This window comes from Lepisosteus oculatus, chromosome 13, assembly GCF_040954835.1.
Source record: "Lepisosteus oculatus isolate fLepOcu1 chromosome 13, fLepOcu1.hap2, whole genome shotgun sequence".
NCBI lineage: Eukaryota > Metazoa > Chordata > Actinopteri > Semionotiformes > Lepisosteidae > Lepisosteus > Lepisosteus oculatus.
This window is the reverse complement of record NC_090708.1, coordinates 15,302,682-15,374,770: the sequence shown is the minus strand read 5'-3', so window position 1 is coordinate 15,374,770 and position 72,089 is coordinate 15,302,682. Positions and strand designations below refer to the sequence as shown.

The window sequence follows — 72,089 nt, the reverse complement described above, 5'->3', positions numbered from 1 at the left end:
AGGCTGTGACTGTGATAGAATGTGACATTCTGCTTCTCCAAAAGAATAATATTTTAAGTGGCTGTGTAATTGTGGATCATACTACCCTAAAAAGATGAATCACCATGCAAATGTACCAACTTCCATTTATAGCCAGGTCTTGTTTTCTCAGTTTTATTTTCAACAACAAGAAAATTAAACACTTGCAGTATTTGATTCCTTAAAATAAAGCCCCATGGGCAACAAATTGTTTACTTCTCTAGACTGAGCAGCAATCAATAAAAGACTCAGGACCTGTTAACCCTCTTGGACTGCTTAACTAGAGTTGGCCCTATTACCTGAACAGTCAATAATATTTGTCAGTTTAATAAGATTAGCAATATTTGCCCACTAAGACCATCATGTTCATTGCTGTGCAAACATCTTAGCATTGTTCTACTCTTTTGACTCAGTGCTTTGTCGTCTTAATGCAGAAATACAGTTCTATGGAAATCATCTGTCAAAATTTGAAACGTTGTCTTTTAAGGTAAGTTTATCCTAACAGGTCTGTATTTTTTAGTGTAAAGGACATTTTTTAAGCTTTATAGATATGTCAACAAACAAAGCAAATGACAAGGAACACCTGACAATAAGTTAATGAGACTTGATTGGTAAATGTTTCAACACTTTATATTGGTTGTTACTGTAGAGATTAACTTGAGTTGTTGTGACAACTTTATTGAAGGTTCTGATATTAAAGCCAGCTAAATGACAAAGTTGATTTATTTTCACCCATACTAAGCTACAAAAAATGAAGTTGTTGTAATAGTAGAAAATAAGTTGTAAGTTACAACTTAAAAGTAAGTTGTAAATAATCATTGCATACAGTACATACATTATATATCCTGATTGTATCTAAGACCTTTGCACAGCATAGTATATTTTCCTTTTCAGTTTCTGTGGTTTAGTGAGAAAAACCACCTTATCAGTTCCCTTCTCTTCTGGTATCATTGGGAATTGGGGTCTGATTCAACAAGTTCACATCAGCACAATTCGAAATATCATTGTTGAAATACAGTATCTTCTTATATAACAAGTGATAGTTTGTGTTCTTGCACATTTTTCACATTGTAAATATTGTTTTCATGATGTATGGATGTATCCTTTTCGGAAGTGGTGCTCTGACAGTTTAAGCTATATTACCATATCAACTCTGGTTTTTAAAGAATATTCCTTCATTTGTATTATACATAAGTAGTGATTATATTTTTCAACATTTTATGATACAACACATGACTCCAACCTCTAATCCACACATCTAACCCATGGTTAGATAACCTCTCATTTTAGGAAACCCACTAATGCATTTGATTCTGTCAGCAATTGTTGTAATTGCTTCTATTGTCTGCAGTTTTTTATAATCTAAATTTATTTATTCATATTTTTTTATGCATTAGAGGACATCAGCTTCCTCAACTGACCTCGATTGCATACCCATTCATAAAGACAATTTAACCTAGGTCTACAATTGAGGAAGGCCTTGATCTATTTTCCTCTAAAACATCCTTGGTTTGCATATGCAAATATGCTGACTTTTAAGTAATCAAAAACTCAGACTTCCCTTAGAGAGAGATGGAGGTAGGGATGTTTATTATTCCTAGTTCTAGTCCATTTGTGCTGAGATTAACGTCTTCGTAGAATAATAGGAAAATACATAATTTTACTTTCAAAACAAACTATTGTATTTCAGTACAAATAATGTGAAATAGGGGCTAAGTAGGAAGAGGTGTTATTGAAGGATTTACATGTGTAGTTACATACAGTAGCTTAGTTAAAACTGTAATGTATAGTTCTACAACAGTTCAAACATTGGTACTAACTCTGACTTTATGACAAAACAGACAACCTCTTCTGACACTAACCAGCTGAAACGCATGGTAAAACTACATAAGTAGTAAATCAAAATTTTTGTGTTTTGAACCATTTAAATTGTAATTACAGAAAAAAATATCAGATCCTTAAAAGTATTTTTTCGAAATCAGGATCATGTTGTGGGTTAAAGATTCTGTCCAGTGCCATTGTGGAATTTGAAGTGAAATACAGTACACTTCCAAAGCTCCTTTCTGGATGTTTAATCAGCAAATGAAAGACAACACATTAACAAGGTCCCATCAAGGAGCTTGAGCTTTGCAATAATTCTTTTTTTATGGAATGTAGGCTTGCTAAGCATCCTCAACTATCCACTAGAATGAGAAATCACAATAATTGAATATGTAATAAGAATTATTACACACTCATTAATAATAGGTAATATGGGACTGTAAGAAATAAGATCTAGTATTATGAAAAATTCTCAATTTTACACCCATGGATGGGGAGTGTTTTTCTTGACAGACTACAGATTGAAAATAATCTGAAGGGAAAAAGAGAGTATGCATCAGAGCACAGCAGGACTATTGGTATCTTTTTTAAAGAGCCTGAAGAAAATTAAATGCTCTGCAGGCATTTGAACCTGAGGGTGTCTGTGGAGTGAGACAGAGAAGACAGCAATGACTTCAGCAAACCTAAGTGACAAAGTGCACATCAGAAATTTTCTGGGAATCAAATGGGATTAGTCCACATTTATATCAGAGTTGTAGAAGGTTCTAAGACTCTAGTACTTTTTAGGCAGGTAATATAGAGCACATGCTCTGTATTGGGATTGTAAACTAGGGAGCTGGAGTTGATCAGTGAGAAGCTGAAATGAAGTGGACAACCCAATCGGCTGGAAACCTAGGAATAGACACTAATCTTTTTTTTATTATTGCAGTGTAGTGCTGGGCCTCTGGGAACACAGATTGGAAGGAAAGCAGGCTGACATCAAGTATGTTGAGACCAGGAGGCGTTTGCTGCAGTGTGAGATCAAGAAAAAGAAACCATTTCAAAGCCTCAGTATGCATCTTACAAGTCGGTCATTTAGCTTTAGAAGTTATAAGTACTGCCCAGCGTACCTTTCATAGATTTAAAAAAGGTAATGTTACTGAAATGTTTGCTCTTAAAAAGACAATAGTGAAGTTCCAAAAATTACTAGCTCATACTTTATATTCAGGGCTGTGATTGCAATTTCTAAACTATATCTGAAGTATTTTAACAAACTGGCAGAGATGTGTTATAACCAACAAATACTGCACTAACTGGATATTAGTAACCAAAACTTTTCTAAACCTGACCATAGTGAGGAACATACCCCTAACAACATTATTCAGAACAAATGAATAGATTGTCTGTAGGCAGTTACTGTATAATGGTGACCTAAACTGAATTGTTTAATTTGTACTTATTTATTGTCCTGAAACAACCTTTTTCCTGGTTAAATTCTCCACACATCCCAAAAGCCCATTAATAAGTACTGCAGAAAAAAATAAAACCATTCCTTACAGAGGTCTGTCTAGCTAGAGATGTGATTTTGTAGGTTTGGAATCCTGGAGAGGGGGATCTTCAAAAATGACGTTCTGACAAGTGTATACTAAATGATTCATGTAGAGCAATAAAAAGCTTGATGTTCAAATAGTCTAAACCAATTTTGATTCTGTGGTAAAAACAGACAGGCCAAATCGCCAACCCTGTTTTTCAAAAATCTAGAAGCCTTCCATGCTGTCACTTTCCTTCTTATTTCTCTTAGAATCACTATAGCTTAAGTCCTGTTTGCTTGGTAATACACCACTGGGTTGCAGTTCACTTTCTTGTTACCACATAATGGATGTAATAATTTACTTTTCACCTCCAACTCCTTTCTGCCAAATCACTGTTAAATACTTTCTCGCACCATTTTTTGTTTTACGCAGTTAAGCCCTTAGGACAAACTCTGTATGTGTTGCAACGTAACCTAGTGACATTAGTATTAGTATTAAAGCTGAGAAATGTTACATATGTTAATTAACATGAAGCATACTGTAGCACTCATGAAGCGTTTACACTCATGTATGTATAACAAGCACTATTTTAACTAATTCATGGTATATACCTTGGATGAAAGAAGATTGTGCTGAATGCTTTAGGACATACCTGAAAGAAAAAAAAGGCTTTGTATGCACAACATTTTGTGCAGATGTGCAGAAAGATTAGATGAAGGTGCCTTGTTTTCAAGAGACTCAGCATATCATGCTGAAATTACCCACTTTTACACTTGCATAGAAAGGCACTCCTTTGGTCCCTACAGACCTCAGGATTCATCATCAGTTTCTTACATTTTCAAACAAATGTAATTTAATAGATTTGGGCAAACTGTTTAGTGAAAGTCACAAGAAATATATCACGGCTACGTACAATAAAAATGAAAGATCCCATTCCAGCAACCTCTCAATTCTCATTCTAATTGGCTATGAATTGCAGGGCTTTTGGATTTTTTTATTGACTTGGAAAAACTGCTGTGTACCACGTACTTGTCAGTGGAACTGCTGTGTAGTGCAGCAGATTGAAAGATCTTATTAAAAGTTAGCATGTAGAGCTGGCAGTGTAGGGAAAAAGGGTGAAATATCGCTTTTTGGAGGCATTTCCTTCTTTAAAACATACTTGAAACAAGATTGCATAAGAAACACGATCATTCTAAATTGTATACAAGCTCACATACTCATTATGAGATTGTATTTTCTGTAACTGGGATACTGACCAAACGAAGCATTCAAAACTGAATTTTTAATGGATGCCAGTAGTTGCTATTTTGTTGCTCTGAGCACAAAGAATTCAATATGTAGGAGTTGGAAGACAAAAACAAACAGATTCTTCAGGCAGAGCTGTTAAATACCAGCATTAAGAAAGACATTAAAAATAGATGTTAAAGCCAGCAGGGGCTTTGTCCTTCTGAAGACTGTAAAGTTGCATTTCTGGTTGTCAATCATTGAAAAAGTGCTACTCTTACATAAGCATCATGACAGACTTTTTTTTTTCCTTTTCAAGCACCACACGCTTCAGGGATGTTCGATATGTTGAGCACATTTAAAATATCATATCTAAACCTTCTTTTGTTCTGTGTTTCCAACAGAAGGATTAATTTGCAACAGTCTCAGACAGGTAGAGTATATACAGTAAGTGCAGTATTTTCAAAGCAGTAGTTTCACTTTAATAGCTGTTCTACAGATAGTCAGTGTCAGGTCCTGCCATTCAAAAACAGACCAGATGTTATTGAAGAAGGTAATTGGTGGTTGGATTCGCATCTTGGGGGGTGGGAAGTTCTGTGGGTTATAACAGCTGCCGTAGGATGAGTACACAAAATTAATCTGCGCCAAGATAAAAGCAGGAGCTTATGTCTCCGTCAGCATGTTTTTTTACCTTTTCTTCAACTGACAGAAAAATCCATACCTAATCAAATTGCCTACAGTGTTTTTTTTTCCTCCTTCTTCCGATATGACAGCTAACCAGAACATCAAGCTAATTGGCTTAATTCAAAAACCATATTCAAGTAGGGAGGTATCCATGTGGCTTAAATACCAATTGTGGGGTATTTCAAAACTGTCTTCACCCATTAATATTTTTTTTTCTGGGAACATATAGCAAATGTTGAATTCTCTTGCTTGTTAGCTTGAATCCTGATTTTGAAGAGTAGCTTTGTTTGACTGGGATTCCTCTGGGAATACATTTCACTCTGAACCTTGACATACACTGCCTCAACAGGAAAAAAACTGGGTTAAGTTGCTTTATTCCTTAGCCTCACAGTGAAGTTCTGTTAACCATGTCTTTATCATTATATTATCTGAATCCTCAGTTTAGGATTCTTCTTATTGACAAAGGAGCATTGTAGCACTGAGACAGGTCAGAAACATTCAAGTAAGTTCAATTCCAGGGCCGAGAATACAGTGCCTTGCGAAAGTATTCGGCCCCCTTGAACTTTTCAACCTTTTGCCACATTTCAGGCTTCAAACATAAAGATATAAATTTTTTATTTTATGTGAAGAATCACCAACAAGTGGGACACAATTGTGAAGTGGAACGAAATCTATTGGATTTTTGAAACTTTTTTAACTAATAAAAAAATGAAAAGTGGGGCGTGCAAAATTATTCGGCCCCCTTGCGTTAATACTTTGTAGAGCCACCTTTTGCTGCGATTACAGCTGCAAGTCGCTTGGGGTATGTCTCTATCAGTTTTGCACATCGAGAGACTGAAATTCTTGCCCATTCTTCCTTGCAAAACAGCTCGAGCTCAGTGAGGTTGGATAGAGAGCGTTTGTGAACAGCAGTTTTCAGCTCTTTCCACAGATTCTCGATTGGATTCAGGTCTGGACTTTGACTTGGCCATTCAAACACCTGGATACGTTTATTTGTGAACCATTCCTTTGTAGATTTTGCTGTATGTTTGGGATCATTGTCTTGTTGGAAGATAAATCTCCATCCCAGTTTCAGGTCTTTTGCAGACTCCAACAGGTTTTCATCCAGAATGGTCCTGTATTTGGCTGCATCCATCTTCCCCTCAATTTTAACCATCTTCCCTGTCCCTGCTGAAGAAAAGCAGGCCCAAACCATGATGCTGCCACCACCATGTTTGACAGTGGGGATGGTGTGTTGAGGGTGATGAGCTGTGTTGCTTTTACGCCAAACATATCCTTTTGCATTGTGGCCAAAAAGTTCGATTTTGGTTTCATCTGACCAGAGCACCTTCTTCCACATGTTTGGGGTGTCTCCCAGGTGGCTTGTGGCAAACTTTAGACGAGACTTTTTATGGATATCTTTGAGAAATGGCTTTCTTCTTGCCACTCTTCCATAAAGGCCAGATTTGTGCAGTGTAAGACTGATTGTTGTCCTATGGACAGACTCTCCCACCTCAGCTGTAGTTCTCTGCAGTTCATCCAGAGTGATCATGGGCCTCTTGGCTGCATCTCTGATCAGTCTTCTCCTTGTCTGAGCTGAAAGTTTAGAGGGACGGCCAGGTCTTGGTAGATTTGCAGTGGTCTGATACTCCTTCCATTTCAAGATGATCGCTTGCACAGTGCTCCTTGGGATGTTTGAAGCTTGGGAAATCTTTTTGTATCCAAATCCGGCTTTAAACTTCTCCACAACAGTATTACGGACCTGCCTGGTGTGTTCCTTGGTCTTCATGATGCTCTCTGCGCTTTCAACAGAACCTTGAGACTATCACAGAGCAGGTGCATTTATACAGAGACTTGATTACACACAGGTGGATTCTATTTATCACCATCAGTCATTTAGGACAACATTGGATCATTCAGAGATCCTCGCTGAACTTCTGGAGTGAGTTTGCTGCACTGAAAGTAAAGGGGCCGAATAATTTTGCACGCCCCACTTTTCATTTTTTTATTAGTTAAAAAAGTTTCAAAAATCCAATAGATTTCGTTCCACTTCACAATTGTGTCCCACTTGATGGTGATTCTTCACATAAAATAAAAAATTTATATCTTTATGTTTGAAGCCTGAAATGTGGCAAAAGGTTGAAAAGTTCAAGGGGGCCGAATACTTTCGCAAGGCACTGTATGTGACCTAAAACGACTTAACGTATTTAAGCTTCTTTAACGCTTGTACTACTGGGCTCATAAGCACAAAAATGAAAATTGAACTGTAAATGAAATTGTTATTATGCATGGTTCTCCAGGATCAACACAAAATACAAAAATATGTTAAATTAGTGAAAGTTTAAAAAAAATTGTAAATAAAAGCAAATAGACTGGAGGATTTCAGTTTTCACTTCAAGCTATTTGTATGATTTACAGATTTGAGAAGAGATTTCACCCAACAGGAAAAAGTCCCTGACAACCACATCATTTATAAGGCCTACAAGCGAAATAGAAAAAAAAAAACTACTAACGGGCTTCAGAGTGTGCTACTTGATTAAAAATGTAATCAAACTGAAACCCATAGAATATCTAGGAAAAATGATTATAGCTCGGTTTCCTTTCAATTCAGTGTTTCATACTGCAACAGTTCCTAATGCTACGTGGGTTTATATACTACTTTGCAAGTCAATAAGGCGATAATTGTAGATCCCATTCACAGGTCAGGACAGGGAAATCATTTCGTGGCTATTTCACAGTACAGATTGCTTTGGGATAGCATACAGAATACCAAAATTGTCGCTTTTGTTAACATGCAATAAGAGTGAAATTCCAGAAGCTGTTATTACCTCCCGTGAGTATCAGATCTAATTTGCCTCACCGTCTCATCTTCTCTTGGGAGAGGTTAGGCAGAAAAAAGTGATTTAATAAAAACATTACAAAAGTCTAATTCATGGGAGTGAATTATAGGGACACTTGCAGAATATAAATGCAATGGACTTCCATCATCATTACTAATTACTTGCTACGGTGTTCCAATTATAAGTTAAATGGAGCAGGAATGCATTTCCATGTGGGTTTGTGCATGTGTGGGTGGAAGAAATATTGTTTAAGTGAGATTCCTTTCATTTTGCTTCCACTAAGACCTACATATCTTTTTGAGTAAGTTTTATTTTTCCTTTTAATGAGGGCCCAAATGCCTCAGTGTGTGACATTATCGATGGCTACCTCTGACATTCGCTAGAGAACGCACATCCACACGATATTATATTTATTACTTTCACTAATATGAAATTGCCTTCCAGCAAGGTGTGGACTATAATTCAAGTCATTAAAAACTTATTCCTGGCTATCAGTTCTACCAAGAAAAGGCGGAAGACCATATAAATGTGAGAAAAATTGGGCACTGTTCAATATTAACTGTATCATTTTGAAAAAACACTGCTTTCACAAAGTTGATTATTCATTTTGTCTTGTTTGCATGCACACATTGCCATGTCCTTTTAAGTATCGATCTACCTTCAAGTGAATGAGTAATGGCATGGGGGTAATACATACAAATTTCCACATATAATTGAATGCTGATAAGCTAAAGCTGACACCATTGATGGATACACTTGCTATCTCCCTTGAGCACTGCAGATGTCTAGGAAAACAGACTTGACAGTGACTTCATTATTGATAGACTTCAGCTTTTTGGCTTTCACTTTTGTTTACCTAACCTCTTTCAAATTTGTAAGGGATATCTACTAAGGTGACACACATTCTGCTTAAGAGGAGATTAATTTGTTAAAATGCTGCACAGAGTTTTAAAGGCCGGACAGGGATGCAGTATACAGCTCCACCACGATGTCTGGTACAGTATGGCCACATACTTTTCACACTAAGAGCCTCATATTTAAAACATTTAGGCATTTGAATCCAGAAAAAAGGCAATGATTATAGTTTGTTGCTACACATCTAAATTTCTGATTTCCACTTCACAGACTAGATTGGTATCTACTAATTTACTTTGTGACCATGGCAACGCGATGCTACTAAGATAATGAAGAAGATGCAGTATTTAGTTTTTGCTTCGAATGGTAGTCTACTAAAGGAAAGAAGGCTTATTTAACTATCAGCCTTACTTACAATAAGGATGTTATCAAAAATCTGGTGAAGCCTGCAAGTTGACAGGACTCATGTGTACATAGTGCTGTCCTATAACCAGTTCATGTAACAAGAGATTGAGCCAACAGAGGACTTAGTCTTAGAGGTGGGTAATGAGATACCCTAGAATCCAGCTGCCTTCCTTACTGGGACCAGCACTCTAAGTCTTAATGGTATCAGCACCACCTAAAAAAAACATTTGTCCCAAAGTCCCCAAACTGCTTTGTCACTGTCCCTTGTTTGGTTTTAGGATTAGGCAATCTGGGACACACTCTACAAGTAACAAAATATCTCCAACTTTCCAAACAGATATTGCAAGCAAGGGAAATAGGGGTCACAGAAGACATCATGGCACTTAAAAGCACCAAAGCTCTATAAAAATAGAAATTGCAAAACAACACCTTCAAAGGTATTTACTGTGTCTAATAAATCTCACTGGTTTAGGGTCACTTTACTGACTTATGTGTTTCAAGCAAACAAATTAAAGATCACATTTATATTTCATTGTCTTGTTGTAGCCGACATAGACACCTGTTGACTGTTTTGCAAGGGGTTTACTCCAGGCAGTGACAGTTTCCAGACTGACCTTATTTAATGCTATTGAAAAAATCTACATGTATGTACTTTTTGATACATTAATTACCAATTATTACATTAAATGCTTAGGTTTCATGCTTTAGAATTAAGTTTTGCTATGAATTATTTTAACAGGCGACAACAAGTTTGTGATTTGAGTGCCGAGTGTAGTTAATGACTTCAAATAAGCAATTAAAAAGAAACCCCTCAAATTTAATAGGTAATTTTTTAAGTATGATATGTGACAAAGAAGTCATGGCACTTCAGAGCACCCAAGCACAATTAAAATTAGAAATTGCAAGAGTTCTTGATTTCAAAAGAGGAAAATGCTAAATGTGATATACTAGCAATTATGGTAAAGCTTTATCATGTGGCTACATTTTACACTATAATATACAGTATAATCAGTTGCCCCAAAAACATAACAGATGCATAAGTATTCATTATGGCCTTAACCCAAACCCAAGTCTAACTCTTACCCTTAGATGTGCTATGGTCTGATACAGTTTTCTGCATTATCTACTGTTATTTTAAAAACATATGTTCCTGTCTTTTGGATCACTAGATATACTGTATAACTGTAATGTTATAACAGTAATTTTGATTTTACTTTACATGAAAATGCTATACTGACCACATACAAATACAGCACGAACAAAATGATTATGCATCTATGCCTGTGCATCTCTAAATACTATATTTTCAAATTTAATTTCACATTCTTTTCTTATTGAGCTGGTTGTAATTGTATTTAGAGGATGTGCACTTGATATCTTACTTAGCTAAACATTAGTATTGACCTCTTGTGAAAAGACTGGGCAAGACAGCTAATAATATCTCTCTTCTAAGTACTTTGAAAACCAATGACCAGAACTAGCTCTGTAAAACACTGAATCCATCAAAAGACAGAATCGCAGGTGTCTATTAAAGCAGAATAATCTGAAGTCCACTTGATAATAATTTAATAAAATCCAAAGTTAATAAGCCTATTGACTGAAAGACAAATCTCCCCCCCCCAAACCCACATACTAGGGTTATAAAGTATTCATTTCATAAACACTGCATTTACTTTCCAAAATGTGTTACTTTATTGCATGAATAGTCATCATAGTGCCAATGTCATACTATAAGCATTACATATAAATGAATTTAAATAATAATTGTGGCCTTTTTTCTTACCACAGGTAAAGTAGATCATTCTTAACATATTCCTTTCAAAATACAGTGTTTTGTGAAAGTATTCAACTGCTTGCAATGATGTTCTATTTTGATTAATTACAAAAGATGTATACACATTAAAGTGTTTTTTATTGCTCTGTCTTTCACTCATGAAATTGTTCAATATAAGTTTGATTACAATATTCACATATACATGTACAGTATATACATTGGAACAAGTAATAGGTTTATTCCATGCTGAAAAAAAGAGAAAGAGAACACAACGTTTCGGCCGTGGAGCCTTCTTCAGGTGTGATTACATATACATTATGTAATCACACCTGATTCATCATTCACGCATTATGTAATCAGTATATACATTATTTATAATTCAATAAAAATAGGACATCATTGGAAGGGGTAATACTTTTGCAAGGCACAAAGTATTACATCCATCCAGTATTTCATGATTTATGGCACAAGCCATTTCTTGAAGACATATTTAACAGAGACTAATTATTGCAAACAATGCTCATTACTGTTTTCTTATATCAGTGTCAGTTAATCTGTTGCGTGAGCTATGTCAAATCCACTAAAGCCATTTCCCATACAAATTCAGACCCAGGATTCTGAACAATAATTCACAGCACATTAACCATACCTAATGTACCATGAGTTGAAAACAAAAATAGCTCATTGCACAGCTCCTCAATCTGGATTGAAGCTGCACTGAAATGGAAATGTGAAGATGTTTAATGAATGCTTCCATTCTATGCTTTGCAGATTTAGCTGTATTTGAAATTTAATGCTGGGTGTAGCTGGTGACGAACAAGACAGCCCTGGTATCAAGGTTAAATTTCATTTAAAAACAGTACAAAAATATAATTTAACAGATTAAAAGTTGTTTAACACTAATCATGTTCATTTTTATTTACAAACAATTCATTGCTTACTAGAGCGCTCTAACGGATGCCTTTATTACTAGGAGGCCTAACTTGTCTGCAACATGATTGCCTTCCTTTAAAGGTCCTGAGCCATAAATCCTATTGATATCCATTGTATCTTAATCCCCCAGGTCACAGAAGTTTCCCCTTTTGTCTTTTATTGAGCGTTTATTTATGATGACAGGATTTCTGTGTGTTTTGAAACACCATATGTGAAAAGCTGTTACTTAACTCCAATTTGGGAAAAGGAGTAAAAAGACTGTATTTACACAAGATGACGAGTGATGCAGAATGTTTTGCCCAAAATAAATAAAATGATATGTTAAACAAAACCTTCAAAGGTATTTATCTAATAAATCTTACAGGCTTAAGGAACTTTACGGACTTATTTTTTAAGCAAACAAATTAAAGATATAAAATTTCCATATTTCATTTTCTTGTTGTAGACACCTGTTGACTGTTCTGCAAGGTGTTTACTCCATACAGTGATAGTTTCCAGACTCACCTCATTTAATGCTATTGAGAAAGTCTACATAGAGTTTATGTAGTTTTTGATACATTATTTTGGTACTAATTATTAAATTAAATGCTCAGGTTTTTATGCTCAAATTCAGTTTTGCTGTGAAACAGATGACCACTAAATTGTTATTTAGGTACCCAATGTAATTAATGTAGTTAAGGTGGGTAGCTGCATCAGCATGCAAAGGTACTATACAAGTAAAGGTTAATTCCATGGTGAAAAGAGAAGAAAGAAAACACTGGCTGTGGAGGCCAGAGAAGGCTGCATAGCCAAAACTCGAAGAAGGCCCCACAGCCGAAACGTTGTGTTTTCTTTCATCCCTTTCAGCAGGGAATAAACCTATTACTTGTTCCAGCGTAGACTTCACATGAGTTATTAAAACGAAACCACTCAAATTTCATAGGTGATTTTATTAGTATGATATGTGGTGAATATCTGAAAAATAAGTGTAAAGAGGTTCAAGTCAAAGTACTTAAAATTCATTGTTGTAAATTGAATCCAAACGTGTTCTCAAGAACATGTGAACTAATTTTGCATTATTTACATTCCTAAAACATTTGCTTAAACATTAACTATTTCAATAAAGAAACTTTTGGCTATTGAAAATGTCTATGATTCCTTTAACTTTTTTGCCTGTATAATCTAATTTTGGTTTCATAGAAAGTTTACTAATATATCTTCTAAAAGGAACTGGGGTCAAATAATGTCATTATAAGACTTTCTTTTTGTGTGCGCACCCCAATTCTTCCCATCCTTCCCATACAACCCATTATAATTATAACTTCACTAGGCATAACAACACCCAAGAATTAAATGGACTGAAAGGATTATGGAGTGTTTGGTCAAAATTTGGCTTAACCTGCTTGGCTGAGTGCTGACCTCCTGGCCATAGGACAAGGACGCCCATGCAGGGTGACCAAGGAGTAGCTGCAGAGGTGGAGATGGGATACAAAAAGATGTACTGTATTTGAGGGAGAAAAGGGATCAAAAAAGTTTTTATAGTGTTTCTGGAGAGAAAATGACGTAAGGTGTGAGTGCAAATTACTGCCAGCCGACTGTGATTGAACTTGATTGTTGTCATCCCTCCCGAACTTTCATTATAAACTCCAAATTGTGATGTGTCAAGGAAGACTTTTCTATTTCTTGACAAAAAGCGCAGAAAGATCATTTTTTTACCTCTTTTTTCACATCAGGTGGGTAAGAATGTCCTAGTAGGAGCTATAATGATACAGAAGATTGGATAAGAAATGCAGAAATCATGACTGATGGACAGAATTCCCTATTTATCATCATTTGCACTGCTGGCAGAGCACCTGTGAGCATAATGCAAGTCCGAGTAATCACGACAGCACAGCCCACCAGCAGCATTCCTGTATTATGAAGGTGATCTCCAGTAGAGAGCCTAGAAGACAGTATCATTTATAATACATTGATACACCTTCAGCTGGGCTGGGTATAATTTCAAATTTTACATTACTGTAAGAACTGTGCTATTGTGTGAGATGTGTGAAAAATTTGTCTTAAAAGCTGAAAACCTGCAATGCATTGTTAATGAACCTCATCAATAAAGTATTTTATTTGACAAAGGCAGCCAAATGTTAGAGAGAACATTCACGTATTTGAATATAAATTTGGTGTCTAAACTCTACATTTTATTCTAAGTATTTTTCAATAAAATAAATTCAAAGCACTATAGAGTAAATGTTTTGTTCTTAAACTGTTATTAATAATTGAAGAATGGAAAGCTTCTTAGAATGACTTTGTTTTTCTCAGCATCATAAAAATGTGGGCTGGATTTGGGAGATTCCAGAACTGTATGTTTTTTTTTATTTTATTAGAAAATAAACATCAGTACAAATTTTAATAATTGATTTTCTAAACATACAGTACTTCTATCAAAGCCCCATAAATTGCTTTTTCCTCTTTGGTAACAACTTTAATTTTCAGAAAAAAATTAAATACAAATTTACTGCCAACATCCTGCCCCAAATACAATTTGTATTGTACATTTAAAAATACAATATGTGTTCTAAGAATAAAAAGCAGGCATTTTAACTTTCAGATGTATCAGATTTTTAAAAGAAAACACTAAATTCAATGCAGGCTACCTTAAATAGAGGTTCCTTTGTTGTTTTCTGATGACATTTTAATGAATTGGCATCCTTTTTTAAAAATATTTGCTTTTAGCTGATGAAAAATATACAGTCTTAGGTGTTTCTAACAAGACTGAATAATGTATTTTTTTCTAATTATTTTAGTTATATACTCAATACATTTGAATTCACTTTGGAAAAATTTTGAAAACAATTGTGTGTTTTCAAGTCTTGGCTCACAGATACAGGGAAAATCTTTGTTTTAACAATTTACTGGCTTCACAGCCCTGTATGGTAGGATCAGTGCTGATTAAAAGACTGCTAACAGTGCTGCAGGACTGTGGGTACTCAGGAGGGCACAGGGGCTGCTGTTTCTCAAGGAGCTGAGACAGCGCTGGTCAGCTAATCCCAGCTCTGCCAATACTTGGCAGCATTCTGACAATTGTGCGTGGCCACATGAGGAATCTGGGTCACAGTCATTTAGTACCATGAACCCTCACTGAACCCATGATGTTTGGATCATAGAGCTCAATCTGTACTTGAGTGAGCACCTTTAAAGGTTGAAGCCCTTGCCTGCTCCACTAATGCAGGCAATTTATGAATATGTTTGTTTTCATTCTGTTTTGTGTTAACGGACAATTAAATGCTTTCACTTTTTCTAAAGGCTAGCGCTCATTGTAGGTTGAACTATATATTTTTATGTCAGAAGAGACTGAGAGAATACTAACAGATGAGACAATCCTCCCTGAAGAACCTCAGCTCCATGCATTGAATCCTGACGATTTTAATCATGTTTTGTATTATTTTGTATCATGTCTGTTTTCTTCCAGTTTTAACTAAACATATTTAAAGCCCCTGTGTATATAATAAAGTGATTAACAAGTAATTACCAATTTATTAAAATACTAATAGATCCATGAGTTGCTTAAGATAAATTGGTTAATTTATTCTTATCCAATTTCTCATCCAAATTAAATGTCTATTGATTATAGGCTAAATAATTTTAGAATGTGATGGATTTTAATTACACCCCTGAAGGATATTTCACAAGAACATTTGCACAGAAGTGACTGAGTTGCACAGATTTTACTTTGTTTTCTGCTCCGTACCCCGGCATCCTGGCCATATTTCCCATTGGCCCTTACCAATCATGGCCTCCTAATAATCCCCATCTATGAATTGGCTTCATTACTCTGCTCTCCTCCCCACTGATAGCTGATGTGTGGTGAGCGTTCTGGCGCACTATGGCTGCTGTCACATCATCCAGGTGGATGCTGCACATTGGTGTTGGTGGAGGGGAGTCCCCATTACCTGTGAAGCACTTTGAGTGGAGTGTCCAGAAAAGTGTTATATAAGTGTAAGCAGTAATTATTATTAGCCATTTTTTCACCTCCTAAAAGGAGAAACAATTCCTAAAGCTACCGATGTAAAGATAAAGTCTGCTTTGTTGAGACTTCTCCGTATGTTTATTTGTCTTGCCAGTTACAATCCTATATTCTTTTTGGAAAAGTGAAGACTAGCCTTTGCCTAAAGTCTCATGTCAGTTTAAGGAAGCGTTTCTGAGCTGCAAGCAATATTGAGGGCTAAGGCATCTAATTCGTTCCTCAGCCCTCAAATTTAAAGCTGTTGCTTACCTTTTAGATAATGCATTCAAGCACTGATCTCATATGGTTGAGATCAGTAATAGTGTGTTTCAGTAATAGATTTCTCTTTTGGTGCACATTAAAACTGTGCCCTTACGAGGCACAGCCCTGAACTCACTCTGTGCAATTCTTTTCAGCCAAACTCTGCAATATACCATTTGTCTCATAAAGTTCTTGGATATGAATCTATTGTAGCTGTATTGCACTTTACACCTCTGTTATAAATCAAGAGCCAAGGCAATTATTTGTATTCATCCAACTGTACTTGCAACAGAGCTATCACTAAGAAAGCAGGATGTGCACATTTCTAAAATGGCATATTTTGTATTCAGCCTCATTTCGCAAAGACCAGTTTGTTATTAAACTAAATGTTCCTTTATGGTAGACAAATGTTTGGCATATTTAAACTATTGAAAGAAAAAAAATACACTGTTTAAATCAAAGTGAATGAGGCCACTGATTCATGTTTAGAAGTAAGTAGAGAGTTAACATGAACTGTAAAGGAGCATCTTGTGAAAAGGAAAGAAAAAAGTTTAAATCACTGGGTGAAAAAGTACACTGAGACAGAAAATTACAAGAAGTGTCACGGTTTGCTGATGCTATTGTCACTGTAGCGAAAATGTTGAGAGACAATAAAGCTGGGAAATAGAATTTTTGCGCAAGTTTCATTTCAGTTTAATTTAGCAAAAGGTTTAGATTTTCTATGGGAAAGCTAATAATTTCCTGGATGATTAATTTTGTTTCTTTCTTTTTTGTGTGTGCTTTTATATCTTAGGACATCAGAGGGGAGTGATCAATATTTTGCATTATTTCAAAAGCAAATGAAATGTAGCTCTGTAGAAGTACATCTTCTTGTAATAGGTTTCCGTGCTATCTTTTAAGCCTTTCTTTGAAAAAAATATAAGCTTGGAAAAAATATATTTTTAGTTCTTTTGAAAATAAATATTGCCTTCTGTGATAGCTGGTTGTGAAGAAAAATATTATAATTACTTTGTTTTGTTCTTCTGAGGTAGCTTAATTGAAAAACTAGGTAAGGGTCATCAATATTTCAGTAACTGCTGTTTTTGAGAAGCCAGATCTTTCTATTTCTCCTTTGATTGCAGTTTTCTAATATTGGGACTGCATCATATCTCTGACAATCTTTGGAATACTTCTTCTGAAACTGCCTTTTCTACACTAACCTGTAGAAGCTGCCATCTCTATCTCTGCCTTGTAGCTTTGTAAGTAATTACCAGTACTGCAATCGGGACATCAGATCACAGGTTCCTTTAGTTGACCTCTTTAAACAATAAATCAACACCTGCTCTTCAAACTGTTTGTTCTTAAAGCTTGAATCTTGGTTGCCGAGATGACTTATTCTCATTTTATATACTCTACTTTTTGCTTCAATGTGTAACATAAAGCTTCTGCTCCATCCTGCATGTGGTTAGACCATTTTTCTTATTAATTAACTACTTTCTTTCAATTACTATTTCTTGTGAATATAATATTAGGAACACAGTAATTGTTACAAATGATGGGAGGCCATTTGGCCCATCTGGAATGTTTGCTTTCTAGTAGTTAATTGATCCACATATCTCATCTAGTCACTTCCTGACATAAGTCAGGATATTTATTTTGATAGTTCAGGTGGGTAGCTGGGTCAGCATGCGTAGACTGCAAAGGAACAAGTAATAGGTTTATTCCATGCTGAAAAAAAAGAAAGAAAACACAACGTTTCGGCTGTGGAGTCTTCTTCAGGTGTGAGAAAGACGAGGCTCCACGGCCGAAAACGTTGTGTTTTCTTTCTTTTTTTTCCAGCATGGAATAAACCTATTACTTGTATCTATTTTGATGATTTACTGTACAATACAGTAGCTGGATAGCTTGTTCTTGACTTCCACAGCCCCCCAGTGCAGCTGCCAGCAGTTTCCAGTTATATTCTGTAGTTCATGTTTTACTGTTTATTCTGGAGAATTTGAATTAGTTGACTGTCAGGGCCACTGAGGGTTTCAAATACATTGTTCAATTTTTTTACATGAATTATGAACAATTTTTTAATGCTTAAAATGTATAAATAAACTGATTTCCACCCCGTGTAACACACATAAAATAAAATAACTGTATATGCCCCTGGGTTAAATAACAATAACATAATACCAGCAGCATATCACCCGGCAACTCACAACTGGCAACCCACTGAAGCTAAGCAGGTGTGAGCCTGGTCAGTACCTGGATGAGAGACCCCCTGGAAAAAACTAAGGTTGCTTCTGGAAGTGGTGTTAGAGGGGCTAGAAGAAGGGAGCACTCACCCTGCGGTCCCTGTGGGTCCTAATGCCCAAGTATAGTAACGGGAAACTGTACTGTAAACAGGCGCCGTCCTTCAGATAAGATGTTAAACTTAGGTCCTGATTCTCTGTGGTCATTAAAAATCCCAAGGTGTTTCTCGAAAAGAGTAGGGGTGTAACCTTGTCATCCTGGACAAATTTCCCATTGGCCCTTACCAATCATGGCCTCCTAATAAACCCCATCTATGAATTGGCTTTATCAGTCTGTTCTCCTCCACACTGATGGCTGATGTGTGGTGAGTATACTGGCGCACTATGGCTGCCGTCGCATCCTCCGGGTGGATGCTGCACATTGGTGGTGGTGGAGGGGAGTTCCCATTACCTGTAAAGCACTTTGAGTGGAGTGTCCAGAAAAAAAGCTATATAAGTGTAACCAAATATTATTTTAATATGTAAAAGTAAAATTCTTTAAAAATCCTTCCTGTTGGGGGCTCTTACAGTAAGTCTTTCTGCCAGAAATAATTGCTTTCTCAATGCACAGGATGTAACTCACTGTCCCAGGTGTAGTGTGTTTGAACCTGGGTCATGTGACTATCCGTATGTGACCAGGATTTTCCAAGTGACAATTCCCAGAATAAGGGCAGGATACAGTCTGATGAGGCTCTCAGCTCTTGGTGACACAGCGACACCTGTGGCTTGCGGTGACCTCAGTGAAGGATGTGTCAATTTGCTGGAGAGCTTCCAAGTCTGTCAAAAGATGAATAGCTCAAAGGATGGACAGGTGAAAGACTTACCTGCTCCTCCTGTTCAGTACAGGAGTCATTGCTGTGAGCTGAGGTATAAAAGAAACGGTTTCCTCCCAGCGTCCAAAAACATACTGGTAGGTGATTCCAAATGGGAGGGTATGGTAAATGGAAAATAGGGTAATGGAAAAACAAACCGTTCGTTTGGAAACTCTGGATGAAAGAGCATGTTTTTAGTTGTGCTGTAAGGGAGCTTAAATCTAGTAGAAAACAACCAAGAAACAAGCAGGAGAAAAAATTCTCTAGGTAACTGAACCCTATAAATATTATATGACTTGACATCTTAAGTCAAGTGACTGCTTGGACGTGACCTCAGAGCTCATGGCTCAAGTGTAATGCACACCCTGACATGCAGTACATTTTTCAGTGGCACCACTAGATATAAATTTATTGTGCAATTATACTAGAAAAGAGAAAGACAGATGTATTAAAGATAAGAGGCTTACAGCTAGAGCTCCTTCTTAGTCTTCGTTTGAGACTTCAAAGCTTTTCAATCCTCCTTCTGAATTTCTATACCAGTGTGTTAATCTGACATGCTATGGTGAAGAAAGATTTTGTCAGCAAGTTAAACATTTCATATAAAATGCTCAGGGTAAAGTATTAAGGCTTTTAATATCCATGTATTCAATAGGGTACAGATGGTACAGGCTTTGCAGGGGGTCAGGAGACTTCTGAGGCATATAATAGAGGTGTGTCACCAAACAGATGAGGCACTGAAAGAGAGATGAAATGTGCTTTATTTCATAAGGACGCTCGATGACCTGCTTCATTGCTACAATGAGGGGGAGGAATGCTCTTCCAACAAACACATACTGTACATTGTTTTTCTAAGTTCTAAGAACAAGATGCCCTTTGTTTCTCACAAAAAAAACAGGATTATGTTTAAATGCTAAGAGAAGACATTGCCTTTTTGATGAAAAGCTGTACAGTTGCTGTAATGTAATTGAAGTAAAATACATGTATTAATTAAGGAGGTTAAACATTATGTTATATTATTCCTATCTGTCAGTGATACCTCCTCCACATTCACTGAATGCTCATTCATTCCAGCATGTGACACATAGATTGTGCTAGTGACTTAAATAGGGTATCAGTCTATACATCTGTGATTCCATAAACATCTATGGTAATTAATAAAATAATAAATATAACCTTTTTTCAGCTTGGTAACAGTACCAATAATTATTTCCGCAGATTTAGCTTTCCAGAATTCTCACTGTATGATTCTGATTTCGACAGGATCTGTCTGTTGTTTTCCACAGTTGTTGAGGTGATGTCAATGAATTAACAATTTAATTAACATTTTTGGACTTGCCATCTGGAAATAAATGTGCAAAATGATTTCCAAAAAGTCACAAAAAGAGGCTGGTTTCCTCTTACATATACAGAGAAAAACTGGTTTGCTGTGAAGAGATTAGTAGTAAAGCCCACTGAAAAATGACACTATGAGAAGACACTGTAATTACTCTGACTGAAAACTTAATAACCTAAAAGTGCTTTAAGCTTCTCTTGTCAAACATTGCTCGCATGAAGTATGCACCGATTTCTGAGGGAAATGTGATAACTGCTCTAATCAATTTTGTGAAACCCATAGAAACCATGTAAACAACTTTTGGCTTTAATTTCTCTACCTATAAATCCATATATACCCAAGACACTGAAAAAACTAGACATTATAGGGAAAGCACGGTAAGTTAATAAGGCTAAAAATGCATGCAGCCAGTAATCCTGTTTACATTTGTAGTAAATAACAGGGCTAAATTGCTTCAGTTTTGTTTAGAATTTGTTACATTTTGTATTATACAACAACACACCAATATCCCTGTGATTTGTGTGAATTACCTCCTTCCCCTTTTCAGTCCTAAATCCTTCCATCCATTTTCTAAACACTTTTTCCTACTCAGGGTCATGAGGAAACTGGAGCTTATCCTGGCAAGCAACGGGAACAAGGCAGGGTACACCCTGGGCAGAATGCCAGTCCATCACAGAGCAGACAGATTTAAAACACAGACATGCATACACACCAAGGCCTTTTTTCCAAGAAGCCAATTAACCTACCAGTGTGTTTTGGGGCTGGGGAGGGAAACCGGATCACCCTGAGGAAACCCACCAGAACACGAGGAGAATAGACATGAATTGACTACATTTGTACTGTTACTGATTTTATATATTGTACTTGTTTCAAATCACCTGTGTGAAAGGCATCTATGTGCAAAACTGAAGAGATTCATATCATTTACTTAATTTCCATGTGTAATATTACCGAGTCCATTAATGAACCTTAATTTGATCTGATTTCTAGACTGACAACCTTGTTTTTGTAAATCTTAAAACAGTGTTCAAACTGAGGTCTTACCATTGTATAATCTTAACATATTTTACCTTGTTTTGGATATTTTATTATGCATTCTAACATCTCATCCTTTTATTGCTTCTCCTGCCATGTAGAATTTTAGAAAAGTAGTGTAATACTTGAAAAGATAAGAAATGTCAATTTATTTTCAAAAGGCTATGAAACAATATAATTACTAAATTTATTGAAAACATTTAAGGACATTTATTGTGTTAAAAGATTAGCATAAATATGACCATAACTCAATAGATTTCTTTTAATAGCTAAACAATTTAGCTAATAATGTGGAAGATTCTGTCATTTTCACTGGGTATCTGAAAGTCTATTGAGCCAGTCTGCTGTGTAACATTAATCTAATACTGGAGTCTTTGTTGACAGGTCACTGTGTACACCAAATTATTTGGTCTTTATTGTATTTAAAAGATTTTCAGTTCAATGAGACTACTAAGCAAAAGGACCTTACCATAAAATATCACCTAAAATAGTCCCCCTCATGGGAAGTCCCCTAGGAAGCATCATATCACATCACAATCAACAGATTTTTAAAACAGTGTTTGCTGAAAGGCAGGAATATATTTTACTCACAGTATTAGCTTGATACCAGGATCAATAAAACATTTCTTCAGGCTTACCTTTAGATGTGTTTGAAATAATCATTACTCATAATTTTCATTATAATGTCTCCTTAGGCCACGGAACTCAATCACTTTATTAAAACCGCATTACAAGATTAACATTGATGGAACCATGTTAGTCATTGCTATAACCGAGAACACGTTTCATTAAATATCTTACAACGTATCTAATCCTTTCAATTCTCTGAATCAGGTTTATTTTCGTCTCCCATTATGGTTAGTGAATACTTGTTAAGGACACAGCCACTGTAAGATTTCTCTTAATCAATACCCACTTTTATCAGTAAAACTTTAGAAAGTTCTGTGAAGTACATTTTTAATGGTAACATTGCAATCCAAAGACATGAATCAAGGTTTAAAAAAAAATACATTTTTGACTGATAAATGCTGAACTGAAAGAAATAATCTGTCCTTTTACTAAGGGCACAATGTGGCCCTTTTTTAACACAGCAGAAAAAAATGATAGGCTTTTAGTTGTTGTTCCCAATTGTGTGTTTCTCCCATACATATGGTATTACCTGTCTGTCCTTGCAGAATTGAGAAGACCCCCCAGTCACAGCCAGTTGGGGGAAGATTTAAATGGGTTCATTTTTGAAGGAAAGCACTACCCTATAGCAGAAAAAACAACATCTGTTAGTGTGCAAAAAGTATTATTGCATGTCTCGTTTGATTTTGCTAATGAGTGTTCAGATGAAAAGGCTTTTTTTCTGATTTGGTGTGAAAGTAAATCTTGTAGCTGTCTTCCACTGGTTGTCCTCTGATGTTTGAGTATAATAGTCTCCTCCACTGGCTTAAAAGCTTTTACTTGTTCCCTGTTTTTCTTTTGAAAATAAAATAGTAGCATTTTATTGAAACAAAAATCAATTCTGTAAGTGGAAAAAAATATGTGGATTACAGAAACAAATATAAAATACTGCTAACTTACATTACTGACTCCAATGGATGATCCAAAGTCTGTACATTGCAGATGCAGATCATTGAATTTTTTTTGTTTTGAGCTTTCTAAAAAAAAGGCTTATTCAGAATCAATTCCTTAATCACAATCTGAAATTGGTGGGTGCCATGAATATAACATTTTGTATTCCTGTCTCAGTGAACTAAATTCCTCGGTAAGTGAGAGAAAACCAAATAATGTTGAAAATGTATATATACAGACAGAATTTAAACAACAGTTCTTGTCAGTTAGTTTGTATTTGGACGTATTTGTCAGCTCCCCTGTGGAATGTCTGTACTGCTTTAAATATGTGGTTAGTCATGTGTCAGCCTGTCACTTTGTCCTGCTTCTATAAATTTGAACAATATCAATTACACACATCAAGTGTAGAAAAGTTCGTAGCAGCAAACAAAGTGGTAATTTGAAAAGGGTTTGCTTGCAGAACAACATAATTATTTCACAGTATTTCATGCTATTTCTTACAAAACCAACAAGACAGAGCTGCAATGAACAAACTAAAGGGGATACTTTTAAGTGTTTCAGATGGCGTCAGCAGCCACACACCTCAACCTGACTCTCACACAGTCTAAGCACAGTCCCACAGGACTCATTACTGAGAGAAATGAATTAGACTCTTTTCCTGAATTTTCTCTAACAAGGAGCCATTGCGCACATTTAGTCATTTGCACAGCTGAAATGCCAACAGCTATACATTTTTTGTTGAAGAATATGTATTTTAATTGATGTGCTCTAATTTTAGACTCGCATGGTACATGCTCTTTTATTAATTTGAAAGTGAAGAGGTTGGTTTCTAAATAGTGTATGTATAGTAGAAAAATGAGATCCTAGATATCTGTAAAGGAGCTTTGAGACTTTGAAAATACAACAAATAATTATTTTTAGGTTGATAGTTTTTGTCATTTTCAGTTTTTTGAGCAAATGCACACATATAAAGTCCTATGAAAGATTATCCCATGTGTTATGTAAGAAATATAATTAAAACATGCCATTGAATAATTGCTACAGTTAGACATACATACAATCCAATGTTAAATGTTACCAGATGGAAATCATTTCAGTTTACATTAAGGTGCACATTTAAGAATAACAATACATCAGTGATATGTCTGGTTTCTTTTTTCTGTGACCTTCATACAGTATGTCACTTTCACTTTAACCTCCCTGCTGAGAGAGTTGACCCTACTCTGAGATCATCAAAAAACATACTGTATGCAGGTTCAGTTTGGCACTGGATTATTTTTGGGATATTGTAATATTAGTAAAGGAAACATTATCCAAAGATAACATTCCACTAGGAATAACATTTTTTTTATTCCAAACCCTTAAAATATAGAAATAAAAAAACATATTGAATATTCTAGACCCAAATATCTGTCACTTTTTCTTGAGTTTTCCAATCCATTCTAATAAGATACCTTGAATTAATTGTGTTGTCAGTGAAATTGATACACAGAGAAAATGTGTCCAGACATGCGGTAGGAATGGTTTCAATGGGGTTCCTCAAATAATGGGATGAGAATGAGTTACCATGATATCAATGCAGACACACAAGATGAGCTGATAGGCCTGCTACTGTCACAAATAATTATTGATTATATTAATGTTGCAGTAAATGGGCGAAACAGCCAAAATAACAAATAGAAATTATCCACCTAATTCCAGCTTCTAATGATAACCAGAAGCTTCGACATTGCTGATGTCATTGGGAATTTTTAATTTTAAAGAAAATGCAGTCATAAAGCTGTATTTATTCCAGCTTTGAAAAGCACAGTTTTGCTTCTTACACCTTGTCATGATACAGTCATCACGTCTGACAGTTGTGCTTACAAGCAGGATTGCCTGAGCACCTCAGGATGTTTCCTTGACAACTGTAAGATGTGAAATGGGTAGAAGTTGGAAATATCTCTAGAGGTGATTGATGCCAAAAAGTTAATCAGGCTTATCAGACATTTTGCAATGTTTACACTGATGAGATTTGCCCATAGCACTATTGCAAAGGCTAGCCTTTTCCTATGCAACACTGCACACTTAAATCCTTTTTGCGTTTTTTGTGAGTGTGTTAAATAGCATACAATTGGGTCAGAAATGTATTGAGTTTTGTAGGTTTGCTGATTTTCAGCTTATTTTGGACAAGAAATGCACAGTCTTGGAGAAAGATATCTGGGAACACACAATTTCTATACTAAATAAGGGCTTTAAAACTCTTTTGTTGGTGGTAAAACCCTGTGACAGATCAAGGATGAAAGCTTGTACATGACTGGACAACAAATCAAGGGCCAGTCACTTTGTGACTCAGGGAAGCTCAGGGACTGGACACACTTTATTAGGGTACTTTACGTTACAGGTCAGGTAGGCACAATAGCCATGGCTGTACATGTCACTTAAAATTATGGGCAATAGCTGGAATTTGTAAATCAAAGAGACCAAACAAGAAAATAAATAAAACAGTTTTCATTTTGTTTTCCAGTTTGTTCTGCAGATTGTGGAAAATGCATTTTTCCTGGAAGTCATTGAGGTATCGGGGAAGAACTATAGCATGCCTCTGCATCTTGACAGTTAAAGTCCGGTGAGGCAGAGACTTACTGAGGAGGCTAATTCACTGTGACACTCTTGAAGCTCTCTTGAATGCACACTTACTGTGTGTTCCCTGAAAAAAGCAAATCTAAACTAAGCCAGAAAAAATTGGTTAAATGAAGCGTGTCCTTTTTCCACTAAAACGGTAGGGAAATGTCTTGGGCTATAATGTGCATTTCCTCTTTCATATAGACAACATATTTGTATTCCTTTGGAAAATAGAGAATGACTTTACGATGATGCACTGGAGAAGTCAGCCTTGGTTCAACATTAACATTTGACCTCTGAAGACACCCCCTGCTTTATTTTCTCTGCAAATTTTTATATTGCATGCTTAGAAAGGGAACGTTTGTTAATTCTGTAATCTGAAAAGGCAGTCCACATATTGCATAATAATAGTTTCTAGGTTTCTTTTTGAATTCAGTGAAAATTAAATTCAATTTTACTCTCGTTTGTGCAGTGCTCTTTTTATAATATACATTAGAATGACAATACTGTTCAATTGTCCAGATGAAGTGCATTATTATGGGCTGTTGGGCAAGTGTTTTAGTAGCTTGAGTTGAAGCCATGAAAGACGACAAGCTTTTTTGCTTAACTCTGTCAATGAAGATCTTGACAGATTTATGAGATTGTCATTCTTCCCAACTAGTCAGTGTAGTTCTGTGTTTGTTCATGTGTCTTAGATTGCATTTGTACTTCCTGCTTAAGCATTTGGGAGTTTGTTGTTATATTATTGTTTCGTTTTTCATTTGGTGATGTAATATAATAATAGTGAACTTTATTTTATATAGTGCCTTTAAAGGTGACTTCTCAAAGCGCTTTACAGAATGACAATAACAATAAATAAAAAGAATACACAGGATAAAACACAATTACAATACACAGAGGAGACTGTGGATGCTGGTACTAAGAATAGCAGAGGAGCAGAGGGGTAAAGAAGATGGTTTTGAGTCTGGATTTGAAGGAGTTTAGAGTAGGTGACTCTCTGATATCCTTGGGCAGAGAGTTCTAGAGCTTGGGGGCATAACAGAGCAAAGGTTGTGAGGTGCAGAGTAGGGCGATAATAGTTCAGACAGGTACTGAGGTGCCAAGCCATGCAGAACCTTATAGGTGAGCATGAGGATTTTAAAGTCCACATGGAATTTGACAGGAAGCCAGTGAACAGATAGATAATGTGCCACTCCTTGTTAAATCCAGCCAATTAGACAGGCAACACAGATTGCCTACTTTAAACTGCAATTTGTGCAATTTGAGTCTTCATGGGGATGCACTGGAATTAACAAGGCCAAAACTAACAAATATCTTTACCTGCTTTTGTTTCCATCCTGAAATTCAATAACAATCAATTACCAATCGCTGAAAATCAGGTCAAATAAAAAATTCTCATCACAAAAAAGTGAGTCAAAGAATAGCAGTTGTAAAGAAGTCAGTCAATCTGCCTGTCAAGTCTTGTCTATTCTGTTAGAGCAGTGATTAGCACACTGCAGTTGTAGCTGGGAGGTTATGTGTTCATATCCTCAGTGAGGCAGTGCTGCTATACTCTTCAAACAAGCTGGTAAACTAATATTATTCCACTAAAACGCTCTGCTGCATAAATGGGCACTGTCTAGATTGTCATTGTATACAGAAACATGTCTTCAGCTGGCATACTGTATATGGTTAAATAAAACATTAGTAGTAATAGAAGCAATAGTGTTATTATGTAAAGCTAGACCAAATGCATAATGTCAGCAGTTTTTATTGACTCACTATCTGAATGGAGAAATAGACTTTTTATATTTTCTTGTATTTTTAGTAGAAAAATGTGAGGCCTGAAAGGAGCTCAACATTTTATAGACTAGTTTGTACAAAGAACCTAAGCTTATCGGGTATTCACTTCATTTTTACTTCAGCAATAAAGGTGGTGTCAGTCTCACCTCTGGGTGATATTCTGGGAAACAAACTGGATACTGTATATATAACACCTAGAGAATAAAGGAATAAAAAACACTGTATCGTAAACAGGATGACAAATAAAACATTCAGATGCTATTAACCAGCTGTCTTTACAATCCACCATCTACCATATCAAGTACCTGCAATAAATTTGAAGCCTGTTAAAATCATAAGGCAGGTCACTCAGAGTCTTTTGAAACCATAGCATCTCAAACACTATATCATTTGTAGCTGTAAGGCTTTTTACAGTTGGTGATTTTTTGGTAGGAGACAGTACGAAGCATTCGTGATTGATTCGATAGCTCTTTATTAGTTGCATGAGTGGTGCCCAAAAGGCACTGTCAGACATTCTGAATTACAAGCTCATGGAATTGCAAATACTGAAGAATAAAAAAAAAGAAGTAAAAAAAAAATTGAGGAATCTTAAATGTTAAAATTGGCAGGTCTAATCTATTTATTTATTAAAAATCAATCTTTAAAAATATTAAACCTGTATTCCCAGTTATAGTAGTTCTAGGCCTTCTGACATTCTCTGAAACAGCTCTGAAAATCATTTATCCTGCAGTTCAAGGTCAGCCTACATACTGGTAAAGCAAGTGAGAATGGCTCTAGGTGGCATTTGACTTCAGGCTAATGCTTGCGTCAGTGGTGAGTAGGCTGAGAAGGGGGCCAGTAGTGTGCTAAAAGAGTGATGACTGAGAGCTTTAATGGTACGATATCTTCAACCACTTTCCTAGGCTGTAGCTGGTGCCGCCAACCCTAAGGTCTGTTTCTTCTTTAACCACAATGTGGTACTGGACACTAGATATGTTTTTAATCTTCACGCCCTAAGAAGGCTCCGCAGCCAAAAGGTTGTGTTTCTTTTCTTCTCTTTTCAGCATGGAATAAACCTGTACTCGTTATTTTGCATTTTTAAACCTGCATTCCAAACCCAAGGGGGAAAAACAGTAAATTGGGGAAATCTGTCGAGACTCAAAATTTGACTGTCAAACTGCTCTCCTTTGACCACAACAGGTCTATCTGGCATGTGTGGCACTAAACAGAACATATTCAGGTGCTTAACACTTCACAATTATTTTAGCAAATTCAATAGTCCCTTTATTTACTTGGCTCATCTTGCAATTATACCTCTAATTGCTGTGTTCACCAGCTATTGCAATAGGTCTTGGCAAACGCTACAGATATTATTATGCAACAGAGCACCTAGTTATTTCACATCATTTGGAGAGAAAATTAAATGATCATGATTAATGTATGGGTTATTTCCATGAGTTAAATAGTAATAAGATGATTATGATCTGTCAGAAAATCAGCACAATGAAGACAATACTTTCCTATCTTGGGATATCGGATGAGCTAAAGAATTGCTCTTATGTGGGGACAACTGTATGTGCTACTGTCTTATAATTATGTGAAAACAATGAAATGGCCCAGTACACATTCACTCCAGCTGTTTAAGTGCACCATGCAGGACACATAAATATATATATAAAGAAGGATGAAGACCACTGTTGTTTTCCAGGTCTGCATTTGTTGTATAAAAGAGTAAAACAATGTTTAATTCACCAGCCTGTAAAAATATCTGTACACCTTCTCCTGATTTAAATGAGATGAAAAACTTCAAAGCCAGGCAGTGCACTTTGATATAAGGCAGAACCAAAGCCGGGAAACAAATTTTCATAATGACTGTTTAGTTGCTTTAATTCTTATTCTCTGATGTTGAGGCAGATGAGTATTGTCAGGCACTTACAACAAATTAAACAGAATCACAAAGATCACGTTCTTCAATGAGGTTTTGAAACATCTGCGGCCAACCTGTCTAGATAGACGTTTTCTCAATCTGCAATGTCCTTGCCAAGATATTTCATTTCTTTTCCTGTGGACACATTATTGACTTTTTTTTACAGCTGGGTGACCATCTAGGCTGAACTGACTCTACAGATTCTTATGTTCTGGTAACACTTAGTGCAGCCTTTTCTTTTCCTTTGCTGTCATCAAACATCCACGCTCTGATCTCTACAACTCTCAGGTGGCATTTCCAATTGAAAGGAGTGGGGGAAAGAAAAAAAAACATACTTGCAGAAGAGATGTGGTGCTCCTTTGATTTAATCTGTGTTGTTTCTTTTTGCAGTTAGAACTCAGTAGGATGCTGTAAAGAGCTGTGGGGCACATCTTGGTGTGCACAGATTTTTAACCAAATCTTATTTGATTTTTAAGTTTCCAAGTAGTGCTGACAATAACTGACCTCATTCTTAGCAGTTGGTAAGAATGGCAGTATGTGGAACCCATTTGAGGTAACACAGATATTTCTGTGCATGGATTTTTTCACCTACAGGTAAATTAGGATGAGATGTTAGAAATGAAGGAAAACATGATTAATAAAATGAATCGGTGATTAGTTTTGACTGTTTTTCTAATTTCTGGTTTTATAACTGCATAATTCAAAGTTATGGTTTCCATGCAATCACAGAAATCCTGCTCTGGAATGCAATTCCAAAAGGAGCCCAAATATCATAGCATATTAAAGCAGTGTCAAGTGGAACCAAGGCAGAGTGAATTAACAGTTAACTGGTGTAAATGACAGCTGCTCTACCCTTCTGCAGGTTTTGCTGGGGCTGCTGAAAAATTGCAGGTGATTTCTTTTTCCCAGCAGGTGAGCATTTGAGTGGGAGGACCCAAGGGAACAGCAATGCAGTTTCTCAAAGCAGAGAGGCAAAAGATCTGACAAACCCTCGAATCTAAAATAAATGCACTTATTGTTTCTTTAACAAGCTGTCTCGATGACTCCTCATTCAGACTAGCTTCAGAAAAAAACAGCATTTTATTAAACACTTTAAGGTGTTCATTAAAATAAATAGTAAAATAAAGTTCTTATTAATAATAATTGTTATTATTGTTAATGTCAAATTAGTGGCTTTTTCATGCTTGTTAAAGAACAGAATCGCTCAAGTGAATAATTTGCGTATAAATAGTGCCATTGCATAATGCAATTATTTTTTCAGATTTATTTTTAATGGGACTGATATATTTTATGTATCATGACTAAAGCTCAGATTAAATAGCAAATACAATCCAGCAACCATTATGAAGTTACAACCAAACTGCAATCTGTATGTTTTAATCCAGGTCTCAATCTTCATGGAGTGTTTTCCCCTGACTAGGAGGAAACACGCATTTTTTGGACAGGTCGCAATAGGGGTCTATTCCTTGTCTTTGACCCTGTTTGTGTAAATCAACCTGTCTGCGTAAACCTATTTTCTTTCCTCTTCAGCCTGACTCACACTCAGAGAGGTTCAGGTGTACGAGAAAGATTTAATGGACATATTTTCCCTAGCAAAAACACACAACACAAGAAAGACTTCATATAAGAGAACATCAGGTCCTCACGATTTGGATTCCAAGAGTCATTTCTTAAGGATAGCAGGGAACGTGCTTCAACAATAGAGCTGGCTAGTTTGTCCTGGATACATGCAGCCCTTTGTGCAAAGACTACCTCTTGCTTCCTCTGTAGAGACTATTTGTCAATGGCAATTGGAGATAAAATAGCTGAAAATGAAGATGGAGAGAAATGACAAGAAATCTCAAAAGGGACAACAATTGAGCCATAGAGGGGGAGTCTTTTTGACTTTATATTATAATGGAAATTGTAATGGTCAGATTGCCTTTTTGCTGAATTAAGCTTTTTTCCATTATAAAACCTATTGTAAAAACCCACATGTGGTTCTAGAAATAGCAGTTATTGTTATTTACTCCATTTTTACTAAATTCTTAACATTTTTCATCCATTACTTCAGTTCCCGTGCTTATGATAAAGCTCCCTATGAGGAGCCAATGTACTGTACATATTAATATTTTAAGTCTCAAGGCCACAATTGATGGAAAAGAAACAGCTTTTAATATGTATTAAGTAATACTTTCATACCATTATAACTGCAAAAGAAAGTGCTACTATTATTACTGTTACCACCAAAACAAATACTAATACTAATAAGAAAACAGTATTGATTAGAATTTAAAGGTAATAATTCCATAGTTGTCTATCTTTTCTGGTTGGTAAAGTCCACTGAGTATATTATTATTGGTGCACTGTGTTTAATGATAGATTTAAGTTCACTGATGTCATTGTGAAGAAATCCCAGCAGTGCTTATATGGATGTGAAAACTGAGTTCTTTTGGAGTTCAAGAAAAACAAATTATATCAACAATTATCGTTCTTTCATTCAAAGTTTTTTAACTTGTTCTTTTATCTGTTTGTTCACATCATTCACTCAAATGATAAAGAAATGCCCTCAAAATGTAAGTGAACCTTAATTCCAAAATCATTGGTGAGCCTTTAAGACCTTTATGTCCGTCAGATCCTGAGGAAGACCTGTACCATCACTGAAGACCCATCTCCTGTTTCAGTCTTTTGAACTTTTTCCTTCAGGAAGATGTTTTCTCTGCAGAGCACGACAAAGAGAAGAAAATGTAGCTTTGCTCCCGAAGCTGTCAAGCTCACAAATAATGAGTGTAAAAATGTTTTAATGTTTTAATATCTAAATTATTGATTCTTATTTTATTGGTAGTATAGGACACTGCCCTGACAATGCGCACGTACTAAGTTACTTACATAATCATTTTATGGACCTTTTTCCATTTTTTTTTCTATGTTAGCATGTTTTTACTGTTTTAATTTGGCATGCGTTGTACTGTATTTGCACTGCTTGCTGCTTAAATTGCCTTTATGGAGGAAAGTATTTGAATTGAATTCAAAATAAATCAGTTTGACATAGGTTTCTGCCATATCCAACTCGGATAAATACAGCAGGAACCACATTTGCAAAAAAAGAGACATCCTGACGCTGACAAAACACATCCAAACTTAGGCATCCGAGAAGGGAAATGAGCCAGGCGATTGAGTCAGCATAGCGGCAGAAAGGTAACACGCTCAGCAAAACCACTGAAAAAATGAAAGAATGTCAGACTACTGAAATTAGTGCTAAAGATTAAATAAATAAAAAACACAGAGGGCATAAACCTGAAAGCTTTCCAAAGTATTTTTCACTACTTGCCATTTTGTTACTAAAACAAGTTTTACGCTGAACATTGCTGCAAAGGTGGTGCTCAAGCTCTGTTTGTATTCCCATTAGTGCAATATAAAAGAGGCTGTGAGATACAAGTCTTCCAAAATGTGATGTGAACTCACTATTCCAAGAATTGCATAGGATCAGGGGTAATTCAAGGATACCAGAACTCAAGCTAGCATTCATCAGAGAAAAAGCTCAAGTTCTTTTAGTTAATTCTGTAATTTTAAAAAAAATATATACAGTATCTCTGCATGCAGCAATGGATGCAAAATTATCGCTGTTGCTTAAATTCTGTAAGACATTCAATAAAAATGCACTTGATAGACTCAACAGAAAAAAAACATTTGTCAGGAATGTAGTCAATGGGCTGATCTGAAAGAATATGAAAACAAGAATATATACTTAAAGCTGAAAATTGTGGCAGGGTGATTCCTTATGTGCAAGAGTTACCACTCCTAAATTCCCTTTAATAAAGAACAATAGTTTCTTTAGTCGTGTTGCTTCCTTATGGCAGGTCCTCAGCTGTGTGGGGACACAGCCAGAGTCTGGGCCCTTACCCATCATCGTACTGGGTTAGACATAAACCACATGGGCTGGGGCTGCTATGATGGCCTTTACCTTATTTTCTGGGGATCTCTGACAATCATTCCCTTGAAACTCATACTCAACAGCTTAGGACTAGCCCTGTGGAATGCTTCAGGAATTTGAGATGCGTAGTTAGTTTAACTGAGGGAATGACAGTCTAGCTGGACCAGAGAAGTGTTGGACTATATTTTGAAAAGAGTAGGGGTGTAACCCCAGCACCCTGGCCAAATTTCCCATTGGCCCTTACCAATCATGGCCTCCTAATAATCCCCATCTATGAATTGGCTTCATTACTCTGCTCTCCTCCCCACTGATAGCTGATGTGTGCTATGCTGCACATTGGTGGTGGTGGAGGGGAGTCCCCATTACCTGTAAAGTGCTTTGAGTGGAGTGTCCAGAAAAGCGCTATATAAGTGTAAGCAATTATTATTGTTATTATTTTCCTCTGTTCAGGGCAACTTGATTTGTTTTCTTTTAAATCTACAGTCTACATGTCTTTTAATAAAAGTTAATGTTAATTAAATCCACTTGGTATCTTCTGTTAAAACTAGCTTTAAGTGTGGATCGAAACAAAATTTTGATTGCTTATTACATGCTATGTACAGACAGCAGGTCTGAGGTATATTTTACAAGAATACTGAACATCAAAAAAGACTTACAAGGCTGTCTGTGACTGCTATTACAAATGTAGTTCCTGATGGCCAGTTACAGTAAACTGTGAAAAAGGAAGAAGGTATGTGAGAAAAGAGATTGGTGGGTGGATTGAAGGATCTGTACAATTGAAACCTTTACAAAATATACAGTAAATAGTTGTAATTTCCTGACAAAATGCCAAAAATGTGTTTAATGGTAAGCTAAGAATTGTGTGTAGTAAAATATTAGTACTTGCACTAGAATCAGATTGATGATAAGAAGTGACATCTGCTATAATATTATCATGATTATCACATATAGTAAATGGTTAAAAAGATACAAAATTATGTAAATAGGAGACTTATGCAGTCTTTGTTTGCTTTCATTTTCATTAATTGCTGCTCTTAGAACTAAAGGATTTTAGTTTTGTGATGGATAGTCCTTTCAATTATATCCCGAGATGAAAGTGGACTAAAGGTCACTCTTGCAATGGTCATGTCTTTCCTCAGCAGGTAAACTTAATTAAGTGTTACATCTCTTTCCCTTGGAAAGATACATTTCCAATAAAAAAAATCCTTCTCAATGCAATCAATTATCTACACTGAAATGGCAGTGGAAGCTGGGTGCTGATAAGTCTCTGAAGATTTTTCTTAATGAAGAAAAAAGAAGATATAATTCAAAGCCCTCGGGGTATCTTATCCTGGGAAAAGAAAATTATCTCTGATTGCCTCCAAGGAAAAGCCAATTGCGTCCAATATCTCACCCTTACTTCAGGGGCACATTTAGTTAATGGCACATCACACAAGCATTGCCGACTTTTAGTTTAATGTATGCGCGTATTCTATCTGTCTTTTGCAGCTTCAGAAGACGTGACTTTGTGTGTGTAGTATGTTATAGGCTTCAAAACCTCATCTGAGTTTATCTTCTTGCAGAGAGCTGTCATGTCTGAGCCTTCGTTGATAGTAACATGGCGCACAGAGATGGCATTAAATCATCCCAGATGTTGGTTGTCAATGGTACCTTGCAAAGCAGATTTCATGATTTAATGTAAGGCAGCCAGGAAAGAACATTTACCATCAATTAAAGTCACCTTATACAATAAAGTAACTTTCAAGTGGAAGTATAGGCATGGCCATCTGGGATATTCCATAGTATGCAGTAAATATGCATTAAGAAAAAGAAGTGTGAAAACCAGATATACTGTACTGTGTATATATACAAACATTGTATTTTAATGTGAATTTTGTGTATTTTAATGTGAATACACCTAGTTTTGCTTGGCTTGTTATCAACAGAAATAATGCTAGATTATCCCATTTATTATCTGTGCAGTGTCATTTATGTGGAGGAAACACATTTAAATAAGCTGTAAATGTAAAATGCGCAATTACATGATTACTGTTTGATACATGATATGATTCACATGTAAAACATGGTCTAATAAGGTATCCTGGGTGGTTCAGTTGTAAAAAGTGCGGATTGAGCTCTGTGATCCAGACCTCACACGTACTAAGTTACTGTAGGTCCTGTCACTAACCAACTGTGACCAGGTTTCTCCAAGCAGCAGCACACAATTTGGCACAACACTGCTGGGGGTAAAATTGGGATTAGCTGGCCAATGCTATCTTGGTTCCTCGCAAAGTAGCAGCATCTGCGACATCACAAAAGCCTGCAGGCTTGCTGTGATGCTGGTCAGTAACGTGTCACTCCTCCAGTTGGAGCTGACCTCCAGCATGTCGCTGCAGAGCTGGGAGCCCATGAGAAGATTAGAGATTGGAAGAAATGGCTGGGTCAGGTGAGCCTGTCTGCCCTTCCTCAGTCTCCACATGTGGGCAGAGAGGGCATCGCTGTGAGCCATGATGTGCAAAGAAACCATTAATCGTGAACTCATTCTTCTGTGGCAAATGACAGGTCCTCGAAAATATTGTGTTGTGAAGACTATTATTTTTATATGGATAAGGAGAAAGAAGATGGAGGAATAATGTGACTCCTGTTTTGTTTTTATTTGATGTCAGGTGAACTGTGATTAGCATCAAAGATTCAAAACACGTAGACTGGACCGTACAGAAGTCATCAGTTGGGGAAATTACTGTAGATATTTAACATTGTAGTGCACCTTGTGTGCCATTTTCCCAAACCAAGGAGAATTATACCTTCTTTTCCAACCACCTTTCTAAACCTTTTCCAGTCCACAGTGTCTTGGACATTCTCTTGCTTCTTATCTTTCTTCAGTGAGAACTGTTGGTAATCACTTAAGGAATTAGAAATTAATCTCTGATGACATTACAATAAAGCACTGAAAGATGAGTTGATGTTGGGCTTATGCCAGAACCATTGATTTCTTTTTTCAGCCTTCACATAAAATCTTATGTAGAGTTATTGCCATTTATTATATTTTAATTAAGTTTTCTTACTACTAAGGCAGCATGGTGATGGAGTGGTCAAAATTTCTGCCTTGCAGTGCTGGGGTCCTGAACTCAATTCCAGACCTGGGGTGCAATCTGTGTGGAGGTTGTGTGGGTTTGTGCCAGGTGCTCTGGTTGACTCCCACAGTCCTAAGACATACAGGTAAATGGGCTTCTGGGAAAATGTGGTCTGCTGTGAGCGTGTTTCTGTCTTTGTGTCTGTGATGTACAGGCACTCCACCCAGGGTGTATCCTGCGTTGTGCCTGTTGCTTGCCGGGATCGGCTCTGGCTCCTTCGCAACTCTGTATTGGATAAAGCGATTAGAAAATGAATGGATGGATGCTTCCACTAATACTGTCTATCAGCATGGCTTGATAAAATCCTCTTCTTCTTTTCCTTCCACATGCCCTTCTCCTTCATAGTAGTACATTTGGCTGTGCTATAACTGCAACATATAATGCAGAAGGAAATGCATGTTGACTGAGTAACACTTCATTTGTGCTTTACAAACAGGTGAAAATAAAGGAGCTTGCTTAAAGTATTATACAGAAGGTGATCAAAACTCTGTGAAATTAGAAACTGAAATAAATGGCAACAAAGTAGATTTGCTTTTACAATTACATGCAATCTTGACTTCCCTTTACTAATGCCTTTGCTTGAAGGCATTATGCGGTGTAGGCATACAAGCATAAAATCTATACTGCCTCAAATCTTGACAGTCAAATTGAATTTCTGTTGGATCTTGGCTCAATGCTTAGCCTAGCAAACTCTATTTCATGGTCTGCTAGATCCTAAGGGTGTTTTATGTAATGCTATAAGATATATCTTAAACATAAACGGTGTAGGTTGTGCAACACAAAAAACGGATGTGATAATAGGAGCTATCCAGTTTTATCATCCTTTCTTATGGCTTCACTGGTTTCATGTTCTTGTTTTTATTAAACTATGAGCCAATCAAAATACTCGGATTTTCTCCCAAAACATGGATATCGACCCAAAAACTTTTTTTTCTTGTCACTCTTGGATTGATACTTAAAGTTTTTGTGAAAATATTCCATTTATTGCAAACTTGCAAATGTTTGAAGCAGTTATAAATGAATGAATCTCTGATGAATCACTGTATTCATTCAAAGTATTCACTATCTACATATGATAGGTCCAATTGGGAAAAAATATGATCACTTATTTACTAAAAATCATATGAATGATGATTCGAAACATTAACATATTAATGTACGTTAAATATTTTTAAATGTTTTGTGAATATTGTTACCTAGTTTTCTGATATATCCTGCATTTTACAGTATTTTCATTCATTTATATCGTTGAGCATGGTTGCAAGTAGTTTGTTATCTGGACAAATAATACGAAAGTAATGCTTTACATTTGTAACTATCCCTTCATAATTATAGTTTATACTGTATATTATTTGGCCTTCCTGGCTGAATCTACCAATTCAAAGTTAGGACCCAGGCAGCTGCCATTAATGTTGCATTCAATGAGGGAAACTGAATGCTGAATATACAGTATACTGTATCTGTTGGCTGCTGGCCACACATTGAAAGAGGTTACAGAACGACCCAACCAGCTTAATGACACCGACCAGCCCGCAAAAGAGGAAATGCATAAAGAACTTTGTCAAGTAGCAGTTATTAAAGAGTTACAGTTACATGTTGAATTATTTAGCTTCCATTTTGCTTTAATGTGAAATATGTTATTTTATGAGAAAGAGAAGCTTGCTTTGATTTACCTGTCTCTTGTTAAAAAAAAACTAAAAATAAGAATAAAAAATAGGCATTTAGTAACGGTCTGCTATGTGCAATTATGTAATTCTGCTTGTGTGCATATAACCTTTGTATAACAGAGCAATGTAAATGCTATTGATTTAAATGTGAAAAGCTTTGATTTTCTTTTTTCACTTTTTGAAAGGGCAGTGCCGGGTTTTTAGAGAGTTCCCAAAGTTCAGTGCAATGAGAATTTTCATATTGGATTATTCTTGGCCTTGTCAACAAAATATGCTCCCTTTCATTTGTGCTCTATCCCATTTTGGTTCCAATTAATTTTTACACAATTGCACAATTTTGTACACAAAAGTTTGAATCATACAAAACCCTTTAAAACTCATCACAAAAACACTCCCATCTTGTTGATCTCTCAGCAAAAAATCTCTCTCCTGTAAACCAAACACCAAGGAAAAGACTTAGTACTTTATTGAACATTTACCAATTAAGATCCTTTAAGCAAAGTTTAAATGCTTTAGTGATACATTCGTTGAGAGATGCTCGATAAAGAAAAAGCAAAGAAATTACTTTTGTAACAGATTATAGTATTTAACTATATGTGGCAGTTTTTGCATACTAATCAGAGCTCCTGAAAATATTTAGGCAGACTTCACTAAATATACAACTCCGGAGACAGTCTCATACCCTAGCTAACCAAGTGTGAAATAGCTTTGGCTAAGTAAGGAGGATATCCATTAATATTGATAAAGCCTAGGTGTTCTCAAGGTGGAATGTAAGTTCACCATAAGAAACTGATTTATGTCACCTTCAGTAAAGGTTAAAGCAAAACATTTATCAGGAGTCTTGAAGAGAAAGACTCACCTGCTAACAGTGCCCTTTCAGATGAACTTCAAAGTCCTGCAAGGTCTTCTACTTCATTTTCATCAGGGCCTTTAATCCTGTCCTGAAGAAAACAATATTGCTGCCATTTCAATTTATTAGCAATAGTTACAAAGGACTTTTTTGAAGGTGATTTGGTGTGTACTGGATGTACACTCTATAAATTTATTACTTCAGACTCATTCAGAGGAGATCCTTGAAACATTCAATATTTCCAAGTACAATTACCTTAGGAGAAACTTTTGCTTTCCAAGACTTATTTAAAGAAGAGTTATTCACTTTATAATTGCCAAAAGTGACCTTCTTCTTGTGACGAATGGCTCAGTTGTACTGCAAAACCGTCCTATAAGGCCATGAGGCTGTTTAAAAAGTACTATTTCACTTTTTACATTTGTAGGAAAGCTGCTTTTTGAAGAAGTCTAATTCAGAGCTTTACTTACAGTAATAACTTAGAAATAAAACCCATAAATAAAGGTATGTTTTGGTATGCCTGTTAAAAATGAGAAAAAATATGTCCTCCCTCACTTGGATGACTGCATAACACCTGAAAACTGCTGGTTGGTCACAATCAACAGTTTGCACAATCATTATCCAAATCTTCTTACTTACTGTATACTGTATATAGACTGGTACACTACCCTGTAACACATGTTAATAGATCATACTCTAACACCTTAAAATGTTCAAGTAGATACAGTAGCTGCATCAGCGTGTTAATAAACAAGTAAAGGTTTATTCACGTAAACAAGTAAAGGTTTATTTCCATGCTGAAAAGAGCAGAAAGGAAACACAACGTTTCGGCTGTGGAGCACTCTTCGGGTGTCACACCAAAACGTTCTGTTTAATTCTTCTCTTTTCGGCACAAAATAAACCTTTTCGTGTTCCTTTACACCTTAGAATGTTGTCCACACTGACCAGAACACAAATAATCTCCTGTACCACACCATTATTGCATATTTTGTTTAATTCACATTTCAGAAGTGAAAAAATACAACCTTTTGACACTTTGGTTCTCCGAGTGAAAAAAACTTCTTCAGGTTCTCAATAGAAGCTAGCATGTAGTGTTTCCCTCAGTAGACTGCATTACAACTGAATGTAATCCAAAAAGCACTAATCCCTCACTATACAATGAACTATTACATATGTTTTTACTTTATGAGCTGTTTTCAAGGAAAGAATAAAGCTCAAATATTGCAGAATTAATGTATTACAATTTTCATTTGCATCAATCGCTACTGTACTGTGTGTAAATTGAAGTCTCACAGACCTAATGATAGGATGCCATTGCAAATTATATCAAAATTAAGTCTTTCTTTACAAAAATCATCCATACATTCCAAAAAGAGTCCCTTTTTATTACAGTGTTCAGGATCTGTAGTTCCACATTTTTATTTACAAATTACATTGGTATTGTATAAAATGCAATGGAAACCTCCTTTTTTCCAAAAGCATACCCAAGCTTTAAAGTTTTAAAGAATTCAGCTCTTTTTCAGGAAGAATATTTAACCCAAGCAAACATGGCCATGTTTTGTCAAACAACCAGAATATTTCCACAACTTTAATCAGTTTCAGATTGTCATCCCACAACCCAATAAAAGTACAGTATCACACTTTTTCACAAAGTACTAGAGAAACATAGATAAAGCATTAGCTCTATGTCACACATTGTTACTCTTTTTCACTTTTTTTCACAGTTTTTTCCCATTTGGATAGAAAGAAAGTCTTGAAAATGACCAATACAGACCACTGGGAACTGAAGATGCACAGTGTCTCTTCACATTGGGGACAATAATGGCTACCACTACCTCCGTCCCCCAACTCATTACATGACAAAAGTGCCTGAAGTGTACCTGGGAGAGTAACACTTTCTTGGAGTGTAAAGGGGCAGCTCATTTTCTGTGCCACTGATCTTGTCCTCTCATCTTATTTATCCTCCATCAAAGGTGCATCATTACACCAAGCCTTTTTATACGAACAACAGAGAAAAAGAAAAAAATCCCTTTGACTCATCCCACTTTTGGCTTCAGTGTCTAAAGGCTGTTATACAGTTTCCTTATTATAAATAATACTGTATATTGTGGGTTTACATAACCCTAATGGTTTTCATGACATCAATATATATATATATTTGGTGGAGAAAATATTATCCAAACTTTAAAGCCTCCAAACATAAACAACTGATACAATCTATAGTTTCTCTGACCTCTAGAGAATTTGTTATGTAAATACCACTTTAAATGCAGCATATTTAGTGCTGAAGGACTTGTGATCATGTCGTGTTTGTCCTCAGGCCATGTATAGTTCCCAGTAGGGAGCAAAGACTGGCTACATTACTTTGCTGGATTATTGACCTGTTTTGTGGGGCATTGACCTCTGCCTGTAGTGTTCCTGATTTAGCATGTCAAAAGCAGTCCATGTGTATTAATATCTTTACATTTCTATGGACGTCTCCTATAGAAATGTTTTGACAGGACTTGCAAGATAACATGACTTGAAAATGAGGGTGGAAAAAGGCACAGATGACATTAAACCAACAGTTAATTTTTATTATATATTCATTTAAAAAGCCAGAGATGAGAGTAAAAACTTTCTGTAAACTGCTTATAACCCTTAGGTTTAAGAAGAAAAAAAAGTATGGATAACAAATTATGAGTTCAGAGTCACTAAAAGCCTATATTTAACTCTTCCATAATGAATGGATCTGGAATCAAATATTTATTTTTAAAATGATTAAAATAAGCAATGACTTACAAAAATATCCTTGTGGAAGATGTCTGACCTCAAGATATTGGAAGGCAAAGCACTTGCCTACATGGGGAATTGTTCATTTTCCACACCATTAATGGCTCTGTTTTTAAGTGGAGTCTGTTTTTGTAGCTTTATCGTTTATTTTCCAGTTCCAAGCAAGCAAACTGATTTCTGCTCTTGCAAATTCCATTAAATGAAATTAAAAAGAAGAACGTGAGACAGGAAATGTGTGTTTTTGACTGTGGCACTGTCACCCTGTTTAAATCTTCCAATTAACGGTATTGTCTTTGCCAATTAATTATACGCGCCATTCAGTCCGACTGAGGTTGTTCTCTTTGAGAAACAGCTAATAGGCTTGACATTATCTGGAACCCACCTGATTTGCCTCAAAGCTGAGAAAAACAAATTGACTATTAAAGACCAGATTTGTTTCTCCCCCATCCATTGTTACAAATTAAAGCTATATATGAGCTTCTCTTTTTTTCATTCACTTTTACAATTTATCTTCTAGTCAGTGTGTCTCATTGTATTATTTATTATTTTCACACACAATTGTCCAGAAACAATATCTTTACCAGGGTCACACAGTTGTGCAGTGTGGAGTGGTTAGCATTTTCACCCAACGCCACTGGGGCCCTCAGTTCAATTCCATACCTGCGGTACTGTCTGTGTGGAGTTTGTATGTTCTCCCCATGTTCCTGTGGGGTTCCAATGGGTGCCCCAGTTTTCGCACACAGACCAAAGACATACTGTTAGGCTCATGGGCTTTTGGGAAAATTGGCCCTGGTGTGAATGTCTGTGCGTGTCCAGCTATGTACTGGGAGCCCGTCCAGGGTGTATCTTGTCTTGGGTTTCTTGGGAGACTCTGGTTCCCCCACGACTGTGTTTTGGACAAAGAGGGTAGAAAACAGATGGACGGAATCATGCAGCAAGCATTTATTTTTGAAGAACAATACAATATACCATAATTAATAAATGGGGTTTTTGTATATTATTGGAATTATTCAAAACTGTATACGGTATTTCACCTAATTTCTCCTATTTTGTCTTGCAGAGGGATTGACTTAATGGTCATCTGTAGTGTGTTGTATGAATACCTCTGAGGTAACACATGCAAAAATTCAGACACAAGTGTACCTAACATGCAGAATTAAGAAGATGATTAGCAACAAATATTTGCGGCAACATGAAGAATTTATTACAGTCATCCAAGAGGTTATTAACTGATTAAAATAACTAGAAGGGATCGACTTTCTCTGAACATAAAGTGGGAAAGAAATGAAAGGAATGAAATTTCATTTGATGGGTGAGGGGAATAAACACAAATTTATCATCATAGATGTGGAAACCTCAGTCTTGCTATTAAATGTACCACAATGTTTTACTGGGAAATTCTTCAAATCCAAGAAAATGTTTTAAAGGAACACACTGTTTGGAAACTGGAAATGCATGAATGATCTTTCTGGCAGTAAATGGCAATGTATAATATGCTGCACAATACCATTGCAAATGTATTTTCACTCTGTGATTTGCAAAATCAGCAAAGCACTCTGTCTCTTAATGCTGTTATGGTCAAAACTTATCCAGCACTCAACATAAAACCTGTTATTTGTGATTGTGTTCTGGATCTTTTTTAGGCTCTTCCAAACCAATTATTTCCCATTTCACACAAAGTGCTAAGAAAAGGCAGTTTTGCAGAAAAAAATCCCTGCCCCCTGGTGGTTAATAGATGTCATTAAAGTTATCTTATTGCAGTGTCACTTGATAAATGGAAGCATGCTTTATCTTTTACACAGCAAATGTTTGTGTACAAGAATAATCTTCTTAAGTGAAGTTGATCGTGTTTTATATTCCACTAAGGACTTTTTTCTGTCATCTGCATCACCAGTCTAACAGCAATTGTACAGCATACTGGCAATAAAGACAAGGACAAGCCCATCCTATACTTGGTTTGCCTGTCAGCACCTAAATCTCTGTGCTCTAATGTCTATTAAAGCTATGAGCAGTATGATGTTTTCATTCATCTAGGACCCATAGTAGTAGATGAATAAATAGACCAAAGAAGTAACAGTGTCAGAAAAAAGATACTCTTGTTTATTCTCTTGCTCTACGTAGTATGAACAATCTCCATTTTAGCTAGCATTGGAAAAGTTCAGAATATGGGACCCATTGCAGGTTTGAACTTTTTATAACCTGACTGCTGACTGCATATCTGCCTGACTCATATTTCATTTGAAGCTGAATATCACAGAGCAAAACCTATAAGAGGAGCCCACCATGTATAATTTTATATACAGTGGTTCTTTGATGATATCAGATGATTACATTTACAAAACTTGTAGGGGATGGACTTGTTTATTTTATCTCTGGATTCATTTGGTTCCATTTGCATCAGTGTGTGAAATGGTCAGAATGTTAGAGGTTGTAGTACCTTCTCTGTGTCAATGCAATGCACAGAAGACAATAAAAGGCAAAATGCTTAGTTAGATTTTAGACAGTTTATGCTGAAATCATACAGTGCACTGCACTAGTCAGGCTGCATCTGAAGTAGTACATACTGTTCTTGTCTGCAGTTTATAAAAAGGATATTGAAGCATTGGAGAAGAGTAACAAGACACATCCCAAGGGAATAAAGAGATGTTATGTTGACGGGTCAAAAAACTCATCTTTTCAGTCTCAGTAAAAAATTAAAAGCTTAAATAAAAGCTTAATTAAGATTTTCAAAATTCTGAAGGGAATCAATTACAAGCCACAGCAAAACAAGGGGGTATAACTGGAGACTTGTTAAAAGGCAATTTCACACTTAGAAAACATTTTTTATCAGGATGAAATGGATTATCAGGAGTGGAAGCAGAGACATTGTGGGAACTTTCAAGTTAAGGATGGATGCTGTGAAAAAATCAATTAGTTTACAGAAAAATGATGAGTGCTGATGTACTGAAAGGCCTACTCTAATCATTACCTGTACTTATATTCCATGAAAGGATCTCTCTAAAAACAAACCGGGTAAGCCGTATTAATTGAATTGATGCTGTTGAAAAAAATACGAACATTTTATATTAACTGTTTTTGCTTATTAAATTGTAGGATTTGCCCCCAGCATAGAAAAAAAAAAACTAAGATTAGGCGATATCTTTAGAAAATCATATATCACCCTGAAAAGTGCTCATTATTGATACAGTACCAATACAAACTGGACATAAAACACAAATATCCTTAAATGTAAGTAGTTGAGCTATTGATGTTTTGTTATTAAGAAAAAAAATAATAAGGTTTATTAACTTCAAAACAATATATAAATAATTCTTCTGATGTACATTGTGTGCAGTGCTTCTCCTCAGATTGTGATCTTAAAACAACATGGTTGTTCCATACTTCAGTTAGAAATAGATGTGCTGTCAGTTGGTATTGTCAGATCAAACTGTTTGCAGGGAAAATACTCTTTTGTGATGATCTGTACAATATCGCAGTCTACACACATGTACTGTTTAATGAAACACACACTGTGCCAAATGTACAACTCGAGCTTTACATAGTGTCACTTAATAAGTGAATAAAGCACAGGAGCCATGTGCTGTCTTTCATTCCCTGGGGACCGTTCCTATTTCCAATCATACTTCTCAAGGAAGCATTTAGATTCTGAACTTACTGATCCTATCTTTGCAGGATCTCTGTTTATCTCATTTCCTGGAAACAATTTTATTAAAACCCAGAGCTTTAAGATTATCAGGGGGTGACTTGAAGTTCCCTTATCATTTTTTTTTTCATTTTATATTCCTCACAGGCCAAACTGTCTGTATAAAAAAAACTGTTGACTTCTGTGCAGTGATAAATATGAAAATATACCCAGAGACATTAAAATACAACAAATGCTATTGGCTACAATTCTCATTTAATGCTACTCACCATACCTTCATGAACGTAGAAAAATTGTTGCAAATAGCCAATTGCACTATAAAATTCCACATGTGCATGATTGCTTAAATCCTTGTTGTCCTGGGCAATGAGTGAACTTCAGAGTCAGAAGCAGAGTGTATGACTTAAAGTAGTTTTGCTGCTCATGACTAGGAACAGTCCTAGACTACTTCACCGATATTAACATGATGTTGCAGAGGACGAGGGATAGGTGCAGCCTACAGAACCAAAAATAAAAACATACAGTAACATGTGAAAACATAAACTAGTTGGTTCACATATAGAAGAATGCTCCAAGCACTTAATCAGCAAAAAACTTGTTCAAACACATGTACAGTAGTTGTGTTATTATGTGTATTGATCTACTTTGTTCTTCCATCAAATGTTTTGAGGCACTAAATAATTTTCTTCTTGCACAGGCTCCTCATATCCTTTGCGGTAATTAATCATTTATTTAGCTGCCGCAGTCTAAATTTGACAAGGTGGTTGTCAGTAAACACTGGAATGTAGGACCAATCCTTGACATGTCAGTTTTTTGGTCTTTGGCACAGCTAGTCACTACTTCCTAAACATCTGTAGCAGTAATCTTCTTTACAGTAGGTCTGCATTGATAAGCTCTTCTCTGCCTACAGCTGTCCTCTATCCACTAGCAACAGCTTGCTCCTCTTTTTCCCCACAGCACCAGATGTGCTTTGCTCTCCAGCATCTCCACCAGCTTCTGAAGTTGCCTGCAAAACGACACTGTTAACTTAATCAATTCACAAAGTCAGATGATAAATGTATAAACAGCCCTCAGGAAGGTTATGGCATTACCAGCAATCCTGTGTGGTCTGCAGAGTCAATACAATGCCATGTTTTGAGGAAGTGCTAGGATTAATTTTTCTGGTTGAAAATTTATTCAAAGTCAAACTTACCTTTTAATGAAAATGGCTATTTAACTGAAGCGATCTGAGTGTAACAAGGCATAGCAATGTGGGAGTGGGAGGAGCTGCGGTGAACACCGATAAAAGTCGACGCCCCCATCTGAGGGGTGGAGCCACCGGCGTGAGGACAACGAACCCCCCCCCAAAAAACAACAAAAAAGTAAATAGAAATTCTCAACCGGAGAAATCGGACAGGAAAATAGAAAATAAAATGAAGCAAAAATGCAGCTTTGCGCTAGCGCCACAATCTCCTCTGGAGCTGTCGTTGGAAAGTTCTCCTCTTACTGGGGTTTGCTCGTCGCTCCGGGGTGGTGCTTAAATGTGCTCTTAAAGGGCCCCCACAACTGGGACTCGTCCTTAATTAGCCAGAAGTAGTTCAAGTACGTAGCTGTGTCAGCATGCGTAGGCTGCAAAGGAATAAGTAAAGGTTAATTTCATGCTAAAAAGAGAAGAAAGAAACGGAACGTTTCGGCTGTGGAGTTTATGGCGCCTGAAGAAGGCTCCACAGCCGAAACGTTGTGTTACTTTTCTTCTCTTTCCAGCATGGAATAAACCTTTACATGTTTCTTAATTAGCCAGCACAGCCGTGGTTACTAAGGCAACGCGTCGCCATTAATCCAGGGCTCTGCCTCAACAGTGATCACATTCTCTTGTCATGCCACAAAGGAGTGCCCCGTCCAGGAATAAAACCATCTAGCTACAAGTCTAGTGTCCGGACCACCATGCCGCACTGCTAATTAGACGGTAACTCCAAGTGATTTCTGTTAATAACTTTTACATAAATTGCTTAAAAGAATGCACTTACTAACCTTATTTTGCTGATAAGAAAAGACCTTCAAGGTATATGTTTATTGTTTTTATTTTCTTATCGGAAGAAGTAAGTTATTTCACCCTCATAACATTTAAGAACTACACTTTGCATTAGATATAGCTAAATTGTTATTTCGAGTGTTTCGGGCAATTTGCATATAAACAACTTGCTAATTGCTATTGATATTTCAAGAGACAGGCTGACTCTGGTTATGTATGGAACAGTTCCAGTATTGTATTGTATGTGCCGTTTCCCAAGTAGGCTTTAATTGACCCTGAGTCTGAATAGATATTAAAACACATCAGTGTGGCTGAATCAAGACAAGAATGACTAAATGCCTCAGGTAAAAGTAAGAAGCAATTCAGGCTAGATTGACAGTTTCCATAGAGGCAGAGTGGTACAACTTAAATTGTACTTGATTACCCTTCCCAGATGACAGTCTGGCTATGTAACTATTTCACTAGGTTTCAACACCTCACATAATTCAACATTTTTAAAAGTCCTGGAAGTTTGAACTGGAACTCGACTACTTACTGTAAGAGCAACATGGAATGGGTAAGGGCTCCTTGAAATTCACGAGGGATAAAGATTTCCTTCAGTACAAGGTCTGAATTACTTAATTGAGCAATTTGCTTCTTTTTTTTAAATGAACATTTTCTCCCTCTCCTTCTTAAACCTTTTAAGATGTCTAGAAAACATGAAGTGCTCTGCATTGGAAGGATTGGTATAAACCACCGCAAACTGAAACTTGTTGACTTGAGAAGACTTTGAGAGCATTTAAGGGGGATTGAAGTATGCAGACTCCTCAAAGGTACTGACATAGTAAACCCCATGGACTTCTTCAAGATCAACAATAAGACGGGAGCTGAGAGAAATAAGTGGAGACTAAAGGGGACTGAGACTGACTGAGAAAAGATGCTGAGGCACCCAATGCTGGTGAAAGGCAGGTGACTTTGCACTGTCACATGTATCAATGTGTGAGTGGCACGACAGCACAGTGGTTAGCTTTGCTGCTTCACAGTGCAGGGGCTCTGGGTCCAGTTCCTGGGCTGCTGTCTGCCTGGTGTTTGTATGTTCTCCCTGTGTTTGAGTGAGATTTTACCTGGTACTCTGCGTTTCCCTCCACAGTCCAATGACATACTGGTAGGTTAATTGGCTTCTGGGAAAAATGGCTCTGGTATGGGTGTGTGTGTTGGTGTGTGCCTTGTGATGAGCTGGCTTCCAGCCCAGGTTGTACCCCACCTTACTTGTCAGGATAGACTTCGCTTCCCCCCATGTCCCTGAATTGGAAGAACCAGTTAGATAGATGTATTCATTTAAGATGTGATGTACAAGTGGTACTGAGACATGTGAGAAATGCTAACAAAGCAAAGTGTGAAGATAACTACATGTTGGGCATATATGACCGAGACTATAATACATTACAACTTAGATGGTACAATCATAAAAAACAAACTTGTATTATTGGTATCCAGGCAGCTGGCTTTGAAGTATGTCAAAGTGATCAATGTAAATATGAAGGACATCCAATAAAGGAATACACATAATTTACTTGGGAACATTGAGTCAGTGTCCTGACAAGTGGAATCATATCAAAATGTCATTATACCCACACAGATTATTCTGGTGTAATGCAGTAGTTCAATAAAATGGGAAGGTAATTGCCTCTATTAAGACATGTGGTGTGAAACATAAAGGGGATGAATTGGGGTAGATTATAAAGGGGATGGATTGAGGTGGTAAAAAAGCCCTTTAATTCTTTAAGTCTTGAAATCGGCCACCCCCAGTCTGCAGCTGTTACTTCTTTCTTAAGATGTCAAGTAATATCTGAAATGCACAGTATATGCAACATGTATAGATTTATCTAATGATTGGACATTGACCATTGACCATACAGTATGAACAGATTTTCATCTGTTTATCCCTTATCACAAAGCTCCAGATGGTACAAAGTGGGAGAGAGAACACATGACTTCCCTAAAACTGAACGTAACTGTCTATTCCAGGGTCTCAGAGGAAGAGACAGTTTAGAATGGCCAGTAAAACGTAACTTGCTTGCCTTTGAGAGGTCAGAAAAAAGGAGAGCACCCAGCAAATATCGACAGAAACACAAGGAATAAATACAAGCATATAAATGCAGACATACAGTATGAGAACAAAATTGAACCTTAGACCCTGAAACTGAAAGGCAAAAGTGCTAACGCACACATTTTTATATCCTATGTAAAAAAAAATATACTTTTATAAAATATGGGGGAAATTCAAATTTCACATAGATTTTGTTGGTCTCTTGTCAAATGTTTGTGTTTGCATGTTTTCCCATACCAGAAAAAAGTGACTCTTTGGTAATGAATGGATGAAAGTGAATTAAGGATTATGGATATATCTATTGGCAGGGTTCTAGGACTCTTCCTGTAATTTGAGGTGAAGGAATGACTCGGTAAAAGACAACAGGAGTTAAATAAGGCCTGAAGTTGTTTTAAAGAGGGAGACATATTTGTTATAACTAGGAGCTATTTTAAAGGCACAAAAACTTTCCACCTTCTGAAAAATGTATTCGACTTTTATTACATTTATTTAATTTTTCGGCCTGTCTATACATTAAGATTCTAAACTAATCCTTACAAGCTCTGAACATCAAATAAAACTGCTGGTAACATCTCAACAGTGCAGACCTGTGTTAAAATTAAAGGACTACAAATAAAAAAAATGTTTGCAAGATACTCATTGAACAGACAATTTCATAAAATTATAAAAAAGATGCAGTGTAGTAAACCTAGACAGATATAATATGTTCATACTAAAGGAACAAAAGTTTTAAAACTATTGAACAATCTAAATTTATAATAAAAAGCAGTTTTAAAATAGCAGGGTCTGTGTAACATTCTGACTAGAAGATTACATTATTGAGCTTAATATTCTGATATACAAAATAATCAATAATGCACTTTATCCATCCATTTATTTTTGCAATTTTGCTTTAGAATATTAAGATACAAAATGTTTCTTTAACATTTATCCCTTCTTCTGATTTCCTGTTGCTGGTTACATGAAACTGAGAAAAATGTGACTATTCCTTTGGTATGATTTGTGTGTGTTGATTGCTCCTCATAAATGCTGCAATCATATACAAGACAATTTGATGATGGAGCATTTTGATGATCACTTTGACATTCTCCAAATAATTTGCAATCACCAAAAGCTATACTTTTAGCAACACGTTGCAATATTAGAACTGCCAATTATGACACAGTGTAAGCATCATCTATTTTTTTTCTTTTTGTCAAAAATAACTTTGTGTCCCTGTCTCTCAAGGTGTTTTTCCATCTGATTTATTCACAGATTCACAATTATATTTGTGCTGGAATTGCACATATGGACTCCTTACTTAGAAAGAATATTTGTTAACTGTAGGAGAAAGGTATATGGATGAGAAATGAACCCAAGAGAATACGGATATGGACTAGACATGAAGCTGAATTACAGGGAAAAAACATTGCTAGAGTTTGTAATCTTCTTTGGATCACAATAGTAAAGAATAGGGCTCTTCATACTGAATTGGTCCATGCCAAAGCCTGGAAAGTACAGTATGTTGAAAACAATAGTTTATTTTAGCCACTGAGGAATTGTCCAGCTTCAATGATGTGTTTTTGTTGTTAATTGTCTTCTGTATTTCTGATGTACTGGCTGGATTTGGTCAACAAACATATTTTGTCCCCATGGCAGATCTGCCTCTGAGATAGATGTATTATCAGGTTTTTGCCCAAGACGTAGTACTCCTCACAGAAAGATGATGTGCCCTCATTCTATGCTTATCGACAAGAAATAGTCAATGTCAAGTTCAGAAATCTGAAAGGGAAGCAGTGAGTGAATGAATGAATGCTGCTCCAATGTTGTGCACAGTGTTCATAGACCTAAAAACTGATTTAGGCATTGGCGATAAATAGTGACATGTTAATAGTGATGAAAGTGACAATGCTATGCAGCAGTTCTCAGAGTGCTGAAAATCAGTTATACAAATCTCTGCAAAATAATGAAAAATGTTTGTGAATGTAAGCAGCACCAATGGCAGTGCAATAAAAGTCCCCCCAGTGGGATAACATATCAACTGAGGTGAAAGGCTGGGAGAGACGTGCATCAGTGCAGAGGGAGAATGGGATTATTTTACATAACCCGGTGCTGTGGTAGGTAAAATGTGCACAGTACCGCAATGAGGGACTCGACAGATGTAAACATTTAGAAGTGAAAATCCTACAAGCCAGTCTCACTAAAGAGAGATAGGATGAGGCTGTCGGTTGCAGGAAAGCAAAGAAGCACTACATTTGTTTTGCACAGGGCTGCAAACATTTTGCATTTTAAAATACTGTATATCCATGCAGATAAAAATAAAACATGTTACATTTTACTATAATTACATTGATTTTAAGTGACTTGATATTGTTTAAAATGATTAAAGGAAATGCATGAGCAATGCTCCTGTAGTCATGTACCACTGAGTATGTGGTGGGGATTTTTCTATATTATTTTCAGAGCTGGAATTAATGATTGAATACACCCTCGAAAAAATCCATTTATTTCCCTTTAATCCTTTCTAACATGCATTTGGTCTGAGCATCAAGCTGTGGTTGGCATACATAATATATCTGTTTGAGCTGTAATTTAAATAGAAGGCTGCTGAGGAGGTAGTTTTTATTATATGCATATGTCAGTTCTGCTTAAATTCCATAAACAGAGCCCACAGCTATATAGAACTGGCCATAATTGAATAAGAGCTGTCACTGTGAAATTTTCAAACATCAACTAAGCATAATTGGATGAGTCCACGTCAGGTTTACAGTTAAAAAAAATTGCAGTTTGCCCCAAATAATAAACTCATTGCAAATATTCTTGCACTTCCTATCGGGGGGATTTCCAGTTACTAACTGTCTGACATTCATTTAGACCTGCTGATCATGGTGCGGCAATGTGTTTGAATAGGTATGCTGTAAAATAAATTAAATTCCATGACTGGCTTCTTATAGTTTTCAGATCTTCAAGGAATACCCTTCCTTTACAGAAATACTCCTGATACAGGAGCTACAAACTGAATTGGATTTAGAGGGGAAAAACCCAGAGGAAATCAATATAGCTGTATTATCATAAGAGTTGTGATAACATATTGAATTTTTAAGCTTTTGTATGCTTTGGGTGGAATTTGAAAAATATGCCCTATAATGAGATCTGCAATGTCAACATGTATCGGAAGCAAAATTACTCCAAAATGATATTTTGAAGGATCATATCACAGTCACTATCTCCAGGAAGTTTTAATAGTCCTCATTCAAAATTTTATGAAAGAGTTCAAAAGTACTAGAGCAAGCATGATCTTCAGATTCTGATATAGTTTTCCCTACAGTCCACTGAAAAATTCTAAGGCCTATTAGAATGTGTTTTTTTTTTCAGATAAAAGAAAGTGGGTATCATTAAAATAAGAAATCTACAAACTTTTCATAGAAAAGTTTTCTTGTCCTCCTTCAACCAAGGTTTAATTTAATCTGCTTCAACGTAAGAGGGAAATCATTAGTGACATTTACACTTTGATATTTCAAATGGTGTGCCTGTCCTTTTTATATTTTCTTTTAAGAATAATATTATTAAAAGATCAAAAGATGAAAAGTTAACAACTCATTACCTAAAAGGGAGACATCTGCTCAGTTGGTTTGAAACAGAAGAAAGAGATATAAACATGTCATCATGAATCCTGTACTGTTACTGTATTGTATGAAACCTTAACCACTTAAAAGAAAACGGGCCCCAGTTCAGACACAGTTACTGTATACCTACTTCAGGAGGTTTGTTTTTAAAAAAAACTAGAAAATTGAATGTTTGAATATACTCTATCATCCCTGACAAATTGAAAATTAATACTTCAAATGACAGTGCTGTTTTGAGTGTTTTTTAATAGAAATGTAAATGTATTCACAAAACATAAATGTTATAAATCTTCTGAGTATGGAAGAAATTGCATGTCAATCTTGAAAATTGAGTAAGTTTCTCCTTATGATGGGCATATTTAACCAGAATAACTTTAATTTAGATTCGCAGAAATGAATGTGTGCGCCTGATTTAAACTTTTCCAATTCAGTCCTACTGCATAGAGAGACAACCTATTGAAAGTCAATAAAACTATTCTCAGTAATACGATAAATATGAGATACATAATTTAATTGAATAACAGCTAACTGGTGTTCTAGTACTTAAACAATATGAATATTGAAATGTTTTAGACTTGTTATATGACATTAAAATCACAGCTACACTGTGTATATATACAGTATATATAAAGTATATTGACAACTTACAGTATAATACCATGGTTATGTTACAGATGTGTGAAGTCTCACCTTTCCCCAGACTCCTGATGGCTTTGTTAAAATACTAACGCAATACAGAATATCTAAAACAGATTATACTACAAGCACCTTCTTTTTCAAAATGGAAGAAAAATCATGTATTGCTCTGGATCATGTGATACAGGCATAAAATAATGACATCTTTAGATAAATGTGTTAAAAAAATCATGAAAAACATTGTATATTACACAAATGGGATTACAGCTTTATGTATATTAAGCAAGATAAGCTTTTTCATAACCTACATTCTTTTGTAACTCTGCAAAACCATACCTTAACATTCTTAAGTAGGATGCGGTAATGTTAAATTCAGGAAAAAAATAATTTGAGGAATTGTAGAAACTGACTATCATTCCTCATTATTAATAAAATATTGTATAGCAAATTCTCCATCTAAGGCCAAAGCATAACTTTTTTTTAGTTACTTTTAGTCTTACATCTGATAGCAATCTGAGGTGGACAAATTAGAGGTTCAAGTACATTATATTTTACCTTCTAATTTGTGGTTTTGTATCTCGTTTGGCAGCACATGGCCCATGAAAGATTTGGAGTGCTCCAAATACCTCCATTTTGGACTGAATCGAAGTTTATTACAAGGAATGTCAGCAAGTGTGACAGAACTGAAACGTTAGCTAAAAAGCTTGATATAGATTATACACTTGGCAATGCCAATGGCCGTCCTCAATCATACTTGAGCCTGGTCACAATAAATTATTGCTATCCCTTTTGTAATTGAAATAACAAAAAAATGCTGATAGCAGCACCCAAGTTTAAAGTGCTCAGTTCTGAAGAAATATTTATAAGCATCTAGAAGCTTCTAGTTTGCTAAAGGCTCTTTAATAATAAATTGAAAAAGCTTTTGAATTCTGCAAACACATAGTGTAACACTTTTTTTTATTTGTTCTCATAGGAAGGGATGAGTAAAATGTGTATGTTTATGATGTTTGTTTAAGAGGTGTTCAATTTTATGAGAAAAAAATGTAAAAGAGAAAACTTTTAAAAAGTACTTGAGTGAAACGTGTATATGGTTTGCATTTACATCATCTAACATCTTTTTATGAGTATACAAAAGTCTTATTTGAAATATACAGTAGTGCATGTTTTTTTCCTGAATACTCCTAAATCATACAATCCGTACAATGCAATTTTGATCAATTGCACATGAAGCTATGACATGACATGAAGACCACACTTGAAGACCACATAAGGACTAGACTTAATCAGAAGCTGATTAGAATGTTTGTCCGTTGTAAATATTATTGTCTAGTTCAAAATGCCTGTGTAATCGCAAACCACCAACATGCCAAACCAACATTCGTGCTGCATCCTCAGCCTTTTGTGTTATTCTGTTATACAGACTCTTATCCAATCAGTCATCAGGAAGGCATAGACGCCTTATAACGTAAAATCTTTGTTAGTGGTTGCACGGGAAAAGAAAATTAGAATTATACTGCTTTAATTTCCAATCGCGGGTTCAGAGCTTGAGTTCGAAAAGCTTTTTGTATATTCAGTAATAAACAAGGTGGAGTCACTTAGAAAGTAAAGATGAAAGGTTTACAGTACAGTATGTGTGTACAATATATGTACAGTATATATCTTTACACATTACAGTGAAGGCATGAAACCAGGGATCTTGCAAAATACCAAAATATTAAACTGGAACCAAATATTTAGTAATTTTGTGAAATCCCTTTAATGTGATATATTCACACAAACAACATGTATTAGTGATACAATTCGAAATTTATTACTATAATATTATAGAATTATAGTAAACTCATGATAAAACACAGTCATCTAGGGTTAGTAAACTCAGTGTAACTGTAATATACTTCTGTTATTTAATATAGATTAGTTATTTAATGCTGACTTAAGAGTACCATATGTTTTGTAAAAGTAACCATTTATTTATTATAGTTTAAGTATTGATTAAAGTGGTTTACTTTTCTTACTCCTATTGTCTATTGTCATCCTCTAATACTGTTGTACTACAGTTCTTTCCTGCTGTTATACAGATAATCCAGCCACACCTTTGCACATACCACAAACAGTACCTGTGTCCTTTGCCCGACGAAAGCAAAGAGTGAGTAGCACATGGTGTATCTGTACTGTACTGTATATCTCTTAATCCACTAATTTAGTTACATCCTAATAAATGCCATATTTGGCAGACTCACATATCTGAGGGAATGGCAGCACAGCATTGAAGATAAGGCTACCCAAATCCCCCCCACTATCATTAGGAATGACCAACGGTGTTGCTACAATGGGGTAGATGGGGTGCCAGGGGGGATGTGAGAGAGATTCACAAAGGAAAGTCCTGGATTCTAAATTTAGATTTATCCTTCTACCCAAACTCCTGTTATAAACTCAATTTGTGGGCGAGCTTGAGCATGCAAACAATGGAGCAATTTCAAGATAATATAACTACAGTAGAATTAGAATAGCTCCATGGTTATTTTAAAGTTTTTTAAGAAATTTGCCTTTTAGATGTTTGCTTGTTGGTATATATAAAAAAGAAAATAGTCAATATCACACAATTACAGTTTCAAACGGAAAGTTTCAAACGGTAAGGACTGCTTTTTTGATGACTTGTCGGGGGAAAAAAAGTTTAAATCTCAGCATAAATGTTGAATTTTCTTTGGCTCTTAAGTAAATTTTAAAAGCTGGAAAAAATATTAAATAAAGAAAGTTTTTTTTATTTAAATTATTTTATGACATGAGAAAAAAAACTTGAATAATTATTAACAAACTAAACTCAAGAAGTTCACACAGCCAGAAAGTGCTTTAATATGCAAATCTGGATGACCTGCAGGATGTCGTGCTGTGCAGCCATCTGTCAGCTATAAAATTATATTCAGTGGAGCTGACAAAAGTAAACCAGCCAGCACAGAAGCTGAACAACATCACAGATTTTAGTTTTTTTACACTTTGTGTTCATCTTTGACCTCCGTATGGTACGCTCCCTAACCAAATAGGTGGAATGTTGAAAAACAAGGAAATATTGATTACAACAGATTGAGCAAAGTCAGTGTAAAAGGGGCATAAAGTGGCAAATGTTCTGCTTCCCAATTGTCTTAGTTCTTTACTTACTGCACTGTGAAAATAAAGGCCCACAGAGTGAGTTTGCATTGTTAAAAGGTTGTAGATGGGGATAATATACAAAGGTCTCGAGCCCATTTTAACACTGAAAAATTGGTGCAGGAAGCACCATCAGCCCACAGCTAGACAGAAACAACAGGGTAAATTACTGGAAATCAGAGTGTATTTTAATGAGAGAGGCCTTTGCTTCTGATTTTGTTTTGTTGTAGTGTCTATCAGGGGAAAGCATTTAACATTTTGTTTTGTAGGCCATGGATACAAAAAGAACAGTATAGTAGAATAGTATAATAAACAGTTTCAAAACAGATACTGCTGAATTATTTTTGTTGAAGTGTTTGCAATAGGACCACAGTTTTACTTCTCAGCCAAAGGACAGAGCAATGCTCTAGAAAAATGCTCAGAGTAACACACAGTGGATCAGAGGCAATACAGGAGATTGAACAGGTAACCTCCCGATAGTAAGCCTTTTACCTTAATCTTTGTGCCACCCAGCCTGTTACATCTGATATTATCTTGTAAGTCCAATCAACTCCCATCAAGATGATTCATTCGTACTGCTTGAACTGAAGGCAGGCCACTATTTTTCAAGCTTTAGACAAACTTGTAAAGGGGATGAGAAATAATGCCAGCACAAGAAGTTCCTTTGCATACCAGTCTCAGGAGAAGACATCAATCGCTTTACAAACATGTGACTTGGCAAAACGTACATTGACTCAGCACTTTTCCTGTTTATACAGCAATATATTAGTCAGAAGTCAAAAGAGGTGGAATGTTCTGAAAACGATATCCTACTACCTATTCCAAGTGTCACTTATTTTACTTTGCTTTATAAAATCTAAATGGAAAAGATAATGGCATTCCTATATTTCATCTATTTTTTTTCCAGTCCAATTTCATGCTTTCACTGTGGTTTAGCTTATTAAAAGTCAGTGTTGAGTGCAATACATACAGTAATAAAAAAACACATCCCCACACTGGAGAAAAATAGCACTGCTGTAAATATCAGATAAATAATTAGCTTATCCAGTCACAGTTGCTTCTCTTTGTAATGTAAAGTAGGTGAGTTCCTGCAATATGATTAGATTAGCTTTTCAGTAAACAGTAATTTCACCTCTCACAGTATTACCAAGAGGTACAGCTTGATAAGACTACAATAATTTCATATTCTTTGCTATATGTGTCATTTGTATTTTTCATCTTTATCATTCTTTTATTAATATAATAATCAAGTTAATGAGATTGTCATTTTTTTTTTCAATAAGAACATTTTTGGTCGTTAAGCATATAGTTTAACCCAGGGAGTTCTCAACATTTTCTGATTGATGCAGCCTTTTTCAAGAAAATAATTTCAATACACATCTATATGTTAGTAAATATTGTAAATAACACTACTATTAATAAGCAGATATTGTATACAGACGCAAGAGGACCAGTGATATTCTATACTGCAAGATTTTAGGTAAGGTTTTTTTTCTGGGGATCCCTAAACATTCACTGAAAACCCTCAAGTGCTCCCATGTCCTTGATTTGAAATGCTTGGCTTATTATAATTCAAGCACCTGAGTCCTCCAGCATTACAGTATATCCATACAAATATTAGAAATGTTACAAACCAGAGGAGCCCATTAAACCCATCTTACTTGTTTAGTTTGTAGTAGATTATTGATCAGTTTCTCATCTAGCTGTTTCTCGAAAGAAGACAAAGTATCAGTTTCAACAATATAGTTAGGTAGCTTGTTCCAAATCACCACTATTTTTTTGTGTGACAAAGTGCCTCCTGTTCTCAGTTGTAAAAGTAGTTTCTTACAGTTTCAGCTTGTGTTCTCTGATTTGTGTTGCACTGAATATTTTGAAGACCAACGAGTTGACTTTGTGAATGCATTTTTTGAATACATGAATCAGGTTCTCTTGCAGACTTCTTAACCTCTCTCAGGGCTAAAAATGTTCAGCCCTTTTATCCTGTCAGTGTAAGATATACTCTACTTGTAAGGCTGGGAGTGCATCTGATTGTTTTTTTATTGACTTATTACAGAGCAGCAGTATCATTTATGTAATGTAATAAACAATATTGTACACAATGTCCTTAATGAGATCTTCCTACTACATTGTACAGTTCTAACTTTGATAACATTGATTTAGTAACATAACTTTGAAATATAACATCAATTTTAAATTCTACTCTGTTGACTATCCTAGCCGTCTGCTTGCCTTTTTCATTGATTACCCACATTGTCATACATACATAGATTACATAGATTATACTTATAAATAGTTAATGTACTGTGAATCTATAATGTAGGCATCTCGACTTTGGGTACAAAAGAAATATTGACTTTTTTGTTTTAATTTGATGTGTTTAATAAATAAAGCCCATGAAGTTTTAACATTTGGTTACGTGAAGCAGTTTTCTTTTCGGCATTACTAGGCCTCACCTTGTTTCGTCAGGATGAACTGGATAATCAAAGGGTGGTTTGGGCAATCTGGAAGTACACAACATTTTAGGTAAAATACTCATCTGAATCAGATGTGTCTATTTTACACCCTAACATCTGATTGATTCAAAGTCAATTCATCTTTTAATCTTTGAGTTAATTGGTTGGGACTTAAAAACATCAATGCAACATTACAAGAAGATTTCAATAGCCAAAAAAACAGGCTGTAGCTCCTAAATTACCAAAGAAAAGGACGTTAAGCAGCAAAACAGGAGAGATACAATGGGAAGCAATCATTTCATTTCCTTAAGTTTGAAGGTTCCAATATTGTTAACAATTCATTTACATGGAAGAATGCTGTAACCTTTACTTTAAGCTGCATGTCTTGCTACTAATCACAGTTACCACTGGAGAGAAGATGGGTGTTTCTGGTGGCATACAGGAATCCTCATTAGGCCAGAATCGGACAGACAATTACTGGCTTAATCCTTTGCAATAGTGCAGTGAACTCAATCTTCACCCTTGGAGACCAAGTCGATATGTAAAATGGATTAAGTTGATTCCTCCCCATCACTACAGTAAACAGTTCCCTTTAATTTTGTGTTGTGAAGTTATTTGACTTCTCTCCCTCTTTATTCAAATGTGTAAATTAAATAAACTAATATACTGTATGTTCATGCCGTGATACTGTACATGTTGTATAGTAACTCTGGAACTGGAATTCATGCCCTTATATTGCGTACAGATTTGGCATGGATATTTTTAAGCAGCTTCTGCTTGGCACTGAAATCCTGCAATCATTGAAAATAGATAATTTCCAAAACACTGTTAATACGTATGTGGGCGTGCTGTCCAAGAAAATATCCTTCTGAGACTGCTTCATTATATATCAATCTCTAGCAACATTTATATGAAATGACCCCAGGCATCCGTCATTCTGAGAGACATCAGAGCTTCTTTTCATTAAGATAAAACCATCCCTGCCAGGTGTGCTGGATGCTGATTTTTTCCCACCTCACTCTGTACACAAATCTTTAACCACTTTGCTTTACAAAATCTTTTAAGTTTCTTTTATTGACTCCTCAATCAAAATCTGGCTGTGCACAATTTCAGAACTCAAGGTTCTCCGAAAATGTTTTTTTTTCATCTTAATCATTATTTGTTTTCCAGCACTGAATTATACATTTAGTATGCGAAGCACTGAGCTCTGTATCTGCCAGCATTTCTCCTTTGAAGCTGCTTGCAATTTACCTTGTTTTACAGAAATTATATTTTTTTTTACAGTCTCAAAATCTAAAAGCAGTATGATATAAGATTTGAAGCCTATCAGCTTCCAGTTTTCTTAGCTTGAAACAAATGTGCTCTCTGTAAGCTGTTTTTAATAGCCTTCCTAGTTAGCATGCTCGCATTTCCATTCAGCAGCATTCTCCAAGTGACACGGAGCACAGCAATCAGAACCTCATTACCGACAGCTACCATCTAAGAGGAGGTCTGACGTGAGAAGCTTCGATCACAGCAGTATTTCTGCTGGCGGTGATTTCGCTCTTCCCAACATTCACAGTGAACGTTAGTTCAGAAAACCATTGTGATTTGGCCTGGGAATCCACAATCAACACAATGTTATAGAAGTCCCACAAGACAAACCAACCTGCCATATGTTCATTCTGCCTAATTATTAAACTGCTGCCATGTAAATGAAACATGGAGGGGTTATTATTGCTGTTCAAAAATGAATTCATGTTTTTTGACACCTATGTATCTTCCTTCTTTAGACATGTTTTTGTTGTCTTTATTTTCCCAATAAAAATATAATAAAATGCTCACCTCATAAAAGTACAATCTCCTCTCGGCCATCTTCCTCAATGTTGCCGATTTCTCTCTAAAGAATCTTAATTTACAGCCCAGCTGCTACAATGGAACCCCCACATAACAAAGCTTGGGCTGGAAGCAGCACTTCAAGCCTCCCATGTCCCCCCACTGAATGCAAGCAGTCTGAAGTCCCCTATAAACAGTATCAAGACAGGACAAGTTCCAGTGATGCCAAGCGAGGCAATGTGGGAGGTTTCCCTCACAGTGCCAACAACTGTTAAACTGCAGCCAGACCAGCCAGCCAAGTCCATTTCTGCCGCTCTGAGGGGTCCAGATTAGAGTCACCGTCCAGCAAGGTAACTCACTGGGAACAGGGAATATCCTTATTTAGACTAATGGAAAAACAGACTTGTTTCCAGAACTTAACTACTGGACATTCCCAAAATGTATAAAGATATGCCCACCGCGTCTCCTACACAGAGTGCACACAGGGCACTGGAATCTAGCTTCTACTAGGAGTCAAATAACGATGGAAAGAGAGGAAGGATTTATATTATCTAGAATATTGTCTGAGAAAATGGCCACATATATAGTACAATGTTCAAGTCCCCGTTTCAAATACCACAGCCAAGAGTTGATCCTGTATTAAGCCAAAAATTAGAGTAAAGCAGTTCCCTTATATTCATTTTGTATTTTATTCCCTTTGCATTGGGAATACAGATAACTCTGCCAACCCCAGGGAACACCATTGGCATCTGTTGTAGAACAGAAACATACGTATAAAAAGGCGATCCCAAAAATGTGTGTTATACTAATTGCAGGTTCCAGAATGAGTGAAGTTGCCTTTGTCACCCCAGTGTGAAAGAGAGAAAGGAGCATTGCCTGTAAGAAGTTTGTGATGATGAAAAATAGGACAACGAGCATGCCATGTCTCCTGCAATTTTGTTAGTCATTCTGCTGAATGCCAAGTCTTAATTAATTGTAGAATTACAAGACCGAGACAACTGTGTATCTCCCTATATGCAGTACAGTACGTGGCATAGTGAAGAAGTTTGAGAAATCTGTTTTAATCATTTAATTTGTATTTTATTGTTTCGTAGGATTCTCATGTACTTCTCATAAGAATTATTGAATTGCCAAACGCTATCTTTTTTACATGAACACAAGCATAAAATTGAGACTCGTGGATTAATTACTTCTGTAGGCAGATAGATTGTTTAATTAAGGTATAGATACAAAATGTGGATTTGTTGTTGCCAGAGAGCTACCTCAGTTGGATGAGTTTAAACTAAGGAGCACAGGAAATTAAATTCTATTTAAAAAGTTTAAAACATTTGGCAAAGCAACTGTCCTTGAACTTTGTTTCTCAGTTATTTCTTTCATAGCCAGTATTGATTTCCTTGTGCTCTCTGATACGTTTCTTGTCTGTTTAAAGGAACAGGGTCCCTGTTGTTGTTAGTTTTGTATCCTTCATGTGACCCTGAAGTAAGACATCAGTTTTTATTTTTTTTTCTGCTAGCTGAGTTTAAAAATACAGCTGTCTGAAATGTGTAAATGTGTTCCAGAAATAAAATTAAGAGTTTTAAATTAAAAAAATTCTAGGTAGCTAGATTGTGCAGTTAAGACATTTAAATCTACTAACTACTATATATCATCAGAATCCAAATGTTGAATTTGAATTTGTTTATATGTCTTTCGAGTTATGTATGTCGTACAGTAAGACTAAATTTAGTCTGTATTTCTGAAAGTAGTCCGGGAGAAAAATGTTATTTAAGATTGAAAATAGTGATAACTAAATTTAAATTATTTTAAATTAAATCTCAGGTTTTTTTTGGTTTCTACTTTCATCCATCCATTCCTTTTCTAACCTCCAATTCAGGGTCGCGCCTATCCCAGCAACCAGTGGTTGCAAGGCAGGGTACATCTTTGATAGATCACACAGAAACTAACGCACTCACAACAGGGACAATTTTCCCAGAAGCCAATTAACCTATCAGTATGTTTTTGGACAGTCAGAGGAAACTGGAGCACCCAGAGGAAACCCATGCAAACACAGGTATTGCATACAAACTCCATGCAGATACAGTAGGTCCAAATTTGAACGAAAGGCCCCAGTGTTGTGAGACCTTTTCTTTTTTCATCCTATTATGAAATTAAAAGTATTTTAAAACAAACTGTTCAATTTTGTTATAATCTGATTTGACACATTTGCGGGGAATTTTCTTCAGTGGTACAGTTTTACTTTAAAGTACTGGGCTGGGAATTTAGTCAATGTTTGTTGTTTGATGAGCAAGACATTAGGAGAGCCACTGCAGTCTCACCGATTGTAGACATCACTGTATTTAGCCTTGCCTATGGAATTTTTAGACTTCAACTGGGATGCTGCATGTGGAGTTGAACAACAGGCCAGGAATTGCCGAGATTTGGTGGAGCTGAGTCATTTTACAGCGCCTAGAGCATCTTCAGTAAAAAATGTACAGTATTTAATCTCCAGCTATCACTTCAGTAGTCTGTTCAAATTCTTCTAACAACAAAATAATCCAATGATTTTAAAGGAATAACGTATTTAATACTTTGGCATTAATTTGCCTGGCTGAGGAAAATACATTGCTGGCCGAAGATCAGCACTAACACAGTCCCCCCTCACTTAAGAGGAATGAACCAAGGAGGCAGCTGTAAGGTGATGAGTGCTAGAAACGATGGGCACAGAGTGTGGGCAGTCAGCCAGTATTAATACATAGGAGAGTGAAAGCGTGAGATTACAATTTGACCTTCTTCAGAATGTCTGTTAAAAACACCATAAAATCTTCTGTAAGGCATTGTGCAGTCTGACCATTTGTGAAACAGCGGGTATTGTGATAACAAACTGTTGGAGGAGCGCGTCCTCTAACAAACCTCTATATCCTCCTGTGGGTGCAAGAGCAAAGCTGCTAGCTAAGTTCATCAACAAAGGACCACAATTTATGGCTTTAAAATGGGGAATATTTTCCAACTGCATATTATATCACTCAAACAGGTTTAACTTGAAAGACCAAACCAAACCCCATAAGCTTTAAATGAACATTATTTAAACTGTAAGGACCCATATACTATGTGGCCTACCTTTTAAATCGTAGTCAATCCAAAAACAAGTTAAAATTCCTATGTGAAAAAATTCTGTCTAAAAAAATTAAAGCTCAAAACAAATCTTTATTATGCAAATGTAATGCCGCTCAGGCTTTAGTTTCATTCTGCTGTTTGACGAGAGGAGATATCGTCACCTCAGGGTCTCTTCCTTATTTCTCAAGTAGAGAAAACTTGCTGAGTTAATCATACGAGTTAATGTACCCATGGATCTGTTGCTGGTTGTGCTGTTTTCTATTAGATTTTTCTGAAAGCGGTAGTATGTTATTTTATTTCCTGAATACACATAAACCACATACAATTACAGCTATGAATGTGTACTTCACCTCTCAGCTGCTTGGTATACAGCGGAACAGGCCAAGACTAAATGTCTTAATTTAGATGCAGCTATTCTCCAGGCACTAACCTTATTACAGAACTAGTGTCTAATGAAGATGACTACATTTCTTTCATTGATTGCTTTGTAATTAACTGTCTGTGTATTGAGCACACATTTTCTATTTATTCTTTGCGAAAGGTATGTGGTGCGGGCAGGGTCGGACATATTTACTGTCACCAAGTCTGTGCCGTGGTTTGCTGACAGAAATAAGGAGTTATGAGGAACAATTTAAGCAGCTGATCCATTTGAAGGAACTTTCTATTTGTTTGTTTCAAGAGCTGTTGGAACAGATGATAGCACACTTCACCTCTTCCTCTGTCTCCCTCCATTGCTCTGCCAATACACATATTGAAAATTCATTGTGGACCCCCTGCTAGCACAGCAATGCTCTATTTCCAGTGGTCATGAACCCCAGTTCCAGGCTGCTATTAGAATTATGTAGGAATAGGGAAAAGCCACAGTATAGCTGACCAGAATTGCACATCCATTTCCAACCAAGACACCACTACAAGACAAACATTAAAATAAAGCAATATTTATTGAGATTAGTGTGTTGAGCACAATCATTTGGCTGCGATTCTTTTATCATTTTTGCCATTCAGAAAATTGCTCATTGCCACTAATATGAGCTATTCTTCAAGATATACTGTAGATCATCGGGTATAATTTCATCACACATTTTTTTTTGTACTGAGTGCGGTTTTTGAAGTCTAGTCCCTGATTGCAGTGTTCATTACCAGAATCTCTGTAGTACCATCTCATTTTCCTCTACAGAAAATTCTGCCGCTATTAAGACAAAGAGCACCGAAGCACTGAATACAGTATGTAGAGTACATACCATTCTTCATCATCATGGATTCAGACAAAAATGGAGGTACTAGATGTACTATACCGTATGACCTGTTAAGTCTAACATGCACTAATAATGTTCATTTAATGTGCTAATGATTCACTAATGCTTTGTTAATGTCAATTTTTATTGGGCATTCTTAATTTATCTGCAGCAACTTAAACAGCATTCTTTACCAGTAACTGTGTTATTAGTAGTTGTACTATTATTATCTTTAAAAGCCTTTGAGTTTCATGCTAATTCAATAAACTCACTCAAGTTGTTTTACTGCCTTGATTTTCTTTATTTTTCCATATAAGATTAATGTGATTTCTGCAGACAAAATCATGTATTAAATGGAAGCAGGTGAGGTCCATTTCTGTAATGTTTGCTTATTTGTATTAATTAAAGTCTAAAATTGAATCTTTTAAAACAATCATCACCGAGAAAGCAACTTTACTGTGATCAAACTGAGGTTTTAAATTATGTACTGGAAAAAAGGAAAATCTAAATTAAATACCCCTATTCCATTTTTTAACCATTGTTCACATTAATAGTCAAAACAGACCTTTTTAACACCCTCATCTGGCAATTGCTATGTATGTATTCCATTGACGCAAGTGTCAGAAATACATTTTCATCTTGTGTTATTTAACAAGAAAAGATGACAGGATGCTGGGGAAGTAGTTAATTTCTGGTAATTTCAGGTGCTTTGAGAACTGTGGGATAGAGACATTGAACTTGTTCCCCTTGATCTCTCCTGTTGGTCAATTGTTTAAATAAGTAAACAAACAGCACCAATACATGGATGTCTTTCTGCTCACTACACACATTCATGCTACCCACTAAAAAGCACATATTAGACTTCCAGTCTAATTTGTACAGTGCTATATGTGCCTATGAACAGTTGCAGTATATAGGTTTTATCTCTCATTTTATTTTTAAGTACTGTATACACTGTTGCATAAATCGTTTGTACCAATGAATACATTTCTGTGATAGATGAATCTCATAAGGTAACAATGTACAATTTTCCAAAAACAGAGACGACTCGTCGGGCATTTAATGATTGTATGTATTTTTCTTTTCATTTGATTCTCTTATTTTAAACTGTGATCGGAGACCTGGCGCATGACAAGCAGACAGACTTGACAGGTACTCTCTGCTGAGACAGATGGACCATTTAATTTGTGACAAAAAAATGAGGTCCTGTGTCAATCAAGATACTAGACTAAACCACATATTCAAAAATCTTTTGAAACCTGCTTCTGAGGATCTACTTGACTAGGTTAGTTAAAACCTGGCAGACTTCATCAATAACCAAAGCAGCTTTTTACTTTCATCTGAAAAACTGATATGACAATTTTTCTATCCAAACTTGGTTATTAACTGCTTGATGCAATGTCTCCCATTGCACAAACTGCTCCTGTTCAAAAACTGTTTGGCCCTTCAAACATGATAGGTATTATTCTGCAAGGAGTCACAGCACAGTTCAGTGAAAGTTTGAGATGAGAAAAGATTGTGACGAAAACGGCCATTTCCAGAGAAAACTGGGAGAAGACGCACATAAGGTGTATCTCCAAAAGTGTCCCAAATTGCAAGTGTTACAGTGGGTTTTCTAGTCTGAGTACGCCATGGTCATCCCGCCTTATTACCATGAAAGGGGGCTAATGAGTGACCATTCCACTTATGACCCAGTGGCTATTCCTGATAATGTTATCCCCACCTTTATTCCTGAGTTGTCACATACAACAGCAAGTGTCGGTTTGAAAATCATTCAAGCCAGGTCAGGAGTAATGACCCCAGGCCAGAGTCAGATTACTATATCTACTGTATATTATCTTTGTTGTTATTTAAATGATAATATAATTAATGTTTGTCACATTTCTGGCACTGATCCCTGAACAGATCTTTTTTCTAGATATCATAATAACAAGGCGGTCAGTGATATGCAGTATTCTTAACAGTATTTTTAATTCTTGGCATTATGAACATGCTGTAAAAACCAAATATATATTAGCCTTTAAGCATTTCTTGTAAATAAAGACTGCAATGTAATTGCAATGTTTAAAATATTGTTTTGTGCTGTGACAATCTGTATTTTTTCAGTTGCAATTAGTTAGTCTACCTCTGGGAAATTATTTTCCCAGATACTACTCGCTAGAGCCATATATGGATTTTACAAGTCAAATGCACAGGATTTGGCAACAAGCTTCAAAGGATGCTTTTGTATTCCTTAATCATTTTTGTTATATTGTCATTTGCATTTAAGTTTTTTTCAGTGCCTTGAGCAACATCTAAGTTAAGTTCTTGTTCAGATACCCCTTCATTTGATACCTCCTGTAAAACAGAAACAGGGTAAATTGCATTGAACTTTTCCATCTATAAACTCAATAGTACCAATGGAAAAACTCTGGCAATACTTTATCAGCTCTTGATTTTCTGTTTGAATGGATCAGCAGTTTTGGGGACTAAAATTCCTCTCAGGGACTTGATAATAGAATTGCACTAGACCTACTGTACATGTTTATTAAGGAATTCACATTGTCTAGTTTTTCCAGGAGAATACCAGCAGAGACAAATGCCTCTGTCATATAGCAAATTGTATCATTTTAACATTCCTGGCTTTCTGTACCTTCTTTATGTTTTTAGTTGTGGTCTATTGTAACCCTTCGGTTACAGTTCAACGATAAAATGCGTTTTATGCAAAATAAATTATTTCCACCCATGTGCAGTCAACCAAGGGGATATTAATACGTGTTGTTGAAAAATATTTTTTGTTAGACTCATCAGTTGAATTAATGACTGTAATTATTGCTTATAATTAAATAAATGTTTTTTATAGATACAATATAATGGATTGATTAGATAAACATTCTCTGTATACATCTAAACCGGAGTACCTACAGTATACAGAACCCCTGCACAACGATGTTAAGAAGCAAGTTGAGAAAAACACATGAGCCTAATTATGGCCACTGATAAATCCAGGGAACCATGTTTCAGAGCAGTGTCATTGAGCTGACCTATCAAGAGAGCAAGGCTTTGGTCTGCATTCAGACTAGACAGGTACAAAGAATAGCTATTGGAATTAGGAAAAATTGATTCTTCAAGGAGAATCATTCGTCAGCCTGTTTCAGATTGGAGATTTCATTCTATTAAAGAACAAAAGAAGAAAAGAAAATTCAGTGTCACTTAAAAACAAACACACAGTGATATTCTTAGGCAAAAGAATGTCTGAAAATGTTTCGGTATAAAAACACATGGAACCGAGGGGCAATAAAATGTCACAAAATAGGGTTTCAATTTTCAAAAAACATTTTTTGTTTGCATTAATGTATGCACATGAGCAAAAAAAAAGAACACGTACAAGACAAATGCTTCAATTTAAATGTGTTGGAAAATTCAACCAGATATTGGTATTTCTGGCTCTCTCCTTGGCTTGGAAGGTGTCACTGCAAGATAAAGAAGTGATTATTTTAAGGTTTCTTTTATGTCCAATTGTCAAATAATTTCTGTTTATACTTGGAAATATATACTGTATATATAATATTCATAGAAAATACTTCAGCAGCATGTTGGCACTGTGGTTAGCACTATAGTGTCTTATAGTGGCGGGGCCCTGGTTTCCGTGGTGGGCCTGGGGTGCTGTCTGTGTGGAGTTTGTATGTTCTCCCTGTGTTCACATGGGTTTCCTCCCACAGTCTGAAGACATACCAGTAGGTTAATTGGCTTCTGGGAAAACAGGCCCTGGTGTGAGTGTGTGTGTCTGTGTCTGAGTTTGTGTAGGTCTGCTTTGTGATGGCCTGGTGTCCTGCCCATGGTGTACCCTGACTTGCACCTGTTGCTTGCAGGGATAGGCTCCGGATTCCTCCTGACCCCAAATTGAAATACGTAATTGGAAAATGGATGGGTATTAAAATACTTCATTCTGTTTTTTTTTTCATTTTTCTTCAAATTTAAAATTCAGCAGCATCCTAGCGCAATCTAATAAAGTCGTTTGTTCATCTCTTGGTTGTAGTGTTATATATTTGATACTGTACGTTACATTATGGTACAACAAAGCATGCTTGTCAAACTATCAAAAAATGTCTCTGCATAAACACAGATAAGAAAAGGGTTTATACAGTTCCTTTAAACCCTATACTATACATAAGTTCTGAAAATAAGATGGAAAAAGACTGTATATCCCACAGTAGGTGTCTTTTTTTCTGTACTGTCAATTTTACATTTAACACTGTTGGCAACATCATTATGCAGAAGCCTCACATCTTCATATTGGTGGGCTATCAGTGTCAAGCTTACACTAATAGGAAAACTATCTCCATAATTTATTATTATACAGTGGCTCATTTTAATGTGCAATTAATGAAGCTCACATAATATCAATTATCTCATTACTTCCAGTTAAAGCGGTGTAATTTAACACTATAAATGGTTCAGGGAAAAGTGGTCTTCTGTATTTCATGTAATAATACAAATATTCAATGAGTGCAGGAACCTCTGTGTTAATATTGTATAACAGTCTTAGTATTTTTGCTATTTAGAATTTGGAATTAACACATTTTGCATATTTATTTCCAATTCAGAGACATTACGATTATTTTTATTATTGATCTGCATGTACAGTTTGGTTATTTCATTTAAATAATGACTAAAAACACTCAGAGATTCACACTCATAAATCATCCCATGAAACCCTCTTATACTTTCAGCTCATTGTCCTTGCACATGTTTGTTTTGTAGGCTGTTAATGAATTTCTTGGGAAAATATGTGTTTGTATTAGCAAATGAATTGTATTTATCTTTTTTTCTGTTTAGACCTGCTTTGAAGCTGGAATGGGATTCTCACACCCTACTGATAAAAGGGATTACATTAGTGATGAACAAATGAATTTCCATTATTATCGTTGTTGATTGTGACCTAGTTTGTCACCAGTGGGTGGCTATGAAATTTTAAATCTGCTGTGATGATTATAGCAACAAATATAAAACTAGTTAGTACTTATTTTTGTAGGTCATTATATAGTTCATGAAGCATCCAATAATGATCTGCAGCTCATGGGTGCCATCATGTGGAAAGAGAGAGGACATACAAATCTTTGGTCTATGACTGGGGTGGTCTATGATGTCATAATGGCTTCAGGTTTGTCTCATTTTTTTAACCTATAAAAATGAAGAGGGCATTTAAATGCACATAAAATAGGATATTTAGTTCAAGAAATAGCAGTAATTTCTGGACACTCCACTCAAAGCTCTTTACAGGCAATGGGGACTCCCCTCCACCACCACCAATGTGCAGCATCCACCTGGATGATGTGACAGCAGCCATAGTGCGCCAGAACGCTCACCACACATCAGCTATCAGTGGGGAGGAGAACAGAGTAATGAAGCCAATTCATAGATGGGGTTTATTAGGAGTCAAGGATTGGTAAATAGGAATTTTGGCCAGGATGCCGGGGTTACACCCCTACTCTTTTCGAGAAGCACCCTGGGATTTTTAATGACCACAGAGAGTCAGGACCTTGGTTTTATGTCTCATCCGAAGGATGGTAAGGACGGTGCCTTTTTTTAAAAGTATAGTGTCCCTGCCACTATACTGGGGCTTTAGGACTGACAGAGACCACAGGGTGAGTGACCCCTGCTGGCCTCACTAACACCTCTTCTAGGAGTAACAGTTTTTCCCAGGAGGTCACCCAGCCAGGTACTGACCAGGCTCACACCTGTTGAGCTTCAGTGGGCTGCCAGTTGTGAGTTGCAGGGTGATATAGCTGCTAGCCAAAAAAAGCTTAATTTACTTCTTGCATACTAGTTTTCAAAAACAAAATGATGAATTACAAAATATCATTATTCTCTTTTAGATTTTAATAGGTGATTGCTGACTAAATGTGATGGACTGGAGTCCCATTGAGTACTGTATGTAATTATACCCTATTTCCAGTGCTTCTGAGATACTGTAGGGTCTGGATTACCACAATCTTTACTAGGAATAAACAGCTTTTTGATAGTGATAGATGGTTACTGACTGAATAAAGTGATTTTCTGCCCTGCAAAGATCCTTTTCTAATATTTTATTTGTTTTTAAAACAAAACCAGGCCAAGCTGTTCTTGAAATCAAACCTTTCTTCTTGAAATTTCCATGTGTTTGGCATCATTTGTCTCTGTAAACTGAGCAAATCTACAGATTTCCTGTAATCAGTTTTTGTTTATTTATACATGCATATACATTTCTTGAGTCTTCGCCCAAAGACCTAAAGATCTGGGACTTAACTAAATTAGACACTAAGAAGTTTATATACTAACAAGAATGAAAGATTTTCAGATGTTTTCAGATTTTCTCCTCTTTATTTGTTTTTGTATCATCCCTTGCATGAAGGCCTGTTTAAAAATAAAATAACATTACATCATGATAAAAAGGTCAATTTAAAATAAAACACCAAAATACACTGTAAAATTAGAGAGTATATTTCTTTTGGCAGTGGTGCTCATCACCA

At 36.0% G+C, this 72,089-nt stretch overlaps 2 long non-coding RNA genes across 4 annotated transcripts; both read right to left on the bottom strand.

Annotated features, from left to right (window-relative positions):
- Positions 1-19,962: 19,962 nt before the first annotated feature.
- LOC107079138 (uncharacterized) lies at positions 19,963-61,482 on the bottom strand. 2 transcript variants are annotated; one of them, XR_001480098.2, is made up of 7 exons: positions 61,280-61,482; positions 59,456-59,503; positions 39,115-39,196; positions 27,803-27,850; positions 27,195-27,211; positions 22,876-22,966; positions 19,963-20,082 (listed from the first exon to the last, which is right to left on the bottom strand). It is a non-coding gene; the product is annotated as an uncharacterized lncRNA (long non-coding RNA). The 2 variants fall into 2 exon arrangements; XR_001480099.2 differs by lacking the exons at positions 27,195-27,211; positions 27,803-27,850.
- Positions 46,225-47,190, bottom strand: LOC138242197 (uncharacterized). 2 transcript variants are annotated; one of them, XR_011191445.1, is made up of 2 exons: positions 46,710-47,190; positions 46,225-46,536 (listed from the first exon to the last, which is right to left on the bottom strand). It is a non-coding gene; the product is annotated as an uncharacterized lncRNA (long non-coding RNA). The 2 variants fall into 2 exon arrangements; XR_011191446.1 differs by having other exon boundaries at positions 46,225-46,523.
- Positions 61,483-72,089: the final 10,607 nt, after the last annotated feature.